We start from the raw sequence: 72089 nt of genomic DNA, 5'->3' as shown, positions 1-72089 counted from the left end.
TATGAAGATATTCCCGTTTCCAATGAAATCTTAACTGTTATCCAAATATCCACTTGCAGATTCTTCTAAAAGAGGGTTTCCAAACTGCTGCATGAAAAGAAAGGTTGAACTCCTTTAGTTGAGGAAACTCATGTCAAAGAAGTTTCTGAGAATGCTTCCGTCTAGATTTTATATGAAGATATTCCCGTTTCCAACGAAATTTTCACAGTTATCCAAATATCCACTTGCAGATTCTACCAAAAGAGTGTTTCCAAACTGCTGTATCAAAAGAATGGTTGAGCTCCGTTAGTTGAGGACACTCATCACAAACAAGCTTTTGAGAATGCTTCTGTCTAGATTTTATATGAAGATATTCCCGTTTCCAACGAACTCTTCACAGTCATCCAAATATCCACTTGCCGATTCTACAAAAAGAGTGTTTCCAAACTGCTGTATCAAAAGAAAGGTTGAACTCTGTAAGTAGAGAAAACACATAACAAAGAAGTTTCTGAGAATGCTTCTGTCTAGATTTTATATGAAGATATTCCCGTTTCCAACGAAATCTTCAAAGTTATCCAAATATCCACTTGCAGATTCTACAAAAAGAGTGTTTCCAAACTACTGTATCAACAGAAAGGTTCAACTCTGGTAACTGAGTACACACATCCCGATTAAGTTTCTGAGAATCTTTCTGTCTCTTTTTTATCGGAAGATATTTCTGTTTTCACCGTAGGCCTGAATTCGCTCAAATTGTCCACTTCCAGATACTACAGAAAGTGTGTTTCAAACCTGGGCTATGAAAGGGAATGTTCAGCTTTGTGACTTGAATGCAGATATCACAAAGCAGTTTCTGACAGTGCTTCTGTGTAGATTTTAGATGAAGATATTCCCGTTTCCAACGAAATCGTTAGAGCTATCCAAATATCCACTTACAGATTCTACAAAAAGAGAGTTTCCAAACTGCTCTATTTAAAGAAAGGTTGAACTCTGTTAGTTGAGGACGCACACCACAAAGAAGTTTCTGAGAATGCTTTTGTCTAGATTTTATATGAAGATATTCCCGTTTCCAACGAAATCTTTAGAGGTAACCAAATATCCACTTACAGATTCTACAAAAAGAGAGTATCCAAACTGCTGTATCAAAAGAATGGTTGAACTCTGTTAGTTGAGGACACTCATCACAAAGAAGCTTCTGAGAATGCTTCTGTCTAGATTTTATATGAAGATATTCCCGTTTCCAACGAAATCTTCACAGTTATCCAAATATCCACTTGCAGATTCTACCAAAACGGGGTTTTCAAACTTCTGTATCAAAAGAAAGGTTGAACTCTGTTAGCTGAGGACACACATCACAAAGAAGTTTCGAAGAATGCTTCTTTCTAGATTTTATATGAAGTTATTCCCGTTTCCAATGAAATTGTTAGAGGTATCCAAATATCCACTTACAGATTCTACAAAAAGACTGTTTCCAAACTGCTCTATCAAAAGAAAGGTGGAACTCGGTTAATTGAAGACACACATAAAAAGATGTTTCTGAGAATGCTTCTGTCTAGATTTTATTTGAAGATATTCCCATTTCCAACGAAATCTTCACAGTTATCGAAATATCCACTTGCAGATTCTACAAAAAGAGTGTTTCCAAACTACAGTGTCAAAAGAAAGTTTGAACTCTGTTAGTGGAGGACACACATCACAATGAAGTTTCTGAGAATGCTTCTGTTTAGATTTTATATGAAGATATTCCCGTTTCCAACGAAATCTTCACTGTTATCCAAATATCCACTTGCAGATTCTTCTAAAAGAGGGTTTCCAAACTGCTGTATGAAAAGAAAGGTTGAACTCCTTTAGTTGAGGAAACTCATGTCAAAGAAGTTTCTGAGAATGCTTCCGTCTAGATTTTATATGAAGATATTCCCGTTTCCAACGAAATTTTCACAGTTATCCAAATATCCACTTGCAGATTCTACCAAAAGAGTGTTTCCAAACTGCTGTATCAAAAGAATGGTTGAGCTCCGTTAGTTGAGGACACTCATCACAAACAAGCTTTTGAGAATGCTTCTGTCTAGATTTTATATGAAGATATTCCCGTTTCCAACGAACTCTTCACAGTTATCCAAATATCCACTTGCAGATTCTACCAAAAGAGTGTTTCCAAACTGCTGTATCAAAAGAAAGGTTGAACTCTGTAAGTAGAGAAAACATATCACAAAGAAGTTTCTGAGAATGCTTCTGTCTAGATTTTATATGAAGATATTCCCGTTTCCAACGAAATCTTCAAAGTTATCCAAATATCCACTTGCAGATTCTACAAAAAGAGTGTTTCCAAACTACTGTATCAACAGAAAGGTTCAACTCTGGTAACTGAGTACACACATCCCGATTAAGTTTCTGAGAATCTTTCTGTCTCTTTTTTATGGGAAGATATTTCTGTTTTCACCGTAGGCCTGAATTCGCTCAAAATGTCCACTTCCAGATACTACAGAAAGAGTGTTTCAAACCTGGGCTATGAAAGGGAATGTTCAGCTCTGTGACTTGAATGCAGATATCACAAAGCAGTTTCTGACAGTGCTTCTGTGTAGATTTTAGATGAAGATATTCCCGTTTCCAACGAAATCGTTAGAGCTATCCAAATATCCACTTACAGATTCTACAAAAAGAGAGTTTCCAAACTGCTCTATTTAAAGAAAGGTTGAACTCTGTTAGTTGAGGACACACACCACAAAGAAGTTTCTGAGAATGCTTTTGTCTAGATTTTATATGAAGATATTCCCGTTTCCAACGAAATCTTTAGAGGTATCCAAATATCCACTTACAGATTCTACAAAAAGAGAGTATCCAAACTGCTGTATCAAAAGAATGGTTGAACTCTGTTAGTTGAGTACACTCATCACAAAGAAGCTTCTGAGAATGCTTCTGTCTAGATTTTATATGAAGATATTCCCGTTTCCAACGAAATCTTCACAGTTATCCAAATATCCACTTGCAGATTCTACCAAAAGGGGGTTTTCAAACTTCTGTTTCAAAAGAAAGGTTGAACTCTGTTAGTTGAGGACACACATCACAAAGAAGTTTCGGAGAATGCTTCTGTCTAGATTTTATATGAAGATATTCCCGTTTCCAATGAAATTGTTAGAGGTATCCAAATATCCACTTACAGATTCTACAAAAAGAGTGTTTCCAAACTGCTCTATCAAAAGAAAGGTGGAACTCGGTTAGTTGAAGACACACATCAAAAAGATGTTTCTGAGAATGCTTCTGTCTAGATTTTATTTGAAGATATTCCCATTTCCAACGAAATCTTCACAGTTATCCAAATATCCACTTGCAGATTCTACAAAAAGAGTGTTTCCAAACTACAGTGTCAAAAGAAAGTTTGAACTCTGTTAGTGGAGGACACACATCACAATGAAGTTTCTGAGAATGCTTCTGTTTAGATTTTATATGAAGATATTCCCGTTTCCAACGAAATCTTCACTGTTATCCAAATATCCACTTGCAGATTCTTCTAAAAGAGGGTTTCCAAACTGCTGTATGAAAAGAAAGGTTGAACTCCTTTAGTTGAGGAAACTCATGTCAAAGAAGTTTCTGAGAATGCTTCCATCTAGATTTTATATGAAGATATTCCCGTTTCCAACGAAATTTTCACAGTTATCCAAATATCCACTTGCAGATTCTACCAAAAGAGTGTTTCCAAACTGCTGTATCAAAAGAATGGTTGAGCTCCGTTAGTTGAGGACACTCATCACAAACAAGCTTTTGAGAATGCTTCTGTCTAGATTTTATATGAAGAGATTCCCGTTTCCAACGAACTCTTCACAGTCATCCAAATATCCCCATGCCGATTCTACAAAAAGTGTGTTTCCAAACTGCTGTATCAAAAGAAAGGTTGAACTCTGTAAGTAGAGAAAACACATCACAAAGAAGTTTCTGAGAATGCTTCTGTCTAGATTTTATATGAAGATATTCCCGTTTCCAATGAAATCTTCAAAGTTATCCAAATATCCACTTGCAGATTCTACAAAAAGAGTGTTTCCAAACTACTGTATCAACAGAAAGGTTCAACTCTGGTAACTGAGTACACACATCCCGATTAAGTTTCTGAGAATCTTTCTGTCTCTTTTTTATCGGAAGATATTTCTGTTTTCACCGTAGGCCTGAATTCTCTCAAATTGTCCACTTCCAGATACTACAGAAAGAGTGTTTCAAACCTGGGCTATGAAAGGGAATGTTCAGCTTTGTGACTTGAATGCAGATATCACAAAGCAGTTTCTGACAGTGCTTCTGTGTAGATTTTAGATGAAGATATTCCCGTTTCCAACGAAATCGTTAGAGCTATCCAAATATCCACTTACAGATTCTACAAAAAGAGAGTTTCCAAACTGCTCTATTTAAAGAAAGGTTGAACTCTGTTAGTTGAGGACGCACACCACAAGGAAGTTTCTGAGAATGCTTTTGTCTAGATTTTATATGAAGATATTCCCGTTTCCAACGAAATCTTTAGAGGTATCCAAATATCCACTTACAGATTCTACAAAAAGAGAGTATCCAAACTGCTGTATCAAAAGAATGGTTGAACTCTGTTAGTTGAGGACACTCATCACAAAGAAGCTTCTGAGAATGCTTCTGTCTAGATTTTATATGAAGATATTCCCGTTTCCAACGAAATCTTCACAGTTATCCAAATATCCACTTGCAGATTCTACCAAAACGGGGTTTTCAAACTTCTGTATCAAAAGAAAGGTTGAACTCTGTTAGTTGAGGACACACATCACAAAGAAGTTTCGAAGAATGCTTCTGTCTAGATTTTATATGAAGTTATTCCCGTTTCCAATGAAATTGTTAGAGGTATCCAAATATCCACTTACAGATTCTACAAAAAGACTGTTTCCAAACTGCTCTATCAAAAGAAAGGTGGAACTCGGTTAATTGAAGACACACATAAAAAGATGTTTCTGAGAATGCTTCTGTCTAGATTTTATTTGAAGATATTCCCATTTCCAACGAAATCTTCACAGTTATCGAAATATCCACTTGCAGATTCTACAAAAAGAGTGTTTCCAAACTACAGTGTCAAAAGAAAGTTTGAACTCTGTTAGTGGAGGACACACATCACAATGAAGTTTCTGAGAATGCTTCTGTTTAGATTTTATATGAAGATATTCCCGTTTCCAACGAAATCTTCACTGTTATCCAATTATCCACTTGCAGATTCTTCTAAAAGAGGGTTTCCAAACTGCTGTATGAAAAGAAAGGTTGAACTCCTTTAGTTGAGGAAACTCATGTCAAAGAAGTTTCTGAGAATGCTTCCGTCTAGATTTTATATGAAGATATTCCCGTTTCCAACGAAATTTTCACAGTTACCCAAATATCCACTTGCAGATTCTACCAAAAGAGTGTTTCCAAACTGCTGTATCAAAAGAATGGTTGAGCTCCGTTAGTTGAGGACACTCATCACAAACAAGCTTTTGAGAATGCTTCTGTCTAGATTTTATATGAAGATATTCCCGTTTCCAGCGAACTCTTCACAGTTATCCAAATATCCACTTGCCGATTCTACAAAAAGAGTGTTTACAAACTGCTGTATCAAAAGAAAGGTTGAACTCTGTAAGTAGAGAAAACACATCAAAAAGAAGTTTCTGAGAATGCTTCTGTCTAGATTTTATATGAAGATATTCCCGTTTCCAACGAAATCTTCAAAGTTATCCAAATATCCACTTGCAGATTCTACAAAAAGAGTGTTTCCAAACTACTGTATCAACAGAAAGGTTCAACTCTGGTAACTGAGTACACACATCCCGATTAAGTTTCTGAGAATCTTTCTGTCTCTTTTTTATGGGAAGATATTTCTGTTTTCACCGTAGGCCTGAATTCGCTCAAAATGTCCACTTCCAGATACTACAGAAAGAGTGTTTCAAACCTGGGCTATGAAAGGGAATGTTCAGCTCTGTGACTTGAATGCAGATATCACAAAGCAGTTTCTGACAGTGCTTCTGTGTAGATTTTAGATGAAGATATTCCCGTTTCCAACGAAATCGTTAGAGCTATCCAAATATCAACTTACAGATTCTACAAAAAGAGAGTTTCCAAACTGCTCTATTTAAAGAAAGGTTGAACTCTGTTAGTTGAGGACGCACACCACAAAGAAGTTTCTGAGAATGCTTTTGTCTAGATTTTATATGAAGATATTCCCATTTCCAACGAAATCTTTAGAGGTATCCAAATATCCACTTACAGATTCTACAAAAAGAGAGTATCCAAACTGCTGTATCAAAAGAATGGTTGAACTCTGTTAGTTGAGGACACTCATCACAAAGAAGCTTCTGAGAATGCTTCTGTCTAGATTTTATATGAAGATATTCCCGTTTCCAACGAAATCTTCACAGTTATCCAAATATCCACTTGCAGATTCTACCAAAAGGGGGTTTTCAAACTTCTGTATCAAAAGAAAGGTTGAACTCTGTTAGTTGAGGACACACATCACAAAGAAGTTTCGGAGAATGCTTCTGTCTAGATTTTATATGAAGATATTCCCGTTTCCAATGAAATTGTTAGAGGTATCCAAATATCCACTTACAGATTCTACAAAAAGAGTGTTTCCAAACTGCTCTATCAAAAGAAAGGTGGAACTCGGTTAGTTGAAGACACACATCAAAAAGATGTTTCTGAGAATGCTTCTGTCTAGATTTTATTTGAAGATATTCCCATTTCCAACGAAATCTTCACAGTTTTTGAAATATCCACTTGCAGATTCTACAAAAAGAGTGTTTCCAAACTACAGTGTCAAAAGAAAGTTTGAACTCCGTTAGTGGAGGACACACATCACAATGAAGTTTCTGAGAATGCTTCTGTTTAGATTTTATATGAAGATATTCCCGTTTCCAACGAACTCTTCACAGTAATACAAATATCCACTTGCCGATTCTACAAAAAGAGTGTTTCCAAACTGCTGTATCAAAAGAAAGGTTGAACTCTGTGAGTAGAGAAAACACATCACAAAGAAGTTTCTGAGAATGCTTCTGTCTAGATTTTATATGAAGATATTCCCGTTTCCAACGAAATCTTCAAAGTTATCCAAATATCCACTTGCAGATTCTACAAAAAGAGTGTTTCCAAACTACTGTATCAACAGAAAGGTTCAACTCTGGTAACTGAGTACACACATCCCGATTAAGTTTCTGAGAATCTTTCTGTCTCTTTCTTATGGGAAGATATTTCTGTTTTCACCGTAGGCCTGAATTCGCTCAAAATGTCCACTTCCAGATACTACAGAAACAGTGTTTCAAACCTGGGCTATGAAAGGGAATGTTCAGCTCTGTGACTTGAATGCAGATATCACAAAGCAGTTTCTGACAGTGCTTCTGTGTAGATTTTAGATGAAGATATTCCCGTTTCCAACGAAATCGTTAGAGCTATCCAAATATCCACTTACAGATTCTACAAAAAGAGAGTTTCCAAACTGCTCTATTTAAAGAAAGGTTGAACTCTGTTAGTTGAGGACGCACACCACAAGGAAGTTTCTGAGAATGCTTTTGTCTAGATTTTATATGAAGATATTCCCGTTTCCAACGAAATCTTTAGAGGTATCCAAATATCCACTTACAGATTCTACAAAAAGAGAGTATCCAAACTGCTGTATCAAAAGAATGGTTGAACTCTGTTAGTTGAGGACACTCATCACAAAGAAGCTTCTGAGAATGCTTCTGTCTAGATTTTATATGAAGATATTCCCGTTTCCAACGAAATCTTCACAGTTATCCAAATATCCACTTACAGATTCTACAAAAAGAGAGTTTCCAAACTGCTCTATTTAAAGAAAGGCTGAACTCTGTTAGTTGAGGACGCACACCACAAAGAAGTTTCTGAGAATGCTTTTGTCTAGATTTTATATGAAGATATTCCCGTTTCCAACGAAATCTTTAGAGGTATCCAAATATCCACTTACAGATTCTACAAAAAGAGAGTATCCAAACTGCTGTATGAAAAGAAAGGTTGAACTCTGTTAGTTGAGGACACACATCACAAAGAAGTTTCGGAGAATGCTTCTGTCTAGATTTTATATGAAGGTATTCCCGTTTCCAATGAAATTGTTAGAGGTATCCAAATATCCACTTACAGATTCTACAAAAAGAGTGTTTCCAAACTGCTCTATCAAAAGAAAGGTGGAACTCTGTTAGTTGAAGACACACATCAAAAAGATGTTTCTGAGAATGCTTCTGTCTAGATTTTATTTGAAGATATTCCCATTTCCAACGAAATCTTCACAGTTATCGAAATATCCACTTGCAGATTCTACAAAAAGAGTGTTTCCAAACTACAGTGTCAAAAGAAAGTTTGAATTCTGTTAGTGGAGGACACACATCACAATGAAGTTTCTGAGAATGCTTCTGTTTAGATTTTATATGAAGATATTCCCGTTTCCAACGAAATCTTCACTGTTATCCAAATATCCACTTGCAGATTCTTCTAAAAGAGGGTTTCCAAACTGCTGTATGAAAAGAAAGGTTGAACTCCTTTAGTTGAGGAAACTCATGTCAAAGAAGTTTCTGAGAATGCTTCCGTCTTGATTTTATATGAAGATATTCCCGTTTCCAATGAAATTTTCAGTTACCCAAATATCCACTTGCAGATTCTACCAAAAGAGTGTTTCCAAACTGCTGTATCAAAAGAATGGTTGAGCTCCGTTAGTTGAGGACACTCATCACAAACAAGCTTTTGAGAATGCTTCTGTCTAGATTTTATATGAAGATATTCCCGTTTCCAACGAACTCTTCACAGTTATCCAAATATCCACTTGCCGATTCTACAAAAAGAGTGTTTCCAAACTGCTGTATCAAAAGAAAGGTTGAACTCTGTAAGTAGAGAAAACACATCACAAAGAAGTTTCTGAGAATGCTTCTGTCTAGATTTTATATGAATATATTCCCGTATCCAACGAAATCTTCAAAGTTATCCAAATATCCACTTGCAGATTCTACAAAAAGAGTGTTTCCAAACTGCTGTATCAAAAGAAAGGTTGAACTCTGTAAGTAGAGGAAACACATCACAAAGAAGTTTCTGAGAATGCTTCTGTCTAGATTTTATATGAAGATATTCCCGTTTCCAACGAAATCTTCAAAGTTATCCAAATATCCACTTGCAGATTCTACAAAAAGAGTGTTTCCAAACTACTGTATCAACAGAAAGGTTTAACTCTGGTAACTGAGTACACACATCCCGATTAAGTTTCTGAGAATCTTTCTGTCTCTTTTTTATCGGAAGATATTTCTGTTTTCACCGTAGGCCTGAATTCGCTCAAATTGTCCACTTCCAGATACGACAGAAAGAGTGTTTCAAACCTGGGCTATGAAAGGGAATGTTCAGCTTTGTGACTTGAATGCAGATATCACAAAGCAGTTTCTGACAGTGCTTCTGTGTAGATTTTACATGAAGATATTTCCGTTTCCAACGAAATCGTTACAGCTATCCAAATATCCACTTACAGATTCTACAAAAAGAGAGTTTCCAAACTGCTCTATTTAAAGAAAGGTTGAACTCTGTTAGTTGAGGACGCACACCACAAAGAAGTTTCTGAGAATGCTTTTGTCTAGATTTTATATGAAGATATTCCCGTTTCCAACGAAATCTTTAGAGGTATCCAAATATCCACTTACAGATTCTACAAAAAGAGAGTATCCAAACTGCTGTATCAAAAGAATGGTTGAACTCTGTTAGTTGAGGACACTCATCACAAAGAAGCTTCTGAGAATGCTTCTGTCTAGATTTTATATGAAGATATTCCCGTTTCCAACGAAATCTTCACAGTTATCCAAATATCCACTTGCAGATTCTACCAAAACGGGGTTTTCAAACTTCTGTATCAAAAGAAAGGTTGAACTCTGTTAGTTGAGGACACACATCACAAAGAAGTTTCGAAGAATGCTTCTGTCTAGATTTTATATGAAGTTATTCCCGTTTCCAATGAAATTGTTAGAGGTATCCAAATATCCACTTACAGATTCTACAAAAAGAGTGTTTCCAAACTGCTCTATCAAAAGAAAGGTGGAACTCGGTTAATTGAAGACACACATAAAAAGATGTTTCTGAGAATGCTTCTGTCTAGATTTTATTTGAAGATATTCCCATTTCCAACGAAATCTTCACAGTTATCGAAATATCCACTTGCAGATTCTACAAAAAGAGTGTTTCCAAACTACAGTGTCAAAAGAAAGTTTGAACTCTGTTAGTGGAGGACACACATCACAATGAAGTTTCTGAGAATGCTTCTGTTTAGATTTTATATGAAGATATTCCCGTTTCCAACGAAATCTTCACTGTTTTCCAAATATCCACTTGCAGATTCTTCTAAAAGAGGGTTTCCAAACTGCTGTATGAAAAGAAAGGTTGAACTCCTTTAGTTGAGGAAACTCATGTCAAAGAAGTTTCTGAGAATGCTTCCGTCTAGATTTTATATGAAGATATTCCCGTTTCCAACGAAATTTTCACAGTTATCCAAATATCCACTTGCAGATTCTACCAAAAGAGTGTTTCCAAACTGCTGTATCAAAAGAATGGTTGAGCTCCGTTAGTTGAGGACACTCATCACAAACAAGCTTTTGAGAATGCTTCTGTCTAGATTTTATATGAAGATATTCCCGTTTCCAACGAACTCTTCACAGTTATCCAAATATCCACTTGCCGATTCTACAAAAAGAGTGTTTCCAAACTGCTGTATCAAAAGAAAGGTTGAACTCTGTAAGTAGAGAAAACACATCACAAAGAAGTTTCTGAGAATGCTTCTGTCTAGATTTTATATGAAGATATTCCCGTTTCCAACGAAATCTTCAAAGTTATCCAAATATCCACTTGCAGATTCTACAAAAAGAGTGTTTCAAACTACTGTATCAACAGAAAGGTTCAACTCTGGTAACTGAGTACACACATCCCGATTAAGTTTCTGAGAATCTTTCTGTCTCTTTTTTATGGGAAGATATTTCTGTTTTCACCGTAGGCCTGAATTCGCTCAAAATGTCCACTTCCAGATACTACAGAAAGAGTGTTTCAAACCTGGGCTATGAAAGGGAATGTTCAGCTCTGTGACTTGAATGCAGATATCACAAAGCAGTTTCTGACAGTGCTTCTGTGTAGATTTTAGATGAAGATATTCCCGTTTCCAACGAAATCGTTAGAGCTATGCAAATATCCACTTACAGATTCTACAAAAAGAGAGTTTCCAAACCGCTCTATTTAAAGAAAGGTTGAACTCTGCTAGCTGAGGATGCACACCACAAGGAAGTTTCTGAGAATGCTTTTGTCTAGATTTTATATGAAGATATTCCCGTTTCCAACGAAATCTTTAGAGGTATCCAAATATCCACTTACAGATTCTACAAAAAGAGAGTATCCAAACTGCTGTATCAAAAGAATGGTTGAACTCTGCTAGTTGAGGACACTCATCACAAAGAAGCTTCTGAGAATGCTTCTGTCTAGATTTTATATGAAGATATTCCCGTTTCCAACGAAATCTTCACAGTTATCCAAATATCCACTTGCAGATTCTACCAAAAGGGGGTTTTCAAACTTCTGTATCAAAAGAAAGGTTGAACTCTGTTAGTTGAGGACACACATCACAAAGAAGTTTCGAAGAATGCTTCTGTCTAGATTTTCTATGAAGATATTCCCGTTTCCAATGAAATTGTTAGAGGTATCCAAATATCCACTTACAGATTCTACAAAAAGACTGTTTCCAAACTGCTCTATCAAAAGAAAGGTGGAACTCGGTTAGTTGAAGACACACATCAAAAAAATGTTTCTGAGAATGCTTCTGTCTAGATTTTATATGAAGATATTCCCGTTTCCAACGAACTCTTCACACTTATCGAAATATCCACTTGCAGATTCTACAAAAGGAGTGTTTCCAAACTGCTGTATCAAAAGAAAGGTTGAACTCTGTAAGTAGAGAAAACACATCACAAAGAAGTTTCTGAGAATGCTTCTGTCTAGATTTTATATGAAGATATTCCCGTTTCCAACGAAATCTTCAAAGTTATCCAAATATCCACTTGCAGATTCTACAAAAAGAGTGTTTCCAAACTACTGTATGAAAAGAAAGGTTGAACTCCTTTAGTTGAGGAAACTCATGCCAAAGAAGTTTCTGAGAATGCTTCCGTCTAGATTTTATATGAAGATATTCCCGTTTCCAACGAAATTTTCACAGTTACCCAAATATCCACTTGCAGATTCTACCAAAAGAGTGTTTCCAAACTGCTGTATCAAAAGAATGGTTGAGCTCCGTTAGTTGAGGACACTCATCACAAACAAGCTTTTGAGAATGCTTCTGTCTAGATTTTATATGAAGATATTCCCGTTTCCAACGAACTCTTCACAGTTATCCAAATATCCACTTGCCGATTCTACAAAAAGAGTGTTTACAAACTGCTGTATCAAAAGAAAGGTTGAACTCTGTAAGTAGAGAAAACACATCACAAAGAAGTTTGTGAGAATGCTTCTGTCTAGATTTTATATGAAGATATTCCCGTTTCCAACGAAATCTTCAAAGTTATCCAAATATCCACTTGCAGATTCTACAAAAAGAGTGTTTCCAAACTACTGTATCAACAGAAAGGTTCAACTCTGGTAACTGAGTACACACATCCCGATTAAGTTTCTGAGAATCTTTCTGTCTCTTTTTTATGGGAAGATATTTCTGTTTTCACCGTAGGCCTGAATTCGCTCAAAATGTCCACTTCCAGATACTACAGAAAGAGTGTTTCAAACCTGGGCTATGAAAGGGAATGTTCAGCTCTGTGACTTGAATGCAGATATCACAAAGCAGTTTCTGACAGTGCTTCTGTGTAGATTTTAGATGAAGATATTCCCGTTTCCAACGAAATCGTTAGAGCTATCCAAATATCCACTTACAGATTCTACAAAAAGAGAGTTTCCAAACTGCTCTATTTAAAGAAAGGTTGAACTCTGTTAGTTGAGGACGCACACCACAAGGAAGTTTCTGAGAATGCTTTTGTCTAGATTTTATATGAAGATATTCCCGTTTCCAACGAAATCTTCAAAGTTATCCAAATATCCACTTGCAGATTCTACAAAAAGAGAGTATCCAAACTGCTGTATCAAAAGAAAGGTTGAACTCTGTTAGTTGAGGACACACATCACAAAGAAGTTTCGGAGAATGCTTCTGTCTAGATTTTATATGAAGATATTCCCGTTTCCAATGAAATTGTTAGAGGTATCCAAATATCCACTTACAGATTCTACAACAAGAGTGTTTCCAAACTGCTCTATCAAAAGAAATGTGGAACTCGGTTAGTGGAAGACACACATCAAAAAGATGTTTCTGAGAATGCTTCTGTCTAGATTTTATTTGAAGATATTCCCATTTCCAACGAAATCTTCACAGTTTTCGTAATATCCACTTGCAGATTCTACATAAAGAGTGTTTCCAAACTACAGTGTCAAAAGAAAGTTTGAACTCTGTTAGTGGAGGACACACATCACAATGAAGTTTCTGAGAATGCTTCTGTTTAGATTTTATATGAAGATATTCCCGTTTCCAACGAACTCTTCACAGTAATCCAAATATCCACTTGCCGATTCTACAAAAAGAGTGTTTCCAAACTGCTGTATCAAAAGAAAGGTTGAACTCTGTAAGTAGAGAAAACACATCACAAAGAAGTTTGTGAGAATGCTTCTGTCTAGATTTTATATGAAGATATTCCCGTTTCCAACGAAATCTTCAAAGTTATCCAAATATCCACTTGCAGATTCTACAAAAAGAGTGTTTCCAAACTACCGTATCAACAGAAAGGTTCAACTCTGGTAACTGAGTACACACATCCCGATTAAGTTTCTGAGAATCTTTCTGTCTCTTTTTTATGGGAAGATATTTCTGTTTTCACCGTAGGCCTGAATTCGCTCAAAATGTCCACTTCCAGATAGTACAGAAAGAGTGTTTCAAACCTGGGCTATGAAAGGGAATGTTCAGCTCTGTGACTTGAATGCAGATATCACAAAGCAGTTTCTGACAGTGCTTCTGTGTAGATTTTAGATGAAGATATTCCCGTTTCCAACGAAATCGTTAGAGCTATCCAAATATCCACTTACAGATTCTACAAAAAGAGAGTTTCCAAACTGCTCTATTTAAAGAAAGGTTGAACTCTGTTAGTTGAGGACGCACACCACAAGGAAGTTTCTGAGAATGCTTTTGTCTAGATTTTATATGAAGATATTCCCGTTTCCAACGAAATCTTTAGAGGTATCCAAATATCCACTTACAGATTCTACAAAAAGAGAGTATCCAAACTGCTGTATCAAAAGAATGGTTGAACTCTGTTAGTTGAGGACACTCATCACAAAGAAGCTTCTGAGAATGCTTCTGTCTAGATTTTATATGAAGATATTCCCGTTTCCAACGAAATATTCACAGTTATCCAAATATCCACTTGCAGATTCTACCAAAAGGGGGTTTTCAAACTTCTGTATCAAAAGAAAGGTTGAACTCTGTTAGTTGAGGACACACATCACAAAGAAGTTTCGGAGAATGCTTCTGTCTAGATTTTATATGAAGATATTCCCGTTTCCAATGAAATTGTTAGAGGTATCCAAATATCCACTTACAGATTCTACAAAAAGAGTGTTTCCAAACTGCTCTATCAAAGGAAAGGTGGAACTCGGTTAGTTGAAGACACACATCAAAAAGATGTTTCTGAGAATGCTTCTGTCTAGATTTTATTTGAAGATATTCCCATTTCCAACGAAATCTTCACAGTTATCCAAATATCCACTTGCAGATTCTACAAAAAGACTGTTTCCAAACTACAGTGTCAAAAGAAAGTTTGAACTCTGTTAGTGGAGGACACACATCACAATGAAGTTTCTGAGAATGCTTCTGTTTAGATTTTATATGAAGATATTCCCGTTTCCAATGAAATCTTCACTGTTATCCAAATATCCACTTGCAGATACTTCTAAAAGAGGCTTTCCAAACTGCTGCATGAAAAGAAGGGTTGAACTCCTTTAGTTGAGGAAACTCATGTCAAAGAAGTTTCTGAGAATGCTTCCGTCTAGATTTTATATGAAGATATTCCCGTTTCCAACGAAATTTTCACAGTTATCCAAATATCCACTTGCAGATTCTACCAAAAGGGTGTTTCCAAACTGCTGTATCAAAAAAATGGTTGAGCTCCGTTAGTTGAGGACACTCATCACAAAGAAGCTTTTGAGAATGCTTCTGTCTAGATTTTATATGAAGATATTCCCGTTTCCAATGAACTCTTCACAGTTACCCAAATATCCACTGGCCGATTCTACAAAAAGAGTGTTTCCGAACTGCTGTATCAAAAGAAAGGTTGAACTCTGTAAGTAGAGAAAACACATCACAAAGAAGTTTCTGAGAATGCTTCTGTCTAGATTTTATATGAAGTTATTCCCGTTTCCAACGAAATCTTCAAAGTTATCAAAATATCCACTTGCAGATTCTACAAAAAGAGTGTTTCCAAACTACTATATCAACAGAAAGGTTCAACTCTGGTAACTGAATACACACATCCCGATTAAGTTTCTGAGAATCTTTCTGTCTCTTTTTTATGGGAAGATATTTCTGTTTTCACCGTAGGCCTGAATTCGCTCAAAATGTCCACTTCCAGATACTACAGAAAGAGTGTTTCAAACCTGGGCTATGAAAGGGAATGTTCAGCTCTGTGACTTGAATGCAGATATCACAAAGCAGTTTCTGACAGTGCTTCTGTGCAGATTTTAGATGAAGATATTCCCGTTTCCAACGAAATCGTTAGAGCTATCCAAATATCCACTTACAGATTCTACAAAAAGAGAGTTTCCAAACTGCTCTATTTAAAGAAAGGTTGAACTCTGTTAGTTGAGGACACACACCACAAAGAAGTTTCTGAGAATGCTTTTGTCTAGATTTTATATGAAGATATTCCCGTTTCCAACGAAATCTTTAGAGGTATCCAAATATCCACTTACAGATTCTACAAAAAGAGAGTATCCAAACTGCTGTATGAAAAGAAAGGTTGAACTCTGTTAGTTGAGGACACACATCACAAAGAAGTTTCGGAGAATGCTTCTGTCTAGATTTTATATGAAGATATTCCCGTTTCCAATGAAATTGTTAGAGGTATCCAAATATCCACTTACAGATTCTACAAAAAGAGTGTTTCCAAACTGCTCTATCAAAAGAAAGGTGGAACTCGGTTAGTTGAAGACACACTTAAAAAAGATGTTTCTGAGAATGCTTCTGTCTAGATTTTATTTGAAGATATTCCCGTTTCCAACGAACTCTTCACAGTTATCCAAATATCCACTTTCCGATTCTACAAAAAGAGTGTTTCCAAACTGCTGTATCAAAAGAAAGGTTGAACTCTGTAAGTAGAGAAAACACATCACAAAGAAGTTTCTGAGAATGCTTCTGTCTAGATTTTATATGAAGATATTCCCGTATCCAACGAAATCTTCAAAGTTATCCAAATATCCACTTGCAGATTCTACAAAAAGAGTGTTTCCAAACTACTGTATCAACAGAAAGGTTCAACTCTGGTAACTGAGTACACACATCCCGATTAAGTTTCTGAGAATCTTTCTGTCTCCTTTTTATGGGAAGATATTTCTGTTTTCACCGTAGGCCTGAATTCGCTCAAAATGTCCACTTCCAGATACTACAGAAAGAGTGTTTCAAACCTGGGCTATGAAAGGGAATGTTCAGCTTTGTGACTTGAATGCAGATATCACAAAGCAGTTTCTGACAGTGCTTCTGTGTAGATTTTAGATGAAGATATTCCCGTTTCCAACGAAATCGTTAGAGCTATCCAAATATCCACTTACAGATTCTACAAAAAGAGAGTTTCCAAACTGCTCTATTTAAAGAAAGGTTGAACTCTGTTAGTTGAGGATGCACAAGACAAAGAAGTTTCTGAGAATGCTTTTGTCTAGATTTTATATGAAGATATTCCCGTTTCCAACGAAATCTTTAGAGGTATCCAAATATCCACTTACAGATTCTACAAAAAGAGAGTATCCAAACTGCTGTATCAAAAGAATGGTTGAACTCTGTTAGTTGAGGACACTCATCACAAAGAAGCTTCTGAGAATGCTTCTGTCTAGATTTTATATGAAGATATTCCCTTTTCCAATGAACTCTTCACAGTTACCCAAATATCCACTGGCCGATTCTACAAAAAGTGTGTTTCCAAACTGCTGTATCAAAAGAAAGGGTGAACTCTGTAAGTAGAGAAAACACATCACAAAGAAGTTTCTGAGAATGCTTCTGTCTAGATTTTATATGAAGATATTCCCGTTTCCAACGAAATCTTCAAAGTTATCCAAATATCCACTTGCAGATTCTACAAAAAGAGTGTTTCCAAACTACAGTGTCAAAAGAAAGTTTGAACTCTGTTAGTCTAGGACACACATCACAATGAAGTTTCTGAGAATGCTTCTGTTTAGATTTTATATGAAGATATTCCCGTTTCCAACAAAATCTTCACTGTTATCCAAATATCCACTTGCAGATTCTTCTAAAAGAGGGTTTCCAAACTGCTGTATGAAAAGAAAGGTTGAACTCCTTTAGTTGAGGAAACTCATGTCAAAGAAGTTTCTGAGAATGCTTCCGTCTAGATTTTATATGAAGATATTCCCGTTTCCAACGAAATTTTCACAGTTATCCAAATATCCACTTGCAGATTCTACCAAAAGAGTGTTTCCAAACTGCTGTATCAAAAGAATGGTTGAGCTCCGTTAGTTGAGGACACTCATCACAAACAAGCTTTTGAGAATGCTTCTGTCTAGATTTTATATGAAGATATTCCCGTTTCCAACGAACTCTTCACAGATATCCAAATATCCACTTGCCGATTCTACAAAAGGAGTGTTTCCAAACTGCTGTATCAAAAGAAAGGTTGAACTCTGTAAGTAGAGAAAACACATCACAAAGAGGTTTCTGAGAATGCATCTGTCTAGATTTTATATGAAGATATTCCCGTTTCCAACAAAATCTTCAAAGTTATCCAAATATCCACTTGCAGATTCTACAAAAAGAGTGTTTCCAAACTACTGTATCAACAGAAAGGTCAACTCTGGTAACTGAGTACACACATCCCGATTAAGTTTCTGAGAATCTTTCTGTCTCTTTTTTATGGGAAGATACTTCTGTTTTCACCGTAGGCCTGAATTCGCGCAAAATGTCCACTTCCAGATACTACAGAAAGAGTGTTTCAAACCTGGGCTATGAAAGGGAATGTTCAGCTCTGTGACTTGAATGCAGATATCACAAAGCAGTTTCTGACAGTGCTTCTGTGTAGATTTTAGATGAAGATATTCCCGTTTCCAACGAAATCGTTAGAGCTATGCAAATATCCACTTACAGATTCTACAAAAAGAGAGTTTCGAAACTGCTCTATTTAAAGAAAGGTTGAACTCTATTAGTTCAGGACGCACACCACAAAGAAGTTTCTGAGAACGCTTTTGTCTAGATTTTATATGAAGATATTCCCGTTTCCAACGAAATCTTTAGAGGTATCCAAATATCCACTTACAGATTCTACAAAAAGAGAGTATCCAAACTGCTGTATCAAAAGAATGGTTGAACTCTGTTAGTTGAGGACACTCATCACAAGCTTCTGAGAACGCTTCTGTCTAGATTTTATATGAAGATATTCCCGTTTCCAACGAAATCTTCACAGTTATCCAAATATCCACTTGCAGATTCTACCAAAAGGGGGTTTTCAAACTTCTGTATCAAAAGAAAGGTTGAACTCTGTTAGTTGAGGACACACATCACAAAGAAGTTTCGAAGAATGCTTCTGTCTAGATTTTATATGAAGATATTCCCGTTTCCAATGAAATTGTTAGAGGTATCCAAATATCCACTTACAGATTCTACAAAAAGAGTGTTTCCAAACTGCTCTATCAAAAGAAAGGTGGAACTCGGTTAGTTGAAGACACACATCAAAAAGATGTTTCTGAGAATGCTTCTGTCTAGATTTTATTTGAAGATATTCCCATTTCCAACGAAATCTTCACAGTTATCCAAATATCCACTTGCAGATTCTACAAAAAGAGTGTTTCCAAACTACAGTGTCAAAAGAAAGTTTGAACTCTGTTAGTGGAGGACACACATCACAATGAAGTTTCTGAGAATGCTTCTGTTTAGATTTTATATGAAGATATTCCCGTTTCCAACGAAATCTTCACTGTTATCCAAATATCCACTTGCAGATTCTTCTAAAAGAGGGTTTCCAAACTGCTGTATAAAAGGAAAGGTTGAACTCCTTTAGTTGAGGAAACTCATGTCAAAGAAGTTTCTGAGAATGCTTCCGTCTAGATTTTATATGAAGATATTCCCGTTTCCAACGAAATTTTCACAGTTATCCAAATATCCACTTGCAGATTCTACCAAAAGAATGTTTCCAAACTGCTGTATCAAAAGAATGGTTGAGCTCCGTTAGTTGAGGACACTCATCACAAACAAGCTTTTGAGAATGCTTCTGTCTAGATTTTATATGAAGATATTCCCGTTTCCAACGAACTCTTCACAGTTATCCAAATATCCACTTGCCGATTCTACAAAAAGAGTGTTTACAAACTGCTGTATCAAAAGAAAGGTTGAACTCTGTAAGTAGAGAAAACACATCACAAAGAAGTTTCTGAGAATGCTTCTGTCTAGATTTTATATGAAGATATTCCCGTTTCCAACAAAATCTTCAAAGTTATCCAAATATCCACTTGCAGATTCTACAAAAAGTGTGTTTCCAAACTACTGTATCAACAGAAAGGTTCAACTCTGGTAACTGAGTACACACATCCCGATTAAGTTTCTGAGAATCTTTCTGTCTCTTTTTTATGGGAAGATATTTCTGTTTTCACCGTAGGCCTGTATTCGCTCAAAATGTCCACTTCCAGATACTACAGAAAGAGTGTTTCAAACCTGGGCTATGAAAGGGAATGTTCAGCTCTGTGACTTGAATGCAGATATCACAAAGCAGTTTCTGACAGTCCTTCTGTGTAGATTTTAGATGAAGATATTCCCGTTTCCAACGAAATCGCTAGAGCTATCCAAATATCCACTTACAGATTCTACAAAAAGAGAGTTTCCAAACTGCTCTATTGAAAGAAAGGTTGAACTCTGCTAGTTGAGGACGCACACCACAAGGAAATTTCTGAGAATGCTTTTGTCTAGATTTTATATGAAGATATTCACGTTTCCAACGAAATCTTTAGAGGTATCCAAATATCCACTTACAGATTCTACAAAAAGAGAGTATCCAAACTGCTGTATCAAAAGAATGGTTGAACTCTGTTAGTTGAGGACACTCATCACAAGCTTCTGAGAACGCTTCTGTCTAGATTTTATATGAAGATATTCCCGTTTCCAACGAAATCTTCACAGTTATCCAAATATCCATATGCAGATTCTACCAAAAGGGGGTTTTCAAACTTCTGTATCAAAAGAAAGGTTGAACTCTGTTAGTTGAGGACACACATCATAAAGAAGTTTCGAAGAATGCTTCTGTCTAGATTTTATATGAAGTTATTCCCGTTTCCAATGAAATTGTTAGAGGTATCCAAATATCCACTTACAGATTCTACAAAAAGAGTGTTTCCAAACTGCTCTATCAAAAGAAAGGTGGAACTCGGTTAGTTGAAGACACACATCAAAAAGATGTTTCTGAGAATGCTTCTGTCTAGATTTTATTTGAAGATATTCCCATTTCCAACGAAATCTTCACAGTTATCCAAATATCCACTTGCAGATTCTACAAAAAGAGTGTTTCCAAACTACAGTGTCAAAAGAAAGTTTGAACTCTGTTAGTGGAGGACACACATCACAATGAAGTTTCTGAGAATGCTTCCGTCTAGATTTTATATGAAGATATTCCCGTTTCCAACGAAATTCTCACAGTTATCCAAATATCCACTTGCAGATTCTACCAAAAGAATGTTTCCAAACTGCTGTATCAAAAGAATGGCTGAGCTCCGTTAGTTGAGGACACTCATCACAAACAAGCTTTTGAGAATGCTTCTGTCTAGATTTTATATGAAGATATTCCCGTTTCCAACGAACTCTTCACAGTTACCCAAATATCCACTTGCCGATTCTACAAAAAGTGTGTTTCCAAACTGCTGTATCAAAAGAAAGGTTGAGCTCTGTAAGTAGAGAAAACACATCACAAAGAAGTTTCTGAGAATGCTTCTGTCTAGATTTTATATGAAGATATTCCCGTTTCCAACGAAATCTTCAAAGTTATCCAAATATCCACTTGCAGATTCTACAAAAAGAGTGTTTCCAAACTACTGTATCAACAGAAAGGTTCAACTCTGGTAACTGAGTGCACACATCCCGATTAAGTTTCTGAGAATCTTTCTCTTTTTTATGGGAAGATATTTCTGTTTTCACCGTAGGCCTGAATTCGCTCAAAATGTCCACTTCCAGATACTACAGAAAGAGTGTTTCAAACCTGGGCTATGAAAGGGAATGTTCAGCTCTGTGACTTGAATGCAGATATCACAAAGCAGTTTCTGACAGTGCTTCTGTGTAGATTTTAGATGAAGATATTCCCGTTTCCAAAGAAATCGTTAGAGCTATCCAAATATCCACTTACAGATTCTACAAAAAGAGAGTTTCCAAACTGCTCTATTTAAAGAAAGGTTGAACTCTGTTAGTTGAGGACGCACACCACGAAGAAGTTTCTGAGAATGCTTTTGTCTAGATTTTATATGAAGATATTCCCGTTTCCAATGAAATCTTTTGAGGTATCCAAATATCCACTTACAGATTCTACAAAAAGAGAGTATCCAAACTGCTGTATCAAAAGAATGGTTGAACTCTGTTAGTTGAGGACACTCATCACAAAGAAGCTTCTGAGAATGCTTCTGTCTAGATTTTATATGAAGATATTCCCGTTTCCAACGAAATCTTCACAGTTATCCAAATATCCACTTGCAGATTCTACCAAAAGGGGGTTTTCAAACTTCTGTATCAAAAGAAAGGTTGAACTCTGTTAGTTGAGGACACACATCGCAAAGAAGTTTCGGAGAATGCTTCTGTCTAGATTTTATATGAAGTTATTCCCGTTTCCAATGAAATTGTTAGAGGTATCCAAATATCCACTTACAGATTCTACAAAAAGAGTGTTTCCAAACTGCTCTATCAAAAGAAAGGTGGAACGTGGTTAGTTGAAGACACACATCAAAAAGATGCTTCTGAGAATGCTTCTGTCTAGATTTTATTTGAAGATATTCCCATTTCCAACGAAATCTTCACAGTTATCCAAATATCCACTTGCAGATTCTACAAAAAGAGTGTTTCCAAACTACAGTGTCAAAAGAAAGATTGAAATCTGTTAGTGGAGGACACACATCACAATGAAGTTTCTGAGAATGCTTCTGTTTAGATTTTATATGAAGATATTCCCGTTTCCAACGAAATCTTCACTGTTATCCAAATATCCACTTGCAGATTCTTCTAAAAGAGGGTTTCCAAACTGCTGTATGAAAAGAAAGGTTGACCTCCTTTAGTTGAGGAAACTCATGTCAAAGAAGTTTCTGAGAATGCTTCCGTCTAGATTTTATATGAAGATATTTCCGTTTCCAACGAAATTCTCACCGTTATCCAAATATCCACTTGCAGATTCTACCAAAAGAATGTTTCCAAACTGCTGTATCAAAAGAATGGTTGAGCTCCGTTAGTTGAGGACACTCATCACAAACAAGCTTTTGAGAATGCTTCTGTCTAGATTTTATAGGAAGATATTCCCGTTTCCAACGAACTCTTCACAGTTACCCAAATATCCACTTGCCGATTCTACAAAAAGAGTGTTTACAAACTGCTGTATCAAAAGAAAGGTTGAACTCTGTAAGTAGAGAAAACACATCACAAAGAAGTTTCTGAGAATGCTTCTGTCTAGATTTTATATGAAGATATTCCCGTTTCCAACGAAATCTTCAAAGTTATCCAAATATCCACTTGCAGATTCTACAAAAAGTGTGTTTCCAAACTACTGTATCAACAGAGAGGTTCAACTCTGGTAACTGAGTACACACATCCCGATTAAGTTTCTGAGAATCTTTCTGTCTCTTTTTTATGGGAAGATATTTCTGTTTTCACCGTAGGCCTGAATTCGCTCAAAATGTCCACTTCCAGATACTACAGAAAGAGTGTTTCAAACCTGGGCTATGAAAGGGAATGTTCAGCTCTGTGACTTGAATGCAGATATCACAAAGCAGTTTCTGACAGTGCTTCTGTGTAGATTTTAGATGAAGATATTCCCGTTTCCAACGAAATCGTTAGAGCTATCCAAATATCCACTTACAGATTCTACAAAAAGAGAGTTTCCAAACTGCTCTATTTAAAGAAAGGTTGAACTCTGTTAGTTGAGGACGCACACCACGAAGAAGTTTCTGAGAATGCTTTTGTCTAGATTTTATATGAAGATATTCCCGTTTCCAACGAAATCTTTAGAGGTATCCAAATATCCACTTACAGATTCTACAAAAAGAGAGTATCCAAACTGCTGTATCAAAAGAATGGTTGAACTCTGTTAGTTGAGGACACTCATCACAAGCTTCTGAGAACGCTTCTGTCTAGATTTTATATGAAGATATTCCCGTTTCCAACGAAATCTTCACAGTTATCCAAATATCCATATGCAGATTCTACCAAAAGGGGGTTTTCAAACTTCTGTATCAAAAGAAAGGTTGAACTCTGTTAGTTGAGGACACACATCATAAAGAAGTTTCGGAGAATGCTTCTGTCTAGATTTTATATGAAGTTATTCCCGTTTCCAATGAAATTGTTAGAGGTATCCAAATATCCACTTACAGATTCTACAAAAAGAGTGTTTCCAAACTGCTCTATCAAAAGAAAGGTGGAACTCGGTTAGTTGAAGACACACATCAAAAAGATGTTTCTGAGAATGCTTCTGTCTAGATTTTATTTGAAGATATTCCCATTTCCAACGAAATCTTCACAGTTATCCAAATATCCACTTGCAGATTCTACAAAAAGAGTGTTTCCAAACTACAGTGTCAAAAGAAAATTTGAACTCTGTTAGTGGAGGACACACATCACAATGAAGTTTCTGAGAATGCTTCCGTCTAGATTTTATATGAAGATATTCCCGTTTCCAACGAAATTCTCACAGTTATCCAAATATCCACTTGCAGATTCTACCAAAAGAATGTTTCCAAACTGCTGTATCAAAAGAATGGCTGAGCTCCGTTAGTTGAGGACACTCATCACAAACAAGCTTTTGAGAATGCTTCTGTCTAGATTTTATATGAAGATATTCCCGTTTCCAACGAACTCTTCACAGTTACCCAAATATCCACTTGCCGATTCTACAAAAAGAGTGTTTCCAAACTGCTGTATCAAAAGAAAGGTTGAGCTCTGTAAGTAGAGAAAACACATCACAAAGAAGTTTCTGAGAATGCTTCTGTCTAGATTTTATATGAAGATATTCCCGTTTCCAACGAAATCTTCAAAGTTATCCAAATATCCACTTGCAGATTCTACAAAAAGAGTGTTTCCAAACTACTGTATCAACAGAAAGGTTCAACTCTGGTAACTGAGTACACACATCCCGATTAAGTTTCTGAGAATCTTTCTCTTTTTTATGGGAAGATATTTCTGTTTTCACCGTAGGCCTGAATTCGCTCAAAATGTCCACTTCCAGATACTACAGAAAGAGTGTTTCAAACCTGGGCTATGAAAGGGAATGTTCAGCTCTGTGACTTGAATGCAGATATCACAAAGCAGTTTCTGACAGTGCTTCTGTGTAGATTTTAGATGAAGATATTCCCGTTTCCAAAGAAATCGTTAGAGCTATCCAAATATCCACTTACAGATTCTACAAAAAGAGAGTTTCCAAACTGCTCTATTTAAAGAAAGGTTGAACTCTGTTAGTTGAGGACGCACACCACGAAGAAGTTTCTGAGAATGCTTTTGTCTAGATTTTATATGAAGATATTCCCGTTTCCAATGAAATCTTTTGAGGTATCCAAATATCCACTTACAGATTCTACAAAAAGAGAGTATCCAAACTGCTGTATCAAAAGAATGGTTGAACTCTGTTAGTTGAGAACACTCATCACAAAGAAGCTTCTGAGAATGCTTCTGTCTAGATTTTATATGAAGATATTCCCGTTTCCAACGAAATCTTCACAGTTATCCAAATATCCACTTGCAGATTCTACCAAAAGGGGGTTTTCAAACTTCTGTATCAAAAGAAAGGTTGAACTCTGTTAGTTGAGGACACACATCACAAAGAAGTTTCGGAGAATGCTTCTGTCTAGATTTTATATGAAGTTATTCCCGTTTCCAATGAAATTGTTAGAGGTATCCAAATATCCACTTACAGATTCTACAAAAAGAGTGTTTCCAAACTGCTCTGTCAAAAGAAAGGTGGAACGTGGTTAGTTGAAGACACACATCAAAAAGATGCTTCTGAGAATGCTTCTGTCTTGATTTTATTTGAAGATATTCCCATTTCCAACGAAATCTTCACAGTTATCCAAATATCCACTTGCAGATTCTACAAAAAGAGTGTTTCCAAACTACAGTGTCAAAAGAAAGTTTGAAATCTGTTAGTGGAGGACACACATCACAATGAAGTTTCTGAGAATGCTTCTGTTTAGATTTTATATGAAGATATTCCCGTTTCCAACGAAATCTTCACTGTTATCCAAATATCCACTTGCAGATTCTTCTAAAAGAGGGTTTCCAAACTGCTGTATGAAAAGAAAGGTTGACCTCCTTTAGTTGAGGAAACTCATGTCAAAGAAGTTTCTGAGAATGCTTCCGTCTAGATTTTATATGAAGATATTTCCGTTTCCAACGAAATTCTCACCGTTATCCAAATATCCACTTGCACATTCTACCAAAAGAATGTTTCCAAACTGCTGTATCAAAAGAATGGTTGAGCTCCGTTAGTTGAGGACACTCATCACAAACAAGCTTTTGAGAATGCTTCTGTCTAGATTTTATAGGAAGATATTCCCGTTTCCAACGAACTCTTCACAGTTACCCAAATATCCACTTGCCGATTCTACAAAAAGAGTGTTTACAAACTGCTGTATCAAAAGAAAGGTTGAACTCTGTAAGTAGAGAAAACACATCACAAAGAAGTTTCTGAGAATGCTTCTGTCTAGATTTTATATGAAGATATTCCCGTTTCCAACGAAATCTTCAAAGTTATCCAAATATCCACTTGCAGATTCTACAAAAAGTGTGTTTCCAAACTACTGTATCAACAGAGAGGTTCAACTCTGGTAACTGAGTACACACATCCCGATTAAGTTTCTGAGAATCTTTCTGTCTCTTTTTTATGGGAAGATATTTCTGTTTTCACCGTAGGCCTGAATTCGCTCAAAATGTCCACTTCCAGATACTACAGAAAGAGTGTTTCAAACCTGGGCTATGAAAGGGAATGTTCAGCTCTGTGACTTGAATGCAGATATCACAAAGCAGTTTCTGACAGTGCTTCTGTGTAGATTTTAGATGAAGATATTCCCGTTTCCAACGAAATCGTTAGAGCTATCCAAATATCCACTTACAGATTCTACAAAAAGAGAGTTTCCAAACTGCTCTATTTAAAGAAAGGTTGAACTCTGTTAGTTGAGGACGCACACCACGAAGAAGTTTCTGAGAATGCTTTTGTCTAGATTTTATATGAAGATATTCCCGTTTCCAACGAAATCTATAGAGGTATCCAAATATCCACTTACAGATTCTACAAAAAGAGAGTATCCAAACTGCTGTATCAAAAGAATGGTTGAACTCTGTTAGTTGAGGACACTCATCACAAGCTTCTGAGAATGGTTCTGTCTAGATTTTATATGAAGATATTCCCGTTTCCAACGAAATCTTCACAGTTATCCAAATATCCACAAGCAGATTCTACCAAAAGGGGGTTTTCAAACTTCTGTATCAAAAGAAAGGTTGAACTCTGTTAGTTGAGGACACACATCACAAAGAAGTTTCGAAGAATGCTTCTGTCTAGATTTTATATGAAGATATTCCCGTTTCCAATGAAATTGTTAGAGGTATCCAAATATCCACTTACAGATTCTACAAAAAGAGTGTTTCCAAACTGCTCTACCAAAAGAAAGGTGGAACTCGGTTAGTTGAAGACACACATCAAAAAGATGTTTCTGAGAATGCTTCTGTCTAGATTTTATTTGAAGATATTCCCATTTCCAACGAAATCTTCACAGTTATCGAAATATCCACTTGCAGATTCTACAAAAAGAGTGTTTCCAAACTACAGTGTCAAAAGAAAGTTTGAACTCTGTTAGTGGAGGACACACATCACAATGAAGTTTCTGAGAATGCTTCTGTTTAGATTTTATATGAAGATATTCCCGTTTCCAACGAAATCTTCACTGTTATCCAAATATCCACTTGCAGATTCTTCTAAAAGAGGGTTTCCAAACTGCTGTATGAAAAGAAAGGTTGAACTCCTTTTGTTGAGGAAACTCATGTCAAAGAAGTTTCTGAGAATGCTTCCGTCTAGATTTTATATGAAGATATTCCCGTTTCCAACGAAATTTTCACAGTTATCCAAATATCCACTTGCAGATTCTACCAAAAGGGTGTTTCCAAACTGCTGTATCAAAAGAATGGTTGAGCTCCGTTAGTTGAGGACACTCATCACAAACAAGCTTTTGAGAATGCTTCTGTCTAGATTTTATATGAAGATATTCCCGTTTCCAACGAACTCTTCACAGTTATCCAAATATCCACTTGCCGATTCTACAAAAAGAGTGTTTACAAACTGCTGTATCAAAAGAAAGGTTGAACTCTGTAAGTAGAGAAAACACATCACAAAGAAGTTTCTGAGAATGCTTCTGTCTAGATTTTATATGAAGATATTCCCGTTTCCAACGAAATCTTCAAAGTTATCCAAATATCCACTTGCAGATTCTACAAAAAGAGTGCATCCAAACTACTGTATCAACAGAAAGGTTCAACTCTGGTAACTGAGTACACACATCCCGATTAAGTTTCTGAGAATCTTTCTGTCTCTTTTTTATGGGAAGACATTTCTGTTTTCACCGTAGGCCTGAATTCGCTCAAAATGTTCACTTCCAGATACTACAGAAAGAGTGTTTCAAACCTGGGCTACGGAAGGGAATGTTCAGCTCTGTGACTTGAATGCAGATATCACAAAGCAGTTTCTGACAGTGCTTCTGTGTAGATTTTAGATGAAGATATTCCCGTTTCCAACGAAATCGTTAGAGCTATCCAAATATCCACTTACAGATTCTACAAAAAGAGAGTTTCCAAACTGCTCTATTTAAAGAAAGGTTGAACTCTGCTAGTTGAGGACGCACACCACAAGGAAGTTTCTGAGAATGCTTTTGTCTAGATTTTATATGAAGATATTCCCGTTTCCAACGAAATCTTTAGAGGTATCCAAATATCCACTTACAGATTCTACAAAAAGAGAGTATCCAAACTGCTGTATCAAAAGAATGGTTGAACTCTGTTAGTTGAGGACACTCATCACAAGCTTCTGAGAATGGTTCTGTCTAGATTTTATATGAAGATATTCCCGTTTCCAACGAAATCTTCACAGTTATCCAAATATCCACATGCAGATTCTACCAAAAGGGGGTTTTCAAACTTCTGTATCAAAAGAAAGGTTGAACTCTGTTAGTTGAGGACACACATCACAAAGAAGTTTCGAAGAATGCTTCTGTCTAGATTTTATATGAAGATAGTCCCGTTTCCAATGAAATTGTTAGAGGTATCCAAATATCCACTTACAGATTCTACAAAAAGAGTGTTTCCAAACTGCTCTATCAAAAGAAAGGTGAAACTCGGTTAGTTGAAGACACACATCAAAAAGATGTTTCTGAGAATGCTTCTGTCTAGATTTTATTTGAAGATATTCCCATTTCCAACGAAATCTTCACAGTTATCCAAATATCCACTTGCAGATTCTACAAAAAGAGTGTTTCCAAACTACAGTGTCAAAAGAAAGTTTGAACTCTGTTAGTGGAGGACACACATCACAATGAAGTTTCTGAGAATGCTTCTGTTTAGATTTTATATGAAGATATTCCCGTTTCCAACGAAATCTTCACTGTTATCCAAATATCCACTTGCAGATTCTTCTAAAAGAGGGTTTCCAAACTGCTGTATGAAAAGAAAGGTTGAACTCCTTTTGTTGAGGAAACTCATGTCAAAGAAGTTTCTGAGAATGCTTCCGTCTAGATTTTATATGAAGATATTCCCGTTTCCAACGAAATTTTCACAGTTATCCAAATATCCACTTGCAGATTCTACCAAAAGGGTGTTTCCAAACTGCTGTATCAAAAGAATGGTTGAGCTCCGTTAGTTGAGGACACTCATCACAAACAAGCTTTTGAGAATGCTTCTGTCTAGATTTTATATGAAGATATTCCCGTTTCCAACGAACTCTTCACAGTTATCCAAATATCCACTTGCCGATTCTACAAAAAGAGTGTTTACAAACTGCTGTATCAAAAGAAAGGTTGAACTCTGTAAGTAGAGAAAACACATCACAAAGAAGTTTCTGAGAATGCTTCTGTCTAGATTTTATATGAAGATATTCCCGTTTCCAACGAAATCTTCAAAGTTATCCAAATATCCACTTGCAGATTCTACAAAAAGAGTGCATCCAAACTACTGTATCAACAGAAAGGTTCAACTCTGGTAACTGAGTACACACATCCCGATTAAGTTTCTGAGAATCTTTCTGTCTCTTTTTTATGGGAAGACATTTCTGTTTTCACCGTAGGCCTGAATTCGCTCAAAATGTTCACTTCCAGATACTACAGAAAGAGTGTTTCAAACCTGGGCTACGGAAGGGAATGTTCAGCTCTGTGACTTGAATGCAGATATCACAAAGCAGTTTCTGACAGTGCTTCTGTGTAGATTTTAGATGAAGATATTCCCGTTTCCAACGAAATCGTTAGAGCTATCCAAATATCCACTTACAGATTCTACAAAAAGAGAGTTTCCAAACTGCTCTATTTAAAGAAAGGTTGAACTCTGCTAGTTGAGGACGCACACCACAAGGAAGTTTCTGAGAATGCTTTTGTCTAGATTTTATATGAAGATATTCCCGTTTCCAACGAAATCTTTAGAGGTATCCAAATATCCACTTACAGATTCTACAAAAAGAGAGTATCCAAACTGCTGTATCAAAAGAATGGTTGAACTCTGTTAGTTGAGGACACTCATCACAAGCTTCTGAGAATGGTTCTGTCTAGATTTTATATGAAGATATTCCCGTTTCCAACGAAATCTTCACAGTTATCCAAATATCCACATGCAGATTCTACCAAAAGGGGGTTTTCAAACTTCTGTATCAAAAGAAAGGTTGAACTCTGTTAGTTGAGGACACACATCACAAAGAAGTTTCGAAGAATGCTTCTGTCTAGATTTTATATGAAGATAGTCCCGTTTCCAATGAAATTGTTAGAGGTATCCAAATATCCACTTACAGATTCTACAAAAAGAGTGTTTCCAAACTGCTCTATCAAAAGAAAGGTGAAACTCGGTTAGTTGAAGACACACATCAAAAAGATGTTTCTGAGAATGCTTCTGTCTAGATTTTATTTGAAGATATTCCCATTTCCAACGAAATCTTCACAGTTATCCAAATATCCACTTGCAGATTCTACAAAAAGAGTGTTTCCAAACTACAGTGTCAAAAGAAAGTTTGAACTCTGTTAGTGGAGGACACACATCACAATGAAGTTTCTGAGAATGCTTCTGTTTAGATTTTATATGAAGATATTCCCGTTTCCAACGAAATCTTCACTGTTATCCAAATATCCACTTGCAGATTCTTCTAAAAGAGGGTTTCCAAACTGCTGTATGAAAAGAAAGGTTGAACTCCTTTAGTTGAGGAAACTCATGTCAAAGAAGTTTCTGAGAATGCTTCCGTCTAGATTTTATATGAAGATATTCCCGTTTCCAACGAAATTCTCACAGTTATCCCAATATCCACTTGCAGATTCTACCAAAAGAATGTTTCCAAACTGCTGTATCAAAAGAATGGTTGAGCTCCGTTAGTTGAGGACACTCATCACAAACAAGCTTTTGAGAATGCTTCTGTCTAGATTTTATAGGAAGATATTCCCGTTTCCAACGAACTCTTCACAGTTACCCAAATATCCACTTGCCGATTCTACAAAAAGAGTGTTTACAAACTGCTGTATCAAAAGAAAGGTTGAACTCTGTAAGTAGAGAAAACACATCACAAAGAAGTTTCTGAGAATGCTTCTGTCTAGATTTTATGTGAAGATATTCCCGTTTCCAACGAAATCTTCAAAGTTATCCAAATATCCACTTGCAGATTCTACAAAAAGTGTGTTTCCAAACTACTGTATCAACAGAAAGGTTCAACTCTGGTAACTGAGTACACACATCCCGATTAAGTTTCTGAGAATCTTTCTGTCTCTTTTTTATGGGAAGATATTTCTGTTTTCACCGTAGGCCTGAATTCGCTCAAAATGTCCACTTCCAGATACTACAGAAAGAGTGTTTCAAACCTGGGCTATGAAAGGGAATGTTCAGCTCTGTGACTTGAATGCAGATATCACAAAGCAGTTTCTGACAGTGCTTCTGTGTAGATTTTAGATGAAGATATTCCCGTTTCCAACGAAATCGTTAGACCTATCCAAATATCCACTTACAGATTCTACAAAAAGAGAGTTTCCAAACTGCTCTATTTAAAGAAAGGTTGAACTCCGTTAGTTGAGGACGCACACCACGAAGAAGTTTCTGAGAATGCTTTTGTCTAGATTTTATATGAAGATATTCCTTTTTCCAACGAAATCTTTAGAGGTATCCAAATATCCACTTACAGATTCTACAAAAAGAGAGTATCCAAACTGCTGTATCAAAAGAATGGTTGAACTCTGTTAGTTGAGGACACTCATCACAAAGAAGCTTCTGAGAATGCTTCTGTCTAGATTTTATATGAAGATATTCCCGTTTCCAACGAAATCTTCACAGTTATCCAAATATCCACATGCACATTCTACCAAAAGGGGGTTTTCAAACTTCTGTATCAAAAGAAATGTTGAACTCTGTTAGTTGAGGACACACATAACAAAGAAGTTTCGAAGAATGCTTCTGTCTAGATTTTATATGAACATAGTCCCGTTTCCAATGAAATTGTTAGAGGTTTCCAAATATCCACTTACGGATTCTACAAAAAGAGTGTTTCCAAACTGCTCTATCAAAAGAAAGGTGGAACTCGGTTAGTTGAAGACACACATCAAAAAGATGTTTCTGAGAATGCTTCTGTCTAGATTTTATTTGAAGATATTCCCATTTCCAACGAAATCTTCACAGTTATCCAAATATCCACTTGCAGATTCTACAAAAAGAGTGTTTCCAAACTACAGTGTCAAAAGAAAGTTTGAACTCTGTTAGTGCAGGACACACATCACAATGAAGTTTCTGAGAATGCTTCTGTTTAGATTTTATATGAAGATATTCCCGTTTCCAACGAAATCTTCACTGTTATCCAAATATCCACTTGCAGATTCTTCTAAAAGAGGGTTTCCAAACTGCTGTATGAAAAGAAAGGTTGAACTCCTTTAGTTGAGGAAACTCATGTCAAAGAAGTTTCTGAGAATGCTTCCGTTTAGATTTTATATGAGGATATTCCCGTTTCCAACGAAATTCTCACAGTTATCCAAATATCCACTTGCAGATTCTACCAAAAGAATGTTTCCAAACTGCTGTATCAAAAGAATGGCTGAGCTCCGTTAGTTGAGGACACTCATCACAAACAAGCTTTTGAGAATGCTTCTGTCTAGATTTTATATGAAGATATTCCCGTTTCCAACGAACTCTTCACAGTTACCCAAATATCCACTTGCCGATTCTACATAAAGAGTGTTTACAAACTGCTGTATCAAAAGAAAGGTTGAACTCTGTAAGTAGAGAAAACACATCACAAAGAAGTTTCTGAGAATGCTTCTGTCTAGATTTTATATGAAGATATTCCCGTTTCCAACGAAATCTTCAAAGTTATCCAAATATCCACTTGCAGATTCTACAAAAAGAGTGTTTCCAAACTACTGTATCAACAGAAAGGTTCAACTCTGGTAACTGAGTACACACATCCCGATTAAGTTTCTGAGAATCTTTCTGTCTCTTTTTTATGGGAAGATATTTCTGTTTTCACCGTAGGCCTGAATTCGCTCAAAATGTCCACTTCCAGATACTACAGAAAGAGTGTTTCAAACCTGGGCTATGAAAGGGAATGTTCAGCTCTGTGACTTGAATGCAGATATCACAAAGCAGTTTCTGACAGTGCTTCTGTGTAGATTTTAGATGAAGATATTCCCGTTTCCAACGAAATCGCTAGAGCTATCCAAATATCCACTCACAGATTCTACAAAAAGAGAGTTTCCAAACTGCTCTATTTAAAGAAAGGTTGAACTCTGCTAGTTGAGGACGCACACCACAAGGAAGTTTCTGAGAATGCTTTTGTCTAGATTTTATATGAAGATATTCCCGTTTCCAACGAAATCTTTAGAGGTATCCAAATATCCACTTACAGATTCTACAAAAAGAGAGTATCCAAACTGCTGTATCAAAAGAATGGTTGAACTCTGTTAGTTGAGGACACTCATCACAAAGAAGCTTCTGAGAATGCTTCTGTCTAGATTTTATATGAAGATATTCCCGTTTCCAACGAAATCTTCACAGTTATCCAAATATCCACATGCAGATTCTACCAAAAGGGGGTTTTCAAACTTCTGTATCAAAAGAAAGGTTGAACTCTGTTAGTTGAGGACACACATCACAAAGAAGTTTCGAAGAATGCTTCTGTCTAGATTTTATATGAAGATAGTCCCGTTTCCAATAAAATTGTTAGAGGTATCCAAATATCCACTTACAGATTCTACAAAAAGAGTGTTTCCAAACTGCTCTATCAAAAGAAAGGTGGAACTCGGTTAGTTGAAGACACACATCAAAAAGATGTTTCTGAGAATGCTTCTGTCTAGATTTTATTTGAAGATATTCCCATTTCCAACGAAATCTTCACAGTTATCCAAATATCCACTTGCAGATTCTACAAAAAGAGTGTTTCCAAACTACAGTGTCAAAAGAAAGTTTGAACCCTGTTAGTGGAGGACACACATCACAATGAAGTTTCTGAGAATGCTTCTGTTTAGATTTTATATGAAGATATTCCCGTTTCCAACGAAATCTTCACTGTTATCCAAATATCCACTTGCAGATTCTTCTAAAAGAGGGTTTCCAAACTGCTGTATGAAAAGAAAGGTTGAACTCCTTTAGTTGAGGAAACTCATGTCAAAGAAGTTTCTGAGAATGCTTCCGTCTAGATTTTATATGAAGATATTCCCGTTTCCAATGAAATTCTCACAGTTATCCAAATATCCACTTGCAGATTCTACCAAAAGAATGTTTCCAAACTGCTGTATCAAAAGAATGGTTGAGCTCCGTTAGTTGAGGACACTCATCACAAACAAGCTTTTGAGAATGCTTCTGTCTAGATTTTATATGAAGATATTCCCGTTTCCAACGAACTCTTCACAGTTACCCAAATATCCACTTGCCGATTCTACATAAAGAGTGTTTACAAACTGCTGTATCAAAAGAAAGGTTGAACTCTGTAAGTAGAGAAAACACATCACAAGGAAGTTTCTGAGAATGCTTCTGTCTAGATTTTATATGAAGATATTCCCGTTTCCAACGAAATCTTCAAAGTTATCCAAATATCCACTTGCAGATTCTACAAAAAGAGTGTTTCCAAACTACTGTATCAACAGAAAGGTTCAACTCTGGTAACTGAGTACACACATCCCGATTAAGTTTCTGAGAATCTTTCTGTCTCTTTTTTATGGGAAGATATTTCTGTTTTCACCGTAGGCCTGAATTCGCTCAAAATGTCCACTTCCAGATACTACAGAAACAGTGTTTCAAACCTGGGCTATGGAAGGGAATGTTCAGCTCTGTGACTTGAATGCAGATATCACAAAGCAGTTTCTGACAGTGCTTCTGTGTAGATTTTAGATGAAGATATTCCCGTTTCCAAAGAAATCGCTAGAGCTATCCAAATATCCACTTACAGATTCTACAAAAAGAGAGTTTCCAAACTGCTCTATTTAAAGAAAGGTTGAACTCTGCTAGTTGAGGACGCACACCACAAAGAAGTTTCTGAGAATGCTTTTGTCTAGATTTTATATGAAGATATTCCCGTTTCCAACGAAATCTTTAGAGGTATCCAAATATCCACTTACAGATTCTACAAAAAGAGAGTATCCAAACTGCTGTATCAAAAGAATGGTTGAACTCTGTTAGTTGAGGACACTCATCACAAGCTTCTGAGAATGGTTCTGTCTAGATTTTATATGAAGATATTCCCGTTTCCAACGAAATCTTCACAGTTATCCAAATATCCACATGCAGATTCTACCAAAAGGGGGTTTTCAAACTTCTGTATCAAAAGAAAGGTTGAACTCTGTTAGTTGAGGACACACATCACAAAGAAGTTTCGAAGAATGCTTCTGTCTAGATTTTATATGAAGATAGTCCCGTTTCCAATGAAATTGTTAGAGGTATCCAAATATCCACTTACAGATTCTACAAAAAGAGTGTTTCCAAACTGCTCTATCAAAAGAAAGGTGGAACTCGGTTAGTTGAAGACACACATCAAAAAGATGTTTCTGAGAATGCTTCTGTCTAGATTTTATTTGAAGATATTCCCATTTCCAACGAAATCTTCACAGTTATCCAAATATCCACTTGCAGATTCTACAAAAAGAGTGTTTCCAAACTACAGTGTCAAAAGAAAGTTTGAACCCTGTTAGTGGAGGACACACATCACAATGAAGTTTCTGAGAATGCTTCTGTTTAGATTTTATATGAAGATATTCCCGTTTCCAACGAAATCTTCACTGTTATCCAAATATCCACTTGCAGATTCTTCTAAAAGAGGGTTTCCAAACTGCTGTATGAAAAGAAAGGTTGAACTCCTTTAGTTGAGGAAACTCATGTCAAAGAAGTTTCTGAGAATGCTTCCGTCTAGATTTTATATGAAGATATTCCCGTTTCCAATGAAATTCTCACAGTTATCCAAATATCCACTTGCAGATTCTACCAAAAGAATGATTCCAAACTGCTGTATCAAAAGAATGGTTGAGCTCCGTTAGTTGAGGACACTCATCACAAACAAGCTTTTGAGAATGCTTCTGTCTAGATTTTATAGGAAGATATTCCCGTTTCCAACGAACTCTTCACAGTTACCCAAATATCCACTTGCCGATTCTACAAAAAGAGTGTTTACAAACTGCTGTATCAAAAGAAAGGTTGAACTCTGTAAGTAGAGAAAACACATCACAAAGAAGTTTCTGAGAATGCTTCTGTCTAGATTTTATGTGAAGATATTCCCGTTTCCAACGAAATCTTCAAAGTTATCCAAATATCCACTTGCAGATTCTACAAAAAGTGTGTTTCCAAACTACTGTATCAACAGAAAGGTTCAACTCTGGTAACTGAGTACACACATCCCGATTAAGTTTCTGAGAATCTTTCTGTCTCTTTTTTATGGGAAGATATTTCTGTTTTCACCGTAGGCCTGAATTCGCTCAAAATGTCCACTTCCAGATACTACAGAAAGAGTGTTTCAAACCTGGGCTATGAAAGGGAATGTTCAGCTCTGTGACTTGAATGCAGATATCACAAAGCAGTTTCTGACAGTGCTTCTGTGTAGATTTTAGATGAAGATATTCCCGTTTCCAACGAAATCGTTAGAGCTATCCAAATAACCACTTACAGATTCTACAAAAAGAGAGTTTCCAAACTGCTCTATTTAAAGAAAGGTTGAACTCCGCTAGTTGAGGACGCACACCACAAGGAAGTTTCTGAGAATGCTTTTGTCTAGATTTTATATGAAGATATTCCCGTTTCCAACGAAATCTTTAGAGGTATCCAAATATCCACTTACAGATTCTACAAAAAGAGAGTATCCAAACTGCTGTATCAAAAGAATGGTTGAACTCTGTTAGTTGAGGACACTCATCACAAAGAAGCTTCTGAGAATGCTTCTGTCTAGATTTTATATGAAGATATTCCCGTTTCCAACGAAATCTTCACAGTTATCCAAATATCCACATGCAGATTCTACCAAAAGGGGGTTTTCAAACTTCTGTATCAAAAGAAAGGTTGAACTCTGTTAGTTGAGGACACACATCACAAAGAAGTTTCGAAGAATGCTTCTGTCTAGATTTTATATGAAGATATTCCCGTTTCCAATGAAATTGTTAGAGGTATCCAAATATCCACTTACGGATTCTACAAAAAGAGTGTTTCCAAACTGCTCTATCAAAAGAAAGGTGGAACGCGGTTAGTTGAAGACACACATCAAAAAGCTGTTTCTGAGAATGCTTCTGTCTAGATTTTATTTGAAGATATTCCCATTTCCAACGAAATCTTCACAGTTATCCAAATATCCACTTGCAGATTCTACAAAAAGAGTGTTTCCAAACTACAGTGTCAAAAGAAAGTTTGAACCCTGTTAGTGGAGGACACACATCACAATGAAGTTTCTGAGAATGCTTCTGTTTAGATTTTATATGAAGATATTCCCGTTTCCAACGAAATCTTCACTGTTATCCAAATATCCACTTGCAGATTCTTCTAAAAGAGGGTTTCCAAACTGCTGTATGAAAAGAAAGGTTGAACTCCTTTAGTTGAGGAAACTCATGTCAAAGAAGTTTCTGAGAATGCTTCCGTTTAGATTTTATATGAGGATATTCCCGTTTCCAACGAAATTCTCACAGTTATCCAAATATCCACTTGCAGATTCTACCAAAAGAATGTTTCCAAACTGCTGTATCAAAAGAATGGCTGAGCTCCGTTAGTTGAGGACACTCATCACAAACAAGCTTTTGAGAATGCTTCTGTCTAGATTTTATATGAAGATATTCCCGTTTCCAACGAACTCTTCACAGTTACCCAAATATCCACTTGCCGATTCTACATAAAGAGTGTTTACAAACTGCTGTATCAAAAGAAAGGTTGAACTCTGTAAGTAGAGAAAACACATCACAAAGAAGTTTCTGAGAATGCTTCTGTCTAGATTTTATATGAAGATATTCCCGTTTCCAACGAAATCTTCAAAGTTATCCAAATATCCACTTGCAGATTCTACAAAAAGAGTGTTTCCAAACTACTGTATCAACAGAAAGGTTCAACTCTGGTAACTGAGTACACACATCCCGATTAAGTTTCTGAGAATCTTTCTGTCTCTTTTTTATGGGAAGATATTTCTGTTTTCACCGTAGGCCTGAATTCGCTCAAAATGTCCACTTCCAGATACTACAGAAAGAGTGTTTCAAACCTGGGCTATGAAAGGGAATGTTCAGCTCTGTGACTTCAATGCAGATATCACAAAGCAGTTTCTGACAGTGCTTCTGTGTAGATTTTAGATGAAGATATTCCCGTTTCCAACGAAATCGCTAGAGCTATCCAAATATCCACTCACAGATTCTACAAAAAGAGAGTTTCCAAACTGCTCTATTTAAAGAAAGGTTGAACTCTGCTAGTTGAGGACGCACACCACAAGGAAGTTTCTGAGAATGCTTTTGTCTAGATTTTATATGAAGATATTCCCGTTTCCAACGAAATCTTTAGAGGTATCCAAATATCCACTTACAGATTCTACAAAAAGAGAGTATCCAAACTGCTGTATCAAAAGAATGGTTGAACTCTGTTAGTTGAGGACACTCATCACAAAGAAGCTTCTGAGAATGCTTCTGTCTAGATTTTATATGAAGATATTCCCGTTTCCAACGAAATCTTCACAGTTATCCAAATATCCACATGCAGATTCTACCAAAAGGGGGTTTTCAAACTTCTGTATCAAAAGAAAGGTTGAACTCTGTTAGTTGAGGACACACATCACAAAGAAGTTTCGAAGAATGCTTCTGTCTAGATTTTATATGAAGATATTCCCGTTTCCAATGAAATTGTTAGAGGTATCCAAATATCCACTTACAGATTCTACAAAAAGAGTGTTTCCAAACTGCTCTATCAAAAGAAAGGTGGAACGCGGTTAGTTGAAGACACACATCAAAAAGATGTTTCTGAGAATGCTTCTGTCTAGATTTTATTTGAAGATATTCCCATTTCCAACGAAATCTTCACAGTTATCCAAATATCCACTTGCAGATTCTACAAAAAGAGTGTTTCCAAACTACAGTGTCAAAAGAAAGTTTGAACCCTGTTAGTGGAGGACACACATCACAATGAAGTTTCTGAGAATGCTTCTGTTTAGATTTTATATGAAGATATTCCCGTTTCCAACGAAATCTTCACTGTTATCCAAATATCCACTTGCAGATTCTTCTAAAAGAGGGTTTCCAAACTGCTGTATGAAAAGAAAGGTTGAACTCCTTTAGTTGAGGAAACTCATGTCAAAGAAGTTTCTGAGAATGCTTCCGTCTAGATTTTATATGAAGATATTCCCGTTTCCAATGAAATTCTCACAGTTATCCAAATATCCACTTGCAGATTCTACCAAAAGAATGTTTCCAAACTGCTGTATCAAAAGAATGGTTGAGCTCCGTTAGTTGAGGACACTCATCACAAACAAGCTTTTGAGAATGCTTCTGTCTAGATTTTATAGGAAGATATTCCCGTTTCCAACGAACTCTTCACAGTTACCCAAATATCCACTTGCCGATTCTACAAAAAGAGTGTTTACAAACTGCTGTATCAAAAGAAAGGTTGAACTCTGTAAGTAGAGAAAACACATCACAAAGAAGTTTCTGAGAATGCTTCTGTCTAGATTTTATGTGAAGATATTCCCGTTTCCAACGAAATCTTCAAAGTTATCCAAATATCCACTTGCAGATTCTACAAAAAGTGTGTTTCCAAACTACTGTATCAACAGAAAGGTTCAACTCTGGTAACTGAGTACACACATCCCGATTAAGTTTCTGAGAATCTTTCTGTCTCTTTTTTATGGGAAGATATTTCTGTTTTCACCGTAGGCCTGAATTCGCTCAAAATGTCCACTTCCAGATACTACAGAAAGAGTGTTTCAAACCTGGGCTATGAAAGGGAATGTTCAGCTCTGTGACTTGAATGCAGATATCACAAAGCAGTTTCTGACAGTGCTTCTGTGTAGATTTTAGATGAAGATATTCCCGTTTCCAACGAAATCGTTAGAGCTATCCAAATAACCACTTACAGATTCTACAAAAAGAGAGTTTCCAAACTGCTCTATTTAAAGAAAGGTTGAACTCCGCTAGTTGAGGACGCACACCACAAGGAAGTTTCTGAGAATGCTTTTGTCTAGATTTTATATGAAGATATTCCCGTTTCCAACGAAATCTTTAGAGGTATCCAAATATCCACTTACAGATTCTACAAAAAGAGAGTATCCAAACTGCTGTATCAAAAGAATGGTTGAACTCTGTTAGTTGAGGACACTCATCACAAAGAAGCTTCTGAGAATGCTTCTGTCTAGATTTTATATGAAGATATTCCCGTTTCCAACGAAATCTTCACAGTTATCCAAATATCCACATGCAGATTCTACCAAAAGGGGGTTTTCAAACTTCTGTATCAAAAGAAAGGTTGAACTCTGTTAGTTGAGGACACACATCACAAAGAAGTTTCGAAGAATGCTTCTGTCTAGATTTTATATGAAGATATTCCCGTTTCCAATGAAATTGTTAGAGGTATCCAAATATCCACTTACGGATTCTACAAAAAGAGTGTTTCCAAACTGCTCTATCAAAAGAAAGGTGGAACGCGGTTAGTTGAAGACACACATCAAAAAGCTGTTTCTGAGAATGCTTCTGTCTAGATTTTATTTGAAGATATTCCCATTTCCAACGAAATCTTCACAGTTATCCAAATATCCACTTGCAGATTCTACAAAAAGAGTGTTTCCAAACTACAGTGTCAAAAGAAAGTTTGAACCCTGTTAGTGGAGGACACACATCACAATGAAGTTTCTGAGAATGCTTCTGTTTAGATTTTATATGAAGATATTCCCGTTTCCAACGAAATCTTCACTGTTATCCAAATATCCACTTGCAGATTCTTCTAAAAGAGGGTTTCCAAACTGCTGTATGAAAAGAAAGGTTGAACTCCTTTAGTTGAGGAAACTCATGTCAAAGAAGTTTCTGAGAATGCTTCCGTTTAGATTTTATATGAGGATATTCCCGTTTCCAACGAAATTCTCACAGTTATCCAAATATCCACTTGCAGATTCTACCAAAAGAATGTTTCCAAACTGCTGTATCAAAAGAATGGCTGAGCTCCGTTAGTTGAGGACACTCATCACAAACAAGCTTTTGAGAATGCTTCTGTCTAGATTTTATATGAAGATATTCCCGTTTCCAACGAACTCTTCACAGTTACCCAAATATCCACTTGCCGATTCTACATAAAGAGTGTTTACAAACTGCTGTATCAAAAGAAAGGTTGAACTCTGTAAGTAGAGAAAACACATCACAAAGAAGTTTCTGAGAATGCTTCTGTCTAGATTTTATATGAAGATATTCCCGTTTCCAACGAAATCTTCAAAGTTATCCAAATATCCACTTGCAGATTCTACAAAAAGAGTGTTTCCAAACTACTGTATCAACAGAAAGGTTCAACTCTGGTAACTGAGTACACACATCCCGATTAAGTTTCTGAGAATCTTTCTGTCTCTTTTTTATGGGAAGATATTTCTGTTTTCACCGTAGGCCTGAATTCGCTCAAAATGTCCACTTCCAGATACTACAGAAAGAGTGTTTCAAACCTGGGCTATGAAAGGGAATGTTCAGCTCTGTGACTTCAATGCAGATATCACAAAGCAGTTTCTGACAGTGCTTCTGTGTAGATTTTAGATGAAGATATTCCCGTTTCCAACGAAATCGCTAGAGCTATCCAAATATCCACTCACAGATTCTACAAAAAGAGAGTTTCCAAACTGCTCTATTTAAAGAAAGGTTGAACTCTGCTAGTTGAGGACGCACACCACAAGGAAGTTTCTGAGAATGCTTTTGTCTAGATTTTATATGAAGATATTCCCGTTTCCAACGAAATCTTTAGAGGTATCCAAATATCCACTTACAGATTCTACAAAAAGAGAGTATCCAAACTGCTGTATCAAAAGAATGGTTGAACTCTGTTAGTTGAGGACACTCATCACAAAGAAGCTTCTGAGAATGCTTCTGTCTAGATTTTATATGAAGATATTCCCGTTTCCAACGAAATCTTCACAGTTATCCAAATATCCACATGCAGATTCTACCAAAAGGGGGTTTTCAAACTTCTGTATCAAAAGAAAGGTTGAACTCTGTTAGTTGAGGACACACATCACAAAGAAGTTTCGAAGAATGCTTCTGTCTAGATTTTATATGAAGATATTCCCGTTTCCAATGAAATTGTTAGAGGTATCCAAATATCCACTTACGGATTCTACAAAAAGAGTGTTTCCAAACTGCTCTATCAAAAGAAAGGTGGAACGCGGTTAGTTGAAGACACACATCAAAAAGCTGTTTCTGAGAATGCTTCTGTCTAGATTTTATTTGAAGATATTCCCATTTCCAACGAAATCTTCACAGTTATCCAAATATCCACTTGCAGATTCTACAAAAAGAGTGTTTCCAAACTACAGTGTCAAAAGAAAGTTTGAACCCTGTTAGTGGAGGACACACATCACAATGAAGTTTCTGAGAATGCTTCTGTTTAGATTTTATATGAAGATATTCCCGTTTCCAACGAAATCTTCACTGTTATCCAAATATCCACTTGCAGATTCTTCTAAAAGAGGGTTTCCAAACTGCTGTATGAAAAGAAAGGTTGAACTCCTTTAGTTGAGGAAACTCATGTCAAAGAAGTTTCTGAGAATGCTTCCGTTTAGATTTTATATGAGGATATTCCCGTTTCCAACGAAATTCTCACAGTTATCCAAATATCCACTTGCAGATTCTACCAAAAGAATGTTTCCAAACTGCTGTATCAAAAGAATGGCTGAGCTCCGTTAGTTGAGGACACTCATCACAAACAAGCTTTTGAGAATGCTTCTGTCTAGATTTTATATGAAGATATTCCCGTTTCCAACGAACTCTTCACAGTTACCCAAATATCCACTTGCCGATTCTACATAAAGAGTGTTTACAAACTGCTGTATCAAAAGAAAGTTTGAACTCTGTAAGTAGAGAAAGCACATCACAAAGAAGTTTCTGAGAATGCTTCTGTCTAGATTTTATATGAAGATATTCCCGTTTCCAACGAAATCTTCAAAGTTATCCAAATATCCACTTGCAGATTCTACAAAAAGAGTGTTTCCAAACTACTGTATCAACAGAAAGGTTCAACTCTGGTAACTGAGTACACACATCCCGATTAAGTTTCTGAGAATCTTTCTGTCTCTTTTTTATGGGAAGATATTTCTGTTTTCACCGTAGGCCTGAATTCGCTCAAAATGTCCACTTCCAGATACTACAGAAAGAGTGTTTCAAACCTGGGCTATGAAAGGGAATGTTCAGCTCTGTGACTTCAATGCAGATATCACAAAGCAGTTTCTGACAGTGCTTCTGTGTAGATTTTAGATGAAGATATTCCCGTTTCCAACGAAATCGCTAGAGCTATCCAAATATCCACTCACAGATTCTACAAAAAGAGAGTTTCCAAACTGCTCTATTTAAAGAAAGGTTGAACTCTGCTAGTTGAGGACGCACACCACAAAGAAGTTTCTGAGAATGCTTTTGTCTAGATTTTATATGAAGATATTCCCGTTTCCAACGAAATCTTTAGAGGTATCCAAATATCCACTTACAGATTCTACAAAAAGAGAGTATCCAAACTGCTGTATCAAAAGAATGGTTGAACTCTGTTAGTTGAGGACACTCATCACAAGCTTCTGAGAACGCTTCTGTCTAGATTTTATATGAAGATATTCCCGTTTCCAACGAAATCTTCACAGTTATCCAAATATCCACTTGCAGATTCTACCAAAAGGGGGTTTTCAAACTTCTGTATCAAAAGAAAGGTTGAACTCTGTTAGTTGAGGACACACATCACAAAGAAGTTTCGAAGAATGCTTCTGTCTAGATTTTATATGAAGATATTCCCGTTTCCAATGAAATTGTTAGAGGTATCCAAATATCCACTTACGGATTCTACAAAAAGAGTGTTTCCAAACTGCTCTATCAAAAGAAAGGTGGAACGCGGTTAGTTGAAGACACACATCAAAAAGCTGTTTCTGAGAATGCTTCTGTCTAGATTTTATTTGAAGATATTCCCATTTCCAACGAAATCTTCACAGTTATCCAAATATCCACTTGCAGATTCTACAAAAAGAGTGTTTCCAAACTACAGTGTCAAAAGAAAGTTTGAACTCTGTTAGTGGAGGACACACATCACAATGAAGTTTCTGAGAATGCTTCTGTTTAGATTTTATATGAAGATATTCCCGTTTCCAACGAAATCTTCACTGTTATCCAAATATCCACTTGCAGATTCTTCTAAAAGAGGGTTTCCAAACTGCTGTATGAAAAGAAAGGTTGAACTCCTTTAGTTGAGGAAACTCATGTCAAAGAAGTTTCTGAGAATGCTTCCGTCTAGATTTTATATGAGGATATTCCCGTTTCCAACGAAATTCTCACAGTTATCCAAATATCCACTTGCAGATTCTACCAAAAGAATGTTTCCAAACTGCTGTATCAAAAGAATGGTTGAGCTCCGTTAGTTGAGGACACTCATCACAAACAAGCTTTTGAGAATGCTTCTGTCTAGATTTTATATGAAGATATTCCCGTTTCCAACGAACTCTTCACAGTTACCCAAATATCCACTTGCCGATTCTACAAAAAGAGTGTTTACAAACTGCTGTATCAAAAGAAAGGTTGAACTCTGTAAGTAGAGAAAACACATCACAAAGAAGTTTCTGAGAATGCTTCTGTCTAGATTTTATATGAAGATATTCCCGTTTCCAACGAAATCTTCAAAGTTATCCAAATATCCACTTGCAGATTCTACAAAAAGTGTGTTTCCAAACTTCTGTATCAACAGAAAGGTTCAACTCTGGTAACTGAGTACACACATCCCGATTAAGTTTCTGAGAATCTTTCTGTCTCTTTTTTATGGGAAGATATTTCTGTTTTCACCGTAGGCCTGAATTCGCTCAAAATGTCCACTTCCAGATACTACAGAAAGAGTGTTTCAAACCTGGGCTATGAAAGGGAATGTTCAGCTCTGTGACTTGAATGCAGATATCACAAAGCAGTTTCTGACAGTGCTTCTGTGTAGATTTTAGATGAAGATATTCCCGTTTCCAACGAAATCGTTAGAGCTATCCAAATAACCACTTACAGATTCTACAAAAAGAGAGTTTCCAAACTGCTCTATTTAAAGAAAGGTTGAACTCTGCTAGTTGAGGACGCACACCACAAGGAAGTTTCTGAGAATGCTTTTGTCTAGATTTTATATGAAGATATTCCCGTTTCCAACGAAATCTTTAGAGGTATCCAAATATCCACTTACAGATTCTACAAAAAGAGAGTATCCAAACTGCTGTATCAAAAGAATGGTTGAACTCTGTTAGTTGAGGACACTCATCACAAAGAAGCTTCTGAGAATGCTTCTGTCTAGATTTTATATGAAGATATTCCCGTTTCCAACGAAATCTTCACAGTTATCCAAATATCCACATGCAGATTCTACCAAAAGGGGGTTTTCAAACTTCTGTATCAAAAGAAAGGTTGAACTCTGTTAGTTGAGGACACACATCACAAAGAAGTTTCGAAGAATGCTTCTGTCTAGATTTTATATGAAGATATTCCCGTTTCCAATGAAATTGTTAGAGGTATCCAAATATCCACTTACGGATTCTACAAAAAGAGTGTTTCCAAACTGCTCTATCAAAAGAAAGGTGGAACGCGGTTAGTTGAAGACACACATCAGAAAGCTGTTTCTGAGAATGCTTCTGTCTAGATTTTATTTGAAGATATTCCCATTTCCAACGAAATCTTCACAGTTATCCAAATATCCACTTGCAGATTCTACAAAAAGAGTGTTTCCAAACTACAGTGTCAAAAGAAAGTTTGAACTCTGTTAGTGGAGGACACACATCACAATGAAGTTTCTGAGAATGCTTCTGTTTAGATTTTATATGAAGATATTCCCGTTTCCAACGAAATCTTCACTGTTATCCAAATATCCACTTGCAGATTCTTCTAAAAGAGGGTTTCCAAACTGCTGTATGAAAAGAAAGGTTGAACTCCTTTAGTTGAGGAAACTCATGTCAAAGAAATTTCTGAGAATGCTTCCGTTTAGATTTTATATGAGGATATTCCCGTTTCCAACGAAATTCTCACAGTTATCCAAATATCCACTTGCAGATTCTACCAAAAGAATGTTTCCAAACTGCTGTATCAAAAGAATGGCTGAGCTCCGTTAGTTGAGGACACTCATCACAAACAAGCTTTTGAGAATGCTTCTGTCTAGATTTTAAATGAAGATATTCCCGTTTCCAACGAACTCTTCACAGTTACCCAAATATCCACTTGCCGATTCTACATAAAGAGTGTTTACAAACTGCTGTATCAAAAGAAAGGTTGAACTCTGTAAGTAGAGAAAACACATCACAAAGAAGTTTCTGAGAATGCTTCTGTCTAGATTTTATATGAAGATATTCCCGTTTCCAACGAAATCTTCAAAGTTATCCAAATATCCACTTGCAGATTCTACAAAAAGAGTGTTTCCAAACTACTGTATCAACAGAAAGGTTCAACTCTGGTAACTGAGTACACACATCCCGATTAAGTTTCTGAGAATCTTTCTGTCTCTTTTTTATGGGAAGATATTTCTGTTTTCACCGTAGGCCTGAATTCGCTCAAAATGTCCACTTCCAGACACTACAGAAAGAGTGTTTCAAACCTGGGCTATGAAAGGGAATGTTCAGCTCTGTGACTTGAATGCAGATATCACAAAGCAGTTTCTGACAGTGCTTCTGTGTAGATTTTAGATGAAGATATTCCCGTTTCCAACGAAATCGCTAGAGCTATCCAAATATCCACTTACAGATTCTACAAAAAGAGAGTTTCCAAACTGCTCTATTTAAAGAAAGGTTGAACTCTGCTAGTTGAGGACGCACACCACAAAGAAGTTTCTGAGAATGCTTTTGTCTAGATTTTATATGAAGATATTCCCGTTTCCAACGAAATCTTTAGAGGTATCCAAATATCCACTTACAGATTCTACAAAAAGAGAGTATCCAAACTGCTGTATCAAAAGAATGGTTGAACTCTGTTAGTTGAGGACACACATCACAAAGAAGTTTCGAAGAATGCTTCTGTCTAGATTTTATATGAAGATATTCCCGTTTTCAATGAAATTGTTAGAGGTATCCAAATATCCACTTACAGATTCTACAAAAAGAGTGTTTCCAAACTGCTCTATCAAAAGAAAGGTGGAACTCGGTTAGTTGAAGACACACATCAAAAAGATGTTTCTGAGAATGCTTCTGTCTAGATTTTATTTGAAGATATTCCCATTTCCAACGAAATCTTCACAATTATCGAAATAACCAGTTGCACATTCTACAAAAAGAGTGTTTCCAAACTACAGTGTCAAAAGAAAGTTTGAACTCTGTTAGTGGAGGACACACATCAGAATGAACTTTCTGAGAATGCTTCTGTTTAGATTTTATATGAAGATATTCCCGTTTCCAACGATATCTTCACTGTTATCCAAATATCCACTTGCAGATTCTTCTAAAAGAGGGTTTCCAAACTGCTGTATGAAAAGAAAGGTTGAACTCCTTTAGTTGAGGAAACTCATGTCAAAGAAGTTTCTGAGAATGCTTCCGTCTAGATTTTATATGAAGATATTCCCGTTTCCAACGAAATTCTCACAGTTATCCAAATATCCACTTGCAGATTCTACCAAAAGAATGTTTCCAAACTGCTGTATCAAAAGAATGGTTGAGCTCCGTTAGTTGAGGACACTCATCACAAACAAGCTTTTGAGAATGCTTCTGTCTAGATTTTATATGAAGATATTCCCGTTTCCAACGAACTCTTCACAGTTACCCAAATATCCACTTGCCGATTCTACAAAAAGTGTGTTTACAAACTGCTGTATCAAAAGAAAGGTTGAACTCTGTAAGTAGAGAAAACACATCACAAAGAAGTTTCTGAGAATGCTTCTGTCTAGATTTTATATGAAGATATTCCCGTTTCCAACGAAATCTTCAAAGTTATCCAAATATCCACTTGCAGATTCTACAAAAAGTGTGTTTCCAAACTACTGTATCAACAGAAAGGTTTAACTCTGGTAACTGAGTACACACATCCCGATTAAGTTTCTGAGAATCTTTCTGTCTCTTTTTTATGGGAAGATATTTCTGTTTTCACCGTAGGCCTGAATTCGCTCAAAATGTCCACTTCCAGATACTACAGAAAGAGTGTTTCAAGCCTGGGCTATGAAAGGGAATGTTCAGCTCTGTGACTTGAATGCAGATATCACAAAGCAGTTTCTGACAGTGCTTCTGTGTAGATTTTAGATGAATATATTCCCGTTTCCAACGAAATCGCTAGAGCTATCCAAATATCCACTTACAGATTCTACGAAAAGAGAGTTTCCAAACTGCTCTATTTAAAGAAAGGTTGAACTCTGCTAGTTGAGGATGCACACCACAAGGAAGTTTCTGAGAATGCTTTTGTCTAGATTTTATATGAAGATATTCCCGTTTCCAACGAAATCTTTAGAGGTATCCAAATATCCACTTACAGATTCTACAAAAAGAGAGTATCCAAACTGCTGTATCAAAAGAATGGTTGAACTCTGTTAGTTGAGGACACTCATCACAAAGAAGCTTCTGAAAATGCTTCTGTCTAGATGTTATATGAAGATATTCCCGTTTCCAACGAAATCTTCACAGTTATCCAAATATCCACTTGCAGATTCTACCAAAAGGGGGTTTTCAAACTTCTGTATCAAAAGAAAGGTTGAACTCTGTTAGTTGAGGACACACATCACAAAGAAGTTTCGAAGAATGCTTCTGTCTAGATTTTATATGAAGATATTCCCGTTTCCAATGAAATTGTTAGAGGTATCCAAATATCCACTTATGGATTCTACAAAAAGAGTGTTTCCAAACTGCTCTATCTAAAGAAAGGTGGAACGCGGTTAGTTGAAGACACACATCAAAAAGCTGTTTCTGAGAATGCTTCTGTCTAGATTTTATTTGAAGATATTCCCATTTCCAACGAAATCTTCACAGTTATCCAAATATCCACTTGCAGATTCTACAAAAAGAGTGTTTCCAAACTACAGTGTCAAAAGAAAGTTTGAACTCTGTTAGTGGAGGACACACATCACAATGAAGTTTCTGAGAATGCTTCTGTTTAGATTTTATATGAAGATATTCCCGTTTCCAACGAAATCTTCACTGTTATCCAAATATCCACTTGCAGATTCTTCTAAAAGAGGGTTTCCAAACTGCTTTATGAAAAGAAAGGTTGAACTCCTTTAGTTGAGGAAACTCATGTCAAAGAAGTTTCTGAGAATGCTTCCGTTTAGATTTTATATGAGGATATTCCCGTTTCCAACGAAATTCTCACAGTTATCCAAATATCCACTTGCAGATCCTACCAAAAGAATGTTTCCAAACTGCTGTATCAAAAGAATGGCTGAGCTCCGTTAGTTGAGGACACTCATCACAAACAAGCTTTTGAGAATGCTTCTGTCTAGATTTTATATGAAGATATTCCCGTTTCCAACGAACTCTTCACAGTTACCCAAATATCCACTTGCCGATTCTACAAAAAGAGTGTTTCCAAACTGCTGTATCAAAAGAAAGGTTGAACTCTGTAAGTAGAGAAAACACATCACAAAGAAGTTTCTGAGAATGCTTCTGTCTAGATTTTATATGAAGATATTCCCGTTTCCAACGAAATCTTCAAAGTTATCCAAATATCCACTTGCAGATTCTACAAAAAGAGTGTTTCCAAACTACTGTATCAACAGAAAGGTTCAACTCTGGTAACTGAGTACACACATCCCGATTAAGTTTCTGAGAATCTTTCTGTCTCTTTTTTATGGGAAGATATTTCTGTTTTCACCGTAGGCCTGAATTCGCTCAAAATGTCCACTTCCAGATACTACAGAAAGAGTGTTTCAAACCTGGGCTATGAAAGGGAATGTTCAGCTCTGTGACTTCAATGCAGATATCACAAAGCAGTTTCTGACAGTGCTTCTGTGTAGATTTTAGATGAAGATATTCCCGTTTCCAACGAAATCGCTAGAGCTATCCAAATATCCACTTACAGATTCTACAAAAAGAGAGTTTCCAAACTGCTCTATTTAAAGAAAGGTTGAACTCTGCTAGTTGAGGACGCACACCACAAAGAAGTTTCTGAGAATGCTTTTGTCTAGATTTTATATGAAGATATTCCCGTTTCCAACGAAATCTTTAGAGGTATCCAAATATCCACTTACAGATTCTACAAAAAGAGAGTATCCAAACTGCTGTATCAAAAGAATGGTTGAACTCTGTTAGTTGAGGACACTCATCACAAGCTTCTGACAACGCTTCTGTCTAGATTTTATATGAAGATATTCCCGTTTCCAACGAAATCTTCACAGTTATCCAAATATCCACTTGCAGATTCTACCAAAAGGGGGTTTTCAAACTTCTGTATCAAAAGAAAGGTTGAACTCTGTTAGTTGAGGACACACATCACAAAGAAGTTTCGAAGAATGCTTCTGTCTAGATTTTATATGAAGATATTCCCGTTTTCAATGAAATTGTTAGAGGTATCCAAATATCCACTTACAGATTCTACAAAAAGAGTGTTTCCAAACTGCTCTATCAAAAGAAAGGTGGAACTCGGTTAGTTGAAGACACACATCAAAAAGATGTTTCTGAGAATGCTTCTGTCTAGATTTTATTTGAAGATATTCCCATTTCCAACGAAATCTTCACAATTATCGAAATAACCAGTTGCACATTCTACAAAAAGAGTGTTTCCAAACTACAGTGTCAAAAGAAAGTTTGAACTCTGTTAGTGGAGGACACACATCAGAATGAACTTTCTGAGAATGCTTCTGTTTAGATTTTATATGAAGATATTCCCGTTTCCAACGATATCTTCACTGTTATCCAATTATCCACTTGCAGATTCTTCTAAAAGAGGGTTTCCAAACTGCTGTATGAAAAGAAAGGTTGAACTCCTTTAGTTGAGGAAACTCATGTCAAAGAAGTTTCTGAGAATGCTTCCGTCTAGATTTTATATGAAGATATTCCCGTTTCCAACGAAATTCTCACAGTTATCCAAATATCCACTTGCAGATTCTACCAAAAGAATGTTTCCAAACTGCTGTATCAAAAGAATGGTTGAGCTCCGTTAGTTGAGGACACTCATCACAAACAAGCTTTTGAGAATGCTTCTGTCTAGATTTTATATGAAGATATTCCCGTTTCCAACGAACTCTTCACAGTTACCCAAATATCCACTTGCCGATTCTACAAAAAGTGTGTTTACAAACTGCTGTATCAAAAGAAAGGTTGAACTCTGTAAGTAGAGAAAACACATCACAAAGAAGTTTCTGAGAATGCTTCTGTCTAGATTTTATATGAAGATATTCCCGTTTCCAACGAAATCTTCAAAGTTATCCAAATATCCACTTGCAGATTCTACAAAAAGTGTGTTTCCAAACTACTGTATCAACAGAAAGGTTTAACTCTGGTAACTGAGTACACACATCCCGATTAAGTTTCTGAGAATCTTTCTGTCTCTTTTTTATGGGAAGATATTTCTGTTTTCACCGTAGGCCTGAATTCGCTCAAAATGTCCACTTCCAGATACTACAGAAAGAGTGTTTCAAGCCTGGGCAATGAAAGGGAATGTTCAGCTCTGTGACTTGAATGCAGATATCACAAAGCAGTTTCTGACAGTGCTTCTGTGTAGATTTTAGATGAATATATTCCCGTTTCCAACGAAATCGCTAGAGCTATCCAAATATCCACTTACAGATTCTACGAAAAGAGAGTTTCCAAACTGCTCTATTTAAAGAAAGGTTGAACTCTGCTAGTTGAGGATGCACACCACAAGGAAGTTTCTGAGAATGCTTTTGTCTAGATTTTATATGAAGATATTCCCGTTTCCAACGAAATCTTTAGAGGTATCCAAATATCCACTTACAGATTCTACAAAAAGAGAGTATCCAAACTGCTGTATCAAAAGAATGGTTGAACTCTGTTAGTTGAGGACACTCATCACAAAGAAGCTTCTGAAAATGCTTCTGTCTAGATTTTATATGAAGATATTCCCGTTTCCAACGAAATCTTCACAGTTATCCAAATATCCACTTGCAGATTCTACCAAAAGGGGGTTTTCAAACTTCTGTATCAAAAGAAAGGTTGAACTCTGTTAGTTGAGGACACACATCACAAAGAAGTTTCGAAGAATGCTTCTGTCTAGATTTTATATGAAGATATTCCTGTTTCCAATGACATTGTTAGAGGTATCCAAATATCCACTTACGGATTCTACAAAAAGAGTGTTTCCAAACTGCTCTATCAAAAGAAAGGTGGAACGCGGTTAGTTGAAGACACACATCAAAAAGCTGTTTCTGAGAATGCTTCTGTCTAGATTTTATTTGAAGATATTCCCATTTCCAACGAAATCTTCACAGTTATCCAAATATCCACTTGCAGATTCTACAAAAAGAGTGTTTCCAAACTACAGTGTCAAAAGAAAGTTTGAACTCTGTTAGTGGAGGACACACATCACAATGAAGTTTCTGAGAATGCTTCTGTTTAGATTTTATATGAAGATATTCCCGTTTCCAACGAAATCTTCACTGTTATCCAAATATCCACTTGCAGATTCTTCTAAAAGAGGGTTTCCAAACTGCTGTATGAAAAGAAAGGTTGAACTCCTTTAGTTGAGGAAACTCATGTCAAAGAAGTTTCTGAGAATGCTTCCGTTTAGATTTTATATGAGGATATTCCCGTTTCCAACGAAATTCTCACAGTTATCCAAATATCCACTTGCAGATTCTACCAAAAGAATGTTTCCAAACTGCTGTATCAAAAGAATGGCTGAGCTCCGTTAGTTGAGGACACTCATCACAAACAAGCTTTTGAGAATGCTTCTGTCTAGATTTTATATGAAGATATTCCCGTTTCCAACGAACTCTTCACAGTTACCCAAATATCCACTTGCCGATTCTACATAAAGAGTGTTTACAAACTGCTGTATCAAAAGAAAGGTTGAACTCTGTAAGTAGAGAAAACACATCACAAAGAAGTTTCTGAGAATGCTTCTGTCTAGATTTTATATGAAGATATTCCCGTTTCCAACGAAATCTTCAAAGTTATCCAAATATCCACTTGCAGATTCTACAAAAAGAGTGTTTCCAAACTACTGTATCAACAGAAAGGTTCAACTCTGGTAACTGAGTACACACATCCCAATTAAGTTTCTGAGAATCTTTCTGTCTCTTTTTTATGGGAAGATATTTCTGTTTTCACCGTAGGCCTGAATTCGCTCAAAATGTCCACTTCCAGATACTACAGAAAGAGTGTTTCAAACCTGGGCTATGAAAGGGAATGTTCAGCTCTGTGACTTCAATGCAGATATCACAAAGCAGTTTCTGACAGTGCTTCTGTGTAGATTTTAGATGAAGATATTCCCGTTTCCAACGAAATCGCTAGAGCTATCCAAATATCCACTTACAGATTCTACAAAAAGAGAGTTTCCAAACTGCTCTATTTAAAGAAAGGTTGAACTCTGCTAGTTGAGGACGCACACCACAAAGAAGTTTCTGAGAATGCTTTTGTCTAGATTTTATATGAAGATATTCCCGTTTCCAACGAAATCTTTAGAGGTATCCAAATATTCACTTACAGATTCTACAAAAAGAGAGTATCCAAACTGCTGTATCAAAAGAATGGTTGAACTCTGTTAGTTGAGGACACTCATCACAAGCTTCTGAGAACGCTTCTGTCTAGATTTTATATGAAGATATTCCCGTTTCCAACGAAATCTTCACAGTTATCCAAATATCCACTTGCAGATTCTACCAAAAGGGGGTTTTCAAACTTCTGTATCAAAAGAAAGGTTGAACTCTGTTAGTTGAGGACACACATCACAAAGAAGTTTCGAAGAATGCTTCTGTCTAGATTTTATATGAAGATATTCCCGTTTTCAATGAAATTGTTAGAGGTATCCAAATATCCACTTACAGATTCTACAAAAAGAGTGTTTCCAAACTGCTCTATCAAAAGAAAGGTGGAACTCGGTTAGTTGAAGACACACATCAAAAAGATGTTTCTGAGAATGCTTCTGTCTAGATTTTATTTGAAGATATTCCCATTTCCAACGAAATCTTCACAATTATCGAAATAACCAGTTGCAGATTCTACAAAAAGAGTGTTTCCAAAGTACAGTGTCAAAAGAAAGTTTGAACTCTGTTAGTGGAGGACACACATCAGAATGAAGTTTCTGAGAATGCTTCTGTTTAGATTTTATATGAAGATATTCCCGTTTCCAACGATATCTTCACTGTTATCCAAATATCCACTTGCAGATTCTTCTAAAAGAGGGTTTCCAAACTGCTGTATGAAAAGAAAGGTTGAACTCCTTTAGTTGAGGAAACTCATGTCAAAGAAGTTTCTGAGAATGCTTCCGTCTAGATTTTATATGAAGATATTCCCGTTTCCAACGAAATTCTCACAGTTATCCAAATATCCACTTGCAGATTCTACCAAAAGAATGTTTCCAAACTGCTGTATCAAAAGAATGGTTGAGCTCCGTTAGTTGAGGACACTCATCACAAACAAGCTTTTGAGAATGCTTCTGTCTAGATTTTATATGAAGATATTCCCGTTTCCAACGAACTCTTCACAGTTACCCAAATATCCACTTGCCGATTCTACGAAAAGAGAGTTTCCAAACTGCTCTATTTAAAGAAAGGTTGAACTCTGTTAGTTGAGGACGCACACCACAAAGAAGTTTCTGAGAATGCTTCTGTCTAGATTTTATATGAAGATATTCCCGTTTCCAACGAAATCTTCAAAGTTATCCAAATATCCACTTTCAGATTCTACAAAAAGTGTGTTTCCAAACTACTGCATCAACAGAAAGGTTCAACTCTGGTAACTGAGTACACACATCCCGATTAAGTTTCTGAGAATCTTTCTGTCTCTTTTTTATGGGAAGATATTTCTGTTTTCACCTTAGGCCTGAATTCGCTCAAAATGTCCACTTCCAGATACTACAGAAAGAGTGTTTCAAACCTGGGCTATGAAAGGGAATGTTCAGCTCTGTGACTTGAATGCAGATATCACAAAGCAGTTTCTGACAGTGCTTCTGTGTAGATTTTAGATGAAGATATTCTCGTTTCCAATGAAATCGTTAGAGCTATCCAAATATCCACTTACAGATTCTACAAAAAGAGAGTTTCCAATCTGCTCTATTTAAAGAAAGGTTGAACTCTGCTAGTTGAGGACGCACACCACAAGGAAGTTTCTGAGAATGCTTTTGTCTAGATTTTATATGAAGATATTCCCGTTTCCAACGAAATCTTTAGAGGTATCCAAATATCCACTTACAGATTCTACAAAAAGAGAGTATCCAAACTGCTGTATCAAAAGAATGGTTTAACTCTGTTAGTTGAGGACACTCATCACAAAGAAGCTTCTGAGAATGCTTCTGTCTAGATTTTATATGAAGATATTCCGGTTTCCAACGAAATCTTCACAGTTATCCAAATATCCACATGCAGATTCTACCAAAAGGGGGTTTTCAAACTTCTGTATCAAAAGAAAGGTTGAACTCTGTTAGTTGAGGACACACATCACAAAGAAGTTTCGAAGAATGCTTCTGTCTAGATTTTATATGAAGATATTCCCGTTTCCAATGAAATTGTTAGAGGTATCCAAATATCCACTTACGGATTCTACAAAAAGAGTGTTTCCAAACTGCTCTATCAAAAGAAAGGTGGAACGCGGTTAGTTGAAGACACACATCAAAAAGATGTTTCTGAGAATGCTTCTGTCTAGATTTTATTTGAAGATATTCCCATTTCCTACGAAATCTTCACAGTTATCGAAATATCCACTTGCAGATTCTACAAAAAGAGTGTTTCCAAACTACAGTGTCAAAAGAAAGTTTGAACTCTGTTAGTGGAGGACACACATCACAATGAAGTTTCTGAGAATGCTTCTGTTTAGATTTTATATGAAGATATTCCCGTTTCCAACGAAATCTTCACTGTTATCCAAATATCCACTTGCAGATTCTTCTAAAAGAGGGTTTCCAAACTGCTGTATGAAAAGAAAGGTTGAACTCCTTTAGTTGAGGAAACTCATGTCAAAGAAGTTTCTGAGAATGCTTCCGTCTAGATTTTATATGAGGATATTCCCGTTTCCAACGAAATTCTCACATTTATCCAAATATCCACATGCAGATTCTACCAAAAGAATGTTTCCAAACTGCTGTATCAAAAGAATGGCTGAGCTCCGTTAGTTGAGGACACTCATCACAAACAAGCTTTTGAGAATGCTTCTGTCTAGATTTTATATGAAGATATTCCCGTTTCCAACGAACTCTTCACAGTTACCCAAATATCCACTTGCCGATTCTACAAAAAGAGTGTTTCCAATCTGCTGTATCAAAAGAAAGGTTGAACTCTGTAAGTAGAGAAAACACATCACAAAGAAGTTTCTGAGAATGCTTCTGTCTAGATTTTATATGAAGATATTCCCGTTTCCAACGAAATCTTCAAAGTTATCCAAATATCCACTTGCAGATTCTACAAAAAGAGTGTTTCCAAACTACTGTATCAACAGAAAGGTTCAACTCTGGTAACTGAGTACACACATCCCGATTAAGTTTCTGAGAATCTTTCTGTCTCTTTTTTATGGGAAGATATTTCTGTTTTCACCGTAGGCCTGAATTCGCTCAAAATGTCCACTTCCAGATACTACAGAAAGAGTGTTTCAAACCTGGGCTATGAAAGGGAATGTTCAGCTCTGTGACTTGAATGCAGATATCACAAAGCAGTTTCTGACAGTGCTTCTGTGTAGATTTTAGTTGAAGATATTCCCTTTTCCAACGAAATCGCTAGAGCTATCCAAATATCCACTTACAGATTCTACAAAAAGAGAGTTTCCAAACTGCTCTATTTAAAGAAAGGTTGAACTCTGTTAGTTGAGGACGCACACCACAAAGAAGTTTCTGCGAATGCTTTTGTCTAGATTTTATATGAAGATATTCCCGTTTCCAACGAAATCTTTAGAGGTATCCAAATATCCACTTACAGATTCTACAAAAAGAGAGTATCCAAACTGTTGTATCAAAAGAATGGTTGAACTCTGTTAGTTGAGGACACTCATCACAAGCTTCTGAGAACGCTTCTGTCTAGATTTTACATGAAGATATTCCCGTTTCCAATGAAATCTTCACAGTTATCCAAATATCCACTTGCAGATTCTACCAAAAGGGCTTTTCAAACTTCTGTATCAAAAGAAAGGTTGAACTCTGTTAGTTGAGGACACACATCACAAAGAAGTTTCGAAGAATGCTTCTGTCTAGATTTTATATGAAGATATTCCCGTTTCCAATGAAATTGTTAGAGGTATCCAAATATCCACTTACGGATTCTACAAAAAGAGTGTTTCCAAACTGCTCTATCAAAAGAAAGGTGGAACTCGGTTAGTTGAAGACACACATCAAAAAGATGTTTCTGAGAATGCTTCTGTCTAGATTTTATTTGAAGATATTCCCATTTCCAACGTAATCTTCACAGTTATCCAAATATCCACTTGCAGATTCTACAAAAAGAGTGTTTCCAAACTACAGTGTCAAAAGAAAGTTTGAACTCTGTTAGTGGAGGACACACATCACAATGAAGTTTCTGAGAATGCTTCTGTTTAGATTTTATATGAAGATATTCCCGTTTCCAAAGAAATCTTCACTCTTATCCAAATATCCACTTGCAGATTCTTCTAAAAGAGGGTTTCCAAACTGCTGTATGAAAAGAAAGTTTGAACTCCTTTAGTTGAGGAAACTCATGTCAAAGAAGTTTCTGAGAATGCTTCCGTCTAGATTTTATATGAAGATATTCCCGTTTCCAACGAAATTCTCACAGTTATCCAAATATCCACTTGCAGATTCTACCAAAAGAATGTTTCCAAACTGCTGTATCAAAAGAATGGTTGAGCTCCGTTAGTTGAGGACACTCATCACAAACAAGCTTTTGAGAATGCTTCTGTCTAGATTTTATATGAAGATATTCCCGTTTCCAACGAACTCTTCACAGTTACCCAAATATCCACTTGCCGATTCTACAAAAAGAGTGTTTACAAACTGCTGTATCAAAAGAAAGGTTGAACTCTGTAAGTAGAGAAAACACATCACAAAGAAGTTTCTGAGAATGCTTCTGTCTAGATTTTATATGAAGATATTCCCGTTTCCAACGAAATCTTCAAAGTTATCCAAATATCCACTTGCAGATTCTACAAAAAGTGTGTTTCCAAACTACTGTATCAACAGAAAGGTTCAACTCTGGTAACGGAGTACACACATCCCGATTAAGTTTCTGAGAATCTTTCTGTCTCTTTTTTATGGGAAGATATTTCTGTTTTCACCGTAGGCCTGAATTCGCTCAAAATGTCCACTTCCAGATACTACAGAAAGAGTGTTTCAAACCTGGGCTATGAAAGGGAATGTTCAGCTCTGTGACTTGAATGCAGATATCACAAAGCAGTTTCTGACAGTGCTTCTGTGTAGATTTTAGATGAAGATATTCCCGTTTCCAACGAAATCGTTAGAGCTATCCAAATATCCACTTACAGATTCTACAAAAAGAGAGTATCCAAACTGCTCTATTTAAAGAAAGGTTGAATTCTGTTAGTTGAGGACACACACCACAAAGAAGTTTCTGAGAATGCTTTTGTCTAGATTTTATATGAAGATATTCCCGTTTCCAACGAAATCTTTAGAGGTATCCAAATATACACTTACAGATTCTACAAAAAGAGAGTATCCAAACTGCTGTATCAAAAGAATGGTTGAACTCTGTTAGTTGAGGACACTCATCACAAAGAAGCTTCTGAGAATGCTTCTGTCTAGATTTTATATGAAGATATTCCCGTTTCCAACGAAATCTTCACAGTTATCCAAATATCCACTTGCAGATTCTACCAAAAGGGGGTTTTCAAACTTCTGTATCAAAAGAAAGGTTGAACTCTGTTAGTTGAGGACACACATCACAAAGAAGTTTCGAAGAATGCTTCTGTCTAGATTTTATATGAAGTTATTCCCGTTTCCAATGAAATTGTTAGAGGTATCCAAATATCCACTTACAGATTCTACAAAAAGAGTGTTTCCAAACTGCTCTGTCAAAAGAAAGGTGGAACTCGGTTAGTTGAAGACACACATCAAAAAGATGTTTCTGAGAATGCTTCTGTCTAGATTTTATTTGAAGATATTCCCATTTCCAACGAAATCTTCACAGTTATCCAAATATCCACTTGCAGATTCTACAAAAAGAGTGTTTCCAAACTACAGTGTCAAAAGAAAGTTTGAACTCTGTTAGTGGAGGACACACATCACAATGAAGTTTCTGAGAATGCTTCTGTTTAGATTTTATATGAAGATATTCCGGTTTCCAACGAAATCTTCACTGTTATTCAAATATCCACTTGCAGATTCTTCTAAAAGAGGGTTTCCAAACTGCTGTATGAAAAGAAAGGTTGAACTCCTTTAGTTGAGGAAACTCATGTCAAAGAAGTTTCTGAGAATGCTTCCGTCTAGATTTTATATGAAGATATTCCCGTTTCCAACGAAATTTTCACAGTTACCCAAATATCCACTTGCAGATTCTACCAAAAGAGTGTTTCCAAACTGCTGTATCAAAAGAATGGTTGAGCTCCGTTAGTTGAGGACACTCATCACAAACAAGCTTTTGAGAATGCTTCTGTCTAGATTTTATATGAAGATATTCCCGTTTCCAACGAACTCTTCACAGTTATCCAAATATCCACTTGCCGATTCTACAAAAAGAGTGTTTCCAAACTGCTGTATCAAAAGAATGGTTGAACTCTGTAAGTAGAGAAAACACATCACAAAGAAGTTTCTGAGAATGCTTCTGTCTAGATTTTATATGAGGATATTCCCGTTTCCAACGAAATCTTCAAAGTTATCCAAATATCCACTTGCAGATTCTACAAAAAGAGTGTTTCCAAACTATTGTATCAACAGAAAGGTTCAACTCTGGTAACTGAGCACACACATCCCATTTAAGTTTCTGAGAATCTTTCTGTCTCTTTTTTATGGGAAGATATTTCTGTTTTCACCGTAGGCCTGAATTCGCTCAAAATGTCCACTTCCAGATACTACAGAAAGAGTGTTTCAAACCTGGGCTATGAAAGGGAATGTTCAGATCTGTGACTTGAATGCAGATATCACAAAGCAGTTTCTGACAGTGCTTCTGTGTAGATTTTAGATGAAGATATTCCCGTTTCCAACGAAATCGTTAGAGCTATCCAAATATCCACTTACAGATTCTACAAAAAGAGAGTTTCCAAACTGCTCTATTTAAAGAAAGGTTGAACTCTGTTAGTTGAGGACACTCATCACAAAGAAGCTTCTGAGAATGCTTCTGTCTAGATTTTATATGAAGATATTCCCGTTTCCAACGAAATCGTCACAGTTATCCAAATATCCACTTGCAGATTCTACCAAAAGGGGGTTTTCAAACTTCTGTATCAAAAGAAAGGTTTAACTCTGTTAGTTGAGGACACACATCACAAAGAAGTTTCGGAGAATGCTTCTGTCTAGATTTTATATGAAGATATTCCCGTTTCCAATGAAATTGTTAGAGGTATCCAAATATCCACTTACAGATTCTACAAAAAGAGTGTTTCCAAACTGCTCTATCAAAAGAAAGGTGGAACTCGGTTAGTTGAAGACACACATCAAAAAGATGTTTCTGAGAATGCTTCTGTCTAGATTTTATTTGAAGATATTCCCATTTCCAACGAAATCTTCACAGTTATCGAAATATCCAGTTGCAGATTCTGCAAAAAGAGTGTTTCCAAACTACATTGTCAAAAGAAAGTTTGAACTCTGTTAGTGGAGGACACACATCCCAATGAAGTTTCTGAGAATGCTTCTGTTTAGATTTTATATGAAGATATTCCCGTTTCCAACGAAATCTTCACTGTTATCCAAATATCCACTTGCAGATTCTTCTAAAAGAGGGTTTCCAAACTGCTGTATGAAAAGAAAGGTTGAACTCCTTTAGTTGAGGAAACTCATGTCAAAGAAGTTTCTGAGAATGCTTCCGTCTAGATTTTATATGAAGATATTCCCGTTTCCAACGAAATTTTCACAGTTACCCAAATATCCACTTGCAGATTCTACCAAAAGAGTGTTTCCAAACTGATGTATCAAAAGAATGGTTGAGCTCCGTTAGTTGAGGACACTCATCACAAACAAGCTTTTGAGAATGCTTCTGTCTAGATTTTATATGAAGATATTCCCGTTTCCAACGAACTCTTCACGGTTATCCAAATATCCACTTGCCGATTCTACAAAAAGAGTGTTTACAAACTGCTGTATCAAAAGAAAGGTTGAACTCTGTAAGTAGAGAAAACACATCACAAAGAAGTTTCTGAGAATGCTTCTGTCTAGATTTTATATGAAGATATTCCCGTTTCCAACGAAATCTTCAAAGTTATCCAAATATCCACTTGCAGATTCTACAAAAAGAGTGTTTCCAAACTACTGTATCAACAGAAAGGTTCAACTCTGGTAACTGAGTACACACATCCCGATTAAGTTTCTGAGAATCTTTCTGTCTCTTTTTTATGGGAAGATATTTCTGTTTTCACCGTAGGCCTGAATTCGCTCAAAATGTCCACTTCCAGATACTACAGAAAGAGTGTTTCAAACCTGGGCTATGAAAGGGAATGTTCAGCTCTGTGACTTGAATGCAGATATCACAAAGCAGTTTCTGACAGTGCTTCTGTGTAGATTTTAGATGAAGATATTCCCGTTTCCAACGAAATCGTTAGAGCTATCCAAATATCCACTTACAGATTCTACAAAAAGAGAGTTTCCAAACTGCTCTATTTAAAGAAAGGTTGAACTCTGTTAGTTGAGGACGCACACCACAAAGAAGTTTCTGAGAATGCTTTTGTCTAGATTTTATATGAAGATATTCCCGTTTCCAACGAAATCTTTAGAGGTATCCAAATATCCACTTACAGATTCTACAAAAAGAGAGTATCCAAACTGCTGTATCAAAAGAATGGTTGAACTCTGTTAGTTGAGGGCACTCATCACAAAGAAGCTTCTGAGAATGCTTCTGTCTAGATTTTATATGAAGATATTCCCGTTTCCAACGAAATCTTCACAGTTATCCAAATATCCACATGCAGATTCTACCAAAAGGGGGTTTTCAAACTTCTGTATCAAAAGAAAGGTTGAACTCTGTTAGTTGAGGACACACATCACAAAGAAGTTTCGAAGAATGCTTCTGTCTAGATTTTATATGAAGATATTCGCGTTTCCAACGAAATCTTCAAAGTTATCCAAATATCCACTTGCAGATTCTACAAAAAGAGTGTTTCCAAACTGCTCTATCAAAAGAAAGGTGGAACTCGGTTAGTTGAAGACACACATCAAAAAGATGTTTCTGAGAATGCTTCTGTCTAGATTTTATTTGAAGATATTCCCATTTCCAACGAAATCTTCACAGTTATCGAAATATCCACTTGCAGATTCTGCAAAAAGAGTGTTTCCAAACTACCTTGTCAAAAGAAAGTTTGAACTCTGTTAGTGGAGGACACACATCACAATGAAGTTTCTGAGAATGCTTCTGTTTAGATTTTATATGAAGATATTCCCGTTTCCAACGAAATCTTCACTGTTATCCAAATATCCACTTGCAGATTCTTCTAAAAGAGGGTTTCCAAACTGCTGTATGAAAAGAAAGGTTGAACTCCTTTAGTTGAGGAAACTCATGTCAAAGAAGTTTCTGAGAATGCTTCCGTCTAGATTTTATATGAAGATATTCCCGTTTCCAACGAAATTTTCACAGTTACCCAAATATCCACTTGCAGATACTACCAAAAGAGTGTTTCCAAACTGCTGTATCAAAAGAATGGTTGAGCTCCGTTAGTTGAGGACACTCATCACAAACAAGCTTTTGAGAATGCTTCTGTCTAGATTTTATGTGAAGATATTCCCGTTTCCAACGAACTCTTCACAGTTATCCAAATATCCACTTGCCGATTCTACAAAAAGAGTGTTTACAAACTGCTGTATCAAAAGAAAGGTTGAACTCTGTAAGTAGAGAAAACACATCACAAAGAAGTTTCTGAGAATGCTTCTGTCTAGATTTTATATGAAGATATTCCCGTTTCCAACGAAATCTTCAAAGTTATCCAAATATCCACTTGCAGATTCTACAAAAAGAGTGTTTCCAAACTACTGTATCAACAGAAAGGTTCAACTCTGGTAACTGAGTACACACATCCTGATTAAGTTTCTGAGAATCGTTCTGTCTCTTTTTTATGGGAAGATATTTCTGTTTTCACCGTAGGCCTGAATTCGCTCAAAATGTCCACTTCCAGATACTACAGAAAGAGTGTTTCAAACCTGGGCTATGAAAGGGAATGTTCAGCTCTGTGACTTGAATGCAGATATCACAAAGCAGTTTCTGACAGTGCTTCTGTGTAGATTTTAGATGAAGATATTCCCGTTTCCAACGAAATCGTTAGAGCTATCCAAATATCCACTTACAGATTCTACAAAAAGAGAGTTTCCAAACTGCTCTATTTAAAGAAAGGTTGAACTCTGTTAGTTGAGGACGCACACCACAAAGAAGTTTCTGAGAATGCTTTTGTCTAGATTTTATATGAAGATATTCCCGTTTCCAACGAAATCTTTAGAGGTATCCAAATATGCACTTACAGATTCTACAAAAAGAGAGTATCCAAACTGCTGTATCAAAACAATGGTTGAACTCTGTTAGTTGAGGACACTCATCACAAAGAAGCTTCTGAGAATGCTTCTGTCTAGATTTTACACGAAGATATTCCCGTTTCCAACGAAATCTTCACAGTTATCCAAATATCCACTTGCAGATTCTACCAAAAGGGGGTTTTCAAACTTCCCTATCAAAAGAAAGGTTGAACTCTGTTAGTTGAGGACACACAACTCAAAGAAGTTTCGGAGAATGCTTCTGTCTAGATTTTATATGAAGATATTCCCTTTTCCAATGAAATTGTTAGAGGTATCCAAATATCCACTTACAGATTCTACAAAAAGAGTGTTTCCAAACTGCTCTATCAAAAGAAAGGTGGAACTCGGTTAGTTGAAGACACACATCAAAAAGATGTTTCTGAGAATGCTTCTGTCTAGATTTTATTTGAAGATATTCCCATTTCCAATGAAATCTTCACAGTTATCGAAATATCCACTTGCAGATTCTACAAAAAGAGTGTTTCCAAACTACAGTGTCAAAAGAAAGTTTGAACTCTGTTAGTGGAGGACACACATCACAATGAAGTTTCTGAGAATGCTTCTGTTTAGATTTTATATGAAGATATTCCCGTTTCCAACGAAATCTTCACTGTTATCCAAATATCCACTTGCAGATTCTTCTAAAAGAGGGTTTCCAAACTGCTGTATGAAAAGAAAGGTTGAACTCCTTTAGTTGAGGAAACTCATGTCAAAGAAGTTTCGGAGAATGCTTCCGTCTAGATTTTATATTAAGATATTCCCGTTTCCAACGAAATTTTCACAGTTATCCAAATATCCAATTGCAGATTCTACCAAAAGAGTGTTTCCAAACTGCTGTATCAAAAGAATGGTTGAGCTCCGTTAGTTGAGGACACTCATCACAAACAAGCTTTTGAGAATGCTTCTGTCTAGATTTTATATGAAGATATTCCCGTTTCCAACGAACTCTTCACAGTTACCCAAATATCCACTTGCCGATTCTACAAAAAGAGTGTTTACAAACTGCTGTATCAAAAGAAAGGTTGAACTCTGTAAGTAGAGAAAACACATCACAAACAAGCTTTTGAGAATGCTTCTGTCTAGATTTCATATGAAGATATTCCCGTTTCCAACGAACTCTTCACTGTTACCCAAATATCCACTTGCCGATTCTACAAAAAGAGTGTTTACAAACTGCTGTATCAAAAGAAAGGTTGAACTCTGTAAGTAGAGAAAACACATCACAAAGAAGTTTCTAAGAATGCTTCTGTCTAGATTTTATGTGAAGATATTCCCGTTTCCAACGAAATCTTCAAAGTTATCCAAATATCCACTTGCAGATTCTACAAAAAGTGTGTTTCCAAACTACTGTATCAACAGAAAGGTTCAACTCTGGTAACTGAGTACACACATCCCAATTAAGTTTCTGAGAATCTTTCTGTCTCTTTTTTATGGGAAGATATTTCTGTTTTCACCGTAGGCCTGAATTCGCTCAAAATGTCCACTTCCAGATACTACAGAAAGAGTGTTTCAAACCTGGGCTATGAAAGGGAATGTTCAGCTCTGTGACTTGAATGCAGATATCACAAAGCAGTTTCTGACAGTGCTTCTGTGTAGATTTTAGATGAAGATATTCCCGTTTCCAACGAAATCGTTAGAGCTATCCAAATATCCACTTACAGATTCTACAAAAAGAGAGTTTCCAAACTGCTCTATTTAAAGAAAGGTTGAACTCTGCTAGTTGAGGACGGACACCACAAGGAAGTTTCTGAGAATGCTTTTGTCTAGATTTTATATGAAGATATTCCCGTTTCCAACGAAATCTTTAGAGGTATCCAAATATCCACTTACAGATTCTACAAAAAGAGAGTATCCAAACTGCTGTATCAAAAGAATGGTTGAACTCTGTTAGTTGAGGACACTCATCACAAAGAAGCTTCTGAGAATGCTTCTGTCTAGATTTTATATGAAGATATTCCCGTTTCCAACGAAATCGTCACAGTTATCCAAATATCCACTTGCAGATTCTACCAAAAGGGGGTTTTCCAACTTCTGTATCAAAAGAAAGTTTGAACTCTGTTAGTTGAGGACACACATCACAAAGAAGTTTCGGAGAATGCTTCTGTCTAGATTTTATATGAAGATATTCCCGTTTCCAATGAAATTGTTAGAGGTATCCAAATATCCACTTACAGGTTCTACAAAAAGAGTGTTCCCAAACTGCTCTATCAAAAGAAAGGTGGAACTCGGTTAGTTGAAGACACACATCAAAAAGATGTTTCTGAGAATGCTTCTGTCTAGATTTTATTTGAAGATATTCCCATTTCCAACGAAATCTTCACAGTTATCGAAATATCCACTTGCAGATTCTGCAAAAAGAGTGTTTCCAAACTACATTATCAAATGAAAGTTTGAACTCTGTTAGTGGAGGACACACATCACAATGAAGTTTCTGAGAATGCTTCTGTTTAGATTTTATATGAAGATATTCCCGTTTCCAACGAAATCTTCACTGTTATCCAAATATCCACTTGCAGATTCTTCTAAAAGAAGGTTTCCAAACTGCTGTATGAAAAGAAAGGTTGAACTCCTTTAGTTGAGGAAACTCATGTCAAAGAAGTTTCTGAGAATGCTTCCGTCTAGATTTTATATGAAGATATTCCCGTTTCCAACGAAATTTTCACAGTTACCCAAATATCCACTTGCAGATTCTACCAAAAGAGTGTTTCCAAACTGCAGTATCAAGAGAATGGTTGAGCTCCGTTTGTTGAGGACACTCATCACAAACAAGCTTTTGAGAATGCTTCTGTCTAGATTTTATATGAAGATATTCCCGTTTCCAACGAACTCTTCACAGTTATCCAAATATCCACTTGCCGATTCTACAAAAAGAGTGTTTACAAACTGCTGTATCAAAAGAAAGGTTGAACTCTGTAAGTAGAGAAAACACATCACAAAGAAGTTTCTGAGAATGCTTCTGTCTAGATTTTATATGAAGATATTCCCGTTTCCAACGAAATCTTCAAAGTTATCCAAATATCCACTTGCAGATACTACAAAAAGAGTGTTTCCAAACTACTGTATCAACAGAAAGGTTCAACTCTGGTAACTGAGTACACACATCCCGATTAAGTTTCTGAGAATCTTTCTGTCTCTTTTTTATGGGAAGATATTTCTGTTTTCACCGTAGGCCTGAATTCGCTCAAAATGTCCACTTCCAGATACTACAGAAAGAGTGTTTCAAACCTGGGCTATGAAAGGGAATGTTCAGCTCTGTGACTTGAATGCAGATATCACAAAGCAGTTTCTGACAGTGCTTCTGTGTAGATTTTAGATGAAGATATTCCCGTTTCCAACGAAATCCTTAGAGCTATCCAAATATCCACTTACAGATTCTACAAAAAGAGAGTTTCCAAACTGCTCTATTTAAAGAAAGGTTGAACTCTGTTAGTTGAGGACGCACACCACGAAGAAGTTTCTGAGAATGCTTTTGTCTAGATTTTATATGAAGATATTCCCGTTTCCAACGAAATCTTTAGAGGTATCCAAATATCCACTTACAGATTCTACAAAAAGAGAGTATCCAAACTGCTGTATCAAAAGAATGGTTGAACTCTGTTAGTTGAGGACACTCATCACAAGCTTCTGAGAATGGTTCTGTCTAGATTTTATATGAAGATATTCCGGTTTCCAACGAAATCTTCACAGTTATCCAAATATCCACATGCAGATTCTACCAAAAGGGGGTTTTCAAACTTCTGTATCAAAAGAAAGGTTGAACTCTGTTAGTTGAGGACACACATCACAAAGAAGTTTCGAAGAATGCTTCTGTCTAGATTTTATATGAAGATATTCCCGTTTCCAAAGAAATTGTTAGAGGTATCCAAATATCCACTTACAGATTCTACAAAAAGACAGTTTCCAAACTGCTCTATCAAAAGAAAGGTGGAACTCGGTTAGTTGAAGACACACATCAAAAAGATGTTTCTGAGAATGCTTCTGTCTAGATTTTATTTGAAGATATTCCCATTTCCAACGAAATCTTCACAGTTATCCAAATATCCACTTGCAGATTCTACAAAAAGAGTGTTTCCAAACTACAGTGTCAAAAGAAAGTTTGAACTCTGTTAGTGGAGGACACACATCACAATGAAGTTTCTGAGAATGCTTCTGTTTAGATTTTATATGAAGATATTCCGGTTTCCAACGAAATCTTCACTGTTATTCAAATATCCACTTGCAGATTCTTCTAAAAGAGGGTTTCCAAACTGCTGTATGAAAAGAAAGGTTGAACTCCTTTAGTTGAGGAAACTCATGTCAAAGAAGTTTCTGAGAATGCTTCCGTCTAGATTTTATATGAAGATATTCCCGTTTCCAACGAAATTTTCACAGTTACCCAAATATCCACTTGCAGATTCTACCAAAAGAGTGTTTCCAAACTGCTGTATCAAAAGAATGGTTGAGCTCCGTTAGTTGAGGACACTCATCACAAACAAGCTTTTGAGAATGCTTCTGTCTAGATTTTATATGAAGATATTCCAATTTCCAACGAACTCTTCACAGTTATCCAAATATCCACTTGCCGATTCTACAAAAAGAGTGTTTCCAAACTGCTGTATCAAAAGAAAGGTTGAACTCTGTAAGTAGAGAAAACACATCACAAAGAAGTTTCTGAGAATGCTTCTGTCTAGATTTTATATGAAGGTATTCCCGTTTCCAACGAAATCTTCAAAGTTATCCAAATATCCACTTGCAGATTCTACAAAAAGAGTGTTTCCAAACTATTGTATCAACAGAAAGGTTCAACTCTGGTAACTGAGCACACACATCCCAATTAAGTTTCTGAGAATCTTTCTGTCTCTTTTTTATGGGAAGATATTTCTGTTTTCACCGTAGGCCTGAATTCGCTCAAAATGTCCACTTCCAGATACTACAGAAAGAGTGTTTCAAACCTGGGCTATGAAAGGGAATGTTCAGCTCTGTGACTTGAATGCAGATATCACAAAGCAGTTTCTGACAGTGCTTCTGTGTAGATTTTAGATGAAGATATTCCCGTTTCCAACGAAATCGTTAGAGCTATCCAAATATCCACTTACAGATTCTACAAAAAGAGAGTTTCCAAACTGCTCTATTTAAAGAAAGGTTGAACTCTGTTAGTTGAGGACACTCATCACAAAGAAGCTTCTGAGAATGCTTCTGTCTAGATTTTATATGAAGATATTCCCGTTTCCAACGAAATCGTCACAGTTATCCAAATATCCACTTGCAGATTCTACCAAAAGGGGGTTTTCAAACTTCTGTATCAAAAGAAAGGTTGAACTCTGTTAGTTGAGGACACACATCACAAAGAAGTTTCGGAGAATGCTTCTGTCTAGATTTTATGTGAAGATATTCCCGTTTCCAATGAAATTGTTAGAGGTATCCAAATATCCACTTACAGATTCTACAAAAAGAGTGTTTCCAAACTGCTCTATCAAAAGAAAGGTGGAACTCGGTTAGTTGAAGACACACATCAAAAAGATGTTTCTGAGAATGCTTCTGTCTAGATTTTATTTGAAGATATTCCCATTTCCAACGAAATCTTCACAGTTATCGAAATATCCACTTGCAGATTCTGCAAAAAGAGTGTTTCCAAACTACATTGTCAAAAGAAAGTTTGAACTCTGTTAGTGGAGGACACACATCCCAATGAAGTTTCTGAGAATGCTTCTGTATAGATTTTATATGAAGATATTCCCGTTTCCAACGAAATCTTCACTGTTATCCAAATATCCACTTGCAGATTCTTCTAAAAGAGGGTTTCCAAACTGCTGTATGAAAAGAAAGGTTGAACTCCTTTAGTTGAGGAAACTCATGTCAAAGAAGTTTCTGAGAATGCTTCCGTCTAGATTTTATATGAAGATATTCCCGTTTCCAACGAAATTTTCACAGTTACCCAAATATCCACTTGCAGATTCTACCAAAAGAGTGTTTCCAAACTGCTGTATCAAAAGAATGGTTGAGCTCCGTTAGTTGAGGACACTCATCACAAACAAGCTTTTGAGAATGCTTCTGTCTAGATTTTATATGAAGATATTCCCGTTTCCAACGAACTCTTCACAGTTATCCAAATATCCACTTTCCGATTCTACAAAAAGAGTGTTTACAAACTGCTGTATCAAAAGAAAGGTTGAACTCTGTAAGTAGAGAAAACACATCACAAAGAAGTTTCTGAGAATGCTTCTGTCTAGATTTTATATGAAGATATTCCCGTTTCCAACGAAATCTTCAAAGTTATCCAAATATCCACTTGCAGATTCTACAAAAAGAGTGTTTCCAAACTACTGTATCAACAGAAAGGTTCAACTCTGGTAACTGAGTACACACATCCCGATTAAGTTTCTGAGAATCTTTCTGTCTCTTTTTTATGGGAAGATATTTCTGTTTTCACCGTAGGCCTGAATTCGCTCAAAATGTCCACTTCCAGATACTACAGAAAGAGTGTTTCAAACCTGGGCTATGAAAGGGAATGTTCAGCTCTGTGACTTGAATGCAGATATCACAAAGCAGTTTCTGACAGTGCTTCTGTGTAGATTTTAGATGAAGATATTCCCGTTTCCAACGAAATCGTTAGAGCTATCCAAATATCCACTTACAGATTCTACAAAAAGAGAGTTTCCAAACTGCTCTATTTAAAGAAAGGTTGAACTCTGTTAGTTGAGGATGCACACCACAAAGAAGTTTCTGAGAATGCTTTTGTCTAGATTTTATATGAAGATATTCCCGTTTCCAACGAAATCTTTAGAGGTATCCAAATATCCACTTACAGATTCTACAAAAAGAGAGTATCCAAACTGCTGTATCAAAAGAATGGTTGAACTCTGTTAGTTGAGGACACTCATCACAAAGAAGCTTCTGAGAATGCTTCTGTCTAGATTTTATACGAAGATATTCCCGTTTCCAACGAAATCTTCACAGTTATCCAAATATCCACTTGCAGATTCTACCAAAAGGGGGTTTTCAAACTTCTGTATCAAAAGAAAGGTTGAACTCTGTTAGTTGAGGACACACAACTCAAAGAAGTTTCGGAGAATGCTTCTGTCTAGATTTTATATGAAGATATTCCCGTTTCCAATGAAATTGTTAGAGGTATCCAAATATCCACTTACAGATTCTACAAAAAGAGTGTTTCCAAACTGCTCTATCAAAAGAAAGGTGGAACTCGGTTAGTTGAAAACACACATCAAAAAGATGTTTCTGAGAATGCTTCTGTCTAGATTTTATTTGAAGATATTCCCATTTCCAACGAAATCTTCACAGTTATCGAAATATCCACTTGCAGATTCTACAAAAAGAGTGTTTCCAAACTACAGTGTCAAAAGAAAGTTTGAACTCTGTTAGTGGAGGACACACATCACAATGAACTTTCTGAGAATGCTTCTGTTTAGATTTTATATGAAGATATTCCCGTTTCCAACGAAATCTTCACTGTTATCCAAATATCCACTTGCAGATTCTTCTAAAAGAGGGTTTCCAAACTGCTGTATGAAAAGAAAGGTTGAACTCCTTTAGTTGAGGAAACTCATGTCAAAGAAGTTTCTGAGAATGCTTCCGTCTAGATTTTATATGAAGATATTCCCGTTTCCAACGAAATTTTCACAGTTACCCAAATATCCACCTGCAGATTCTACCAAAAGAGTGTTTCCAAACTGCTGTATCAAAAGAATGGTTGAGCTCCGTTAGTTGAGGACACTCATCACAAACAAGCTTTTGAGAATGCTTCTGTCTAGATTTTATATGAAGATATTCCCGTTTCCAACGAACTCTTCACAGTTACCCAAATGTCCACTTGCCGATTCTACCAAAAGAGTGTTTACAAACTGCTGTATCAAAAGAAAGGTTGAACTCTGTAAGTAGAGAAAACACATCACAAACAAGCTTTTGAGAATGCTTCTGTCTAGATTTCATATGAAGATATTCCCGTTTCCAACGAACTCTTCACTGTTACCCAAATATCCACTTGCCGATTCTACAAAAAGAGTGTTTACAAACTGCTGTATCAAAAGAAAGGTTGAACTCTGTAAGTAGAGAAAACACATCACAAAGAAGTTTCTAAGAATGCTTCTGTC

The sequence above is a fragment of the Gorilla gorilla genome, chromosome 15, assembly GCF_029281585.2.
Source record: "Gorilla gorilla gorilla isolate KB3781 chromosome 15, NHGRI_mGorGor1-v2.1_pri, whole genome shotgun sequence".
NCBI classification, from domain to species: Eukaryota; Metazoa; Chordata; class Mammalia; order Primates; family Hominidae; genus Gorilla; species Gorilla gorilla.
Note: the sequence above shows the minus strand (reverse complement) of the source record.